Source organism: Astatotilapia calliptera, chromosome 5 (assembly GCF_900246225.1).
Source record: "Astatotilapia calliptera chromosome 5, fAstCal1.2, whole genome shotgun sequence".
In the NCBI taxonomy this organism is placed as follows: Eukaryota; Metazoa; Chordata; class Actinopteri; order Cichliformes; family Cichlidae; genus Astatotilapia; species Astatotilapia calliptera.
In genome coordinates, this window is record NC_039306.1 from 17,376,236 (window position 1) to 17,437,183 (window position 60,948).

At 38.4% G+C, this 60,948-nt stretch overlaps 3 protein-coding genes and 1 long non-coding RNA gene across 6 annotated transcripts; 1 reads left to right on the forward strand and 3 right to left on the reverse strand.

Annotated features, from left to right (window-relative positions):
• Window positions 1–24,329: 24,329 nt before the first annotated feature.
• errfi1a (ERBB receptor feedback inhibitor 1a) lies at window positions 24,330–30,731 on the forward strand. 3 transcript variants are annotated; one of them, XM_026167668.1, is made up of 4 exons: window positions 24,330–24,533; window positions 27,054–27,259; window positions 27,424–27,506; window positions 27,765–30,731. In XM_026167668.1, the coding sequence occupies exons 2-4, from the start codon at window positions 27,108–27,110 to the stop codon at window positions 28,751–28,753; spliced, it is 1,224 nt and encodes a 407-aa protein (XP_026023453.1). In that variant the 5' UTR covers window positions 24,330–24,533; window positions 27,054–27,107; the 3' UTR covers window positions 28,754–30,731. The 3 variants fall into 3 exon arrangements, with proteins under 3 accessions (XP_026023453.1, XP_026023454.1, XP_026023455.1); XM_026167669.1 differs by having other exon boundaries at window positions 27,427–27,506; XM_026167670.1 differs by lacking the exons at window positions 24,330–24,533; window positions 27,054–27,259 and adding an exon at window positions 27,266–27,336 and having other exon boundaries at window positions 27,427–27,506.
• Window positions 30,732–33,156: 2,425 nt separating this feature from the next.
• LOC113021687 (mucin-3A) lies at window positions 33,157–36,926 on the reverse strand. The gene is made up of 8 exons (XM_026166386.1): window positions 35,055–36,926; window positions 34,762–34,880; window positions 34,550–34,614; window positions 34,244–34,446; window positions 33,948–34,113; window positions 33,557–33,721; window positions 33,373–33,443; window positions 33,157–33,235 (listed from the first exon to the last, which is right to left on the reverse strand). Exons 1-8 carry the CDS (start codon window positions 36,835–36,837, stop codon window positions 33,186–33,188), a joined length of 2,622 nt encoding a protein of 873 aa, XP_026022171.1. The 5' UTR covers window positions 36,838–36,926; the 3' UTR covers window positions 33,157–33,185.
• Window positions 36,927–44,055: 7,129 nt separating this feature from the next.
• mrps16 (mitochondrial ribosomal protein S16) lies at window positions 44,056–49,813 on the reverse strand. The gene is made up of 4 exons (XM_026167671.1): window positions 49,631–49,813; window positions 47,513–47,543; window positions 45,060–45,326; window positions 44,056–44,612 (listed from the first exon to the last, which is right to left on the reverse strand). Exons 2-4 carry the CDS (start codon window positions 47,523–47,525, stop codon window positions 44,479–44,481), a joined length of 414 nt encoding a protein of 137 aa, XP_026023456.1. The 5' UTR covers window positions 47,526–47,543; window positions 49,631–49,813; the 3' UTR covers window positions 44,056–44,478.
• A 5,059-nt stretch (window positions 49,814–54,872) lies between these two features.
• Window positions 54,873–56,957, reverse strand: LOC113022352 (uncharacterized). The gene is made up of 3 exons (XR_003272421.1): window positions 56,879–56,957; window positions 55,634–55,726; window positions 54,873–55,502 (listed from the first exon to the last, which is right to left on the reverse strand). It is a non-coding gene; the product is annotated as an uncharacterized LOC113022352 (long non-coding RNA).
• Window positions 56,958–60,948: the final 3,991 nt, after the last annotated feature.

Sequence of the window (60,948 nt, forward strand, 5' to 3'; positions counted from 1 at the left end):
GTTGTATGACTGCAGGGGCAATTGGTCAGGACTGAACCATATGTGGTGTCGCAATCCAAACACGCACATGCAGTGCTTTTACCTCACCTTGAAGAGTTAAATAAAGGATTCATCCTCCCCCATGTCAGCAGTAAAACTTGTTCTTCTTCGTGTCTTTAGGCTGTGTGTAAGCGTCTGCGTGCGTGTGCACCTTGTTGTGTTGCAACCTCTATTTGTACATAGATCCACATGTGCAGTGATACAGTATATAAACAAAGAAACATATTCGTGTGTATTGTTTTATTACATTTACAACCAGTTGACGGCAAGATTTGCCTAGTTAAGTATTATGCAAATACTTAATACTTCAAAAGCTACCACACTGTTCTGTGGAGGTTTATCATCTAGGTACAGCCTACAGGAGTAGCTTCATAAAAATCAAGAAAAACTACACACAATTTAACTCAGTTCTTAGAATTGGGTTAGCCCTGTCCAAATTCAGAGTGCAAACAGCGGAACAACAGTGTTTGCACTCTAAACTTACTTACCTTCAGGTCAAGGCAAAAAGGTCTTTTCATGCTTGGTGCGGAAAACTATTTCCAATAAGGCACAACAGCGTTTGGGTGCATTTCTGGATCATGACTGATTTACGACAGCCTGTGGGGCTGAAGCAGTTTATGAGTTTGTTGAATTATAAGAGTACACAGAAAAATTGTTACATCACATGTTAGGAGCTTGTAGTGAGTTACGAAATGAAAAAAGGCATTGCCAAACAGCTGATTTGAATATCCGACACACAAAAAATGCGTTTCTATTTTATGTGTTGGGAATACTGTGAAGGGCAGAAAGTCAAAGAGACATCACCTGAACAACTGTTCGGTTATCTATCTGTTTGTCCACATGTACGATGTTGTCACAGCTGTGCAAACTCTGGTGACATTATGGACCAAAGCAATGAAGAACAGTACAGCTTGTCTGACCTGTGCTGTACAAACAATTCCAGATCTGCACACAGCTACAGCTGGCCATGTGGGCATATTGCATTTTTACATTTTTACTCTGTGGGCTGTGTTTGGTTGAGAAATATCTTTCTTTTTTCTTCTTCACACATCACACTCTGTTGTACATCATAATGTTTCACTTTACGAATTTCAAATAAACATTCAAAATCAGAAGGCGCTTCATTATCTGATTTGATGTGTGTCATGTTTCACTGTGTGTGCCTAAGTTTATGCGTGTGTGTGTGTGTCTCTGTGGTGTCACGTTACACTCCAAAGCTAACTGATAGGTCTAATCTGTCATCCTACAGTCTGTGACTCATTTGATGAGTTATCTGTAATCTTTCTGTTCCCCTCCTGTGGTTTTAACCTGCTGGAACTGGTGATATGAGCTATTTCCTCCAGTAAAATAAAAGCAGAAGGACATTCAAAGAGCAAAGGAACATCAAGGCCCTACGTTGCAATGTCAAGGAAAGTGGTCTAGATCTGTCCCAGAATGTAATAGCTTTTTTTTACTGCCCATATCCCATAGCTCCAATAAAATTTGCTTTGCTAGTTTTTGTATCATGCTGACAAACGGGCAGCCTGCCTCATGTCACTCTCAGGACGGCTGTTCAATACTGAAAATGGTTTGTGGTGGAATGATTTTTGGAGTGGGGAAAAAAGTGTCCAAATATATTAAAGTGATCTTTTTATCAATGCCATGACAATTTGAAAACAATATGAACACATGAAAGGATGAATTACCACATGAATGTAAATACCTCTTCCTTTATAGAGCATTATAGCAAGCTTTCAGCTCTTTGTCAGCTCTTTGTCTAGCTGTCTAGCTGTGTCGTTGTTTTGAAAGGCACATGTATTCCTAGAAAAAACCAGTAACCCCTGTGTTCACTACCTGCTTGACAACAAATCGCAACCAGGATTAGTTCTAGCTGGTGAACATAATGGCACAATTACTTGCTAAAATAGCAGATATGCTGCAGAAATTGGTTGATTCTGAGAATGGGCGTTATATAGATTGAACTTTAGTCCATCAGGAGGGCAGCTTTTTGTTCATTGCTGCTCCACAAATTTAAAAAACAAGATAAAAGGTGTAGCCTCCATGATGTAAAACTGATTATTGTTGAGCAAATTAAACTAGAGTACATCTGCGATAATCAAATACAGGTTCTAATCTTTCCTAAGAGGAATCAGTGGCAAGAATCAAAAGACGGTCCATGCAGGAGGCACGGCCACTCACAACAATGACAGTGTTTTCATATGATGGAATCTCATAAAGGTTTAGACTCCCCTTCATTCATTCGAGCCTCATTTCAAGTGAAGTAGCCTGTTTGTGAGAAGCTGGAAAAACATCCGACGAGTAGGCGGCTGTATCTGTACACTAAGAAATTGGGATGAAACACTCGGAAGTTAGAATCAGGGCGTACGCAGGTACTATGGAATTTTACCAGATCAAACTTATGTAAGAGGCTCATCTAGCAGAGGATACCAGTCATTCACTGAGTCAGACAGAGAACGAAAAAGAAAGGAGAGCGGTAGCCGAGGCATTAACAGAAGGTAATGGTGTCAGACAGCAGTACTCAAATGCAGAAGGCAAATGGTGTTTATGGGAAGATAAATGAGGGGGAATGAAAGCTCGGGATGTCTGGTGCCTGAGGCTCTGTCTTGACTGCATGAGTCCTGTTGCTCTTAAGTCCTCTAATTCAGTTCTCTCCCTGTCATTGTTGAACCTTTTCACTCTGCATTTCCATCCGACGTGTGAGTCACGCACCAAGGTTGTCAGTCATCAGATGATTTGATGTGGCTTTATTAAAAAGAGGTGCGTCTGTCCCTCTGACTCAATAATTGCTTCCTTCTGAAGACAGACAGAGATCAGCATCTGCTGCGAGGAAGGCAGAGGAGGAGGAGGCGGAAGGGGTGAGAAGGGGGGCTGCTTGTTTTAGAAACATACCAGCTGCCACAGTCTGACCCTCTGGGTGTCTGTCTTCCTCAGCACAGGTTAGGGGCTGCCTTATGCAACCACACCACATGCCCACTCATGTCCAGGGACTCCTGCTCTGTCTCCACTCATGCTTCTCAACACACTGAGGCATGATGACATGAGTCACTGAGCTTGTGCTTTTTATTGTAGTTTGCTGCTAAAAAACCCTCAGTTTTCATTCTTAAAACAGTGAAATAAAGTGATAATGCTATACACCTGAAGGAATTAGAGTGGGAAAATGTATGTTCTTCCACTGATTTCAGTGGTTTTCTGAGAATACCGCAAAATAAATTAAATTAGATAAATTCAAAAAAACGACATCTGAGTTTTGTAATTTCTTTACAGGACATGAAAGAACAGCATCTGTATTTGAACTGAAACGTGGGCTGCGAGTTAGGTGCTGACTAGTAGGTAGTGTTAACCTGGGAAACTGTTTAGCAAGAGCAACCTCCACCATCACTCCAAAATTTTCCAGCCATCACTGATGAGCATGAAGGCTTTAATTCAGTATTTTCAGCTGCTCATTAAGGCAGCCTGACATTGTATCAATATTTATATTCCTTTTAGCGCAGACAGCCCAAGGGAGGGCATGTGTATGAGAGGAAAGAATGAGAAAGAACAGATTAAGAAGAATAAGAATCTAGAAATGGGTCAGATTGGGGATAAAGTTCAGGTGGTAGATTTACTCTGTCAGAGAGATTAGTCTATTATGAGGGCCAGTTGTATTACTTTGACCACTAAGCTGAGTTTTTTCCACACTCTGGGACCAGGCTGCAAATAGCACCCTGACATGAAGTCACATTTATGTTGGCAAATCTCAGGAAATTGGATAGCAAACAGAACTCATTCAGTGGAAACAGAGTTTGGATTCAGAATAGGTGTGTCCACCTTTAAGCACTGCTGTAACAATATTAATTACTGTCACTTTATTGGATCTGTTCCCTTTTATTAAGTCTGTCTAAAAATAATACTCGCCTTCTTCTTTAAAATATACACAATGAAAAAATAATGCCACTGTAATTGTTCCTGCTCACTGGCCGTGCAAAGGGATGTCTTCACTAGAAGTGACATTGGAGTTTTGAATGTAATGTCCCTCATTGAAAGAGACAGGGTACCATAGCTCAGCTCTTGTTTTGTGCAAAAATGCATTCTGCTGTTTTGCTAAAGCTAAAATCAGCTCCCGGATGTCCGAGTTAGTCTAAATAAGTTAATATCTTAAAAGATGTAGAGTCATTTGAGTCTGAAATAGTGTTACCAAAAAAACAAAAACAAACACTCTGTAAGATACCCATGAGGATCCTTTTGTGCTGCACAGAATGAGGACAATAGAGCTTTTAAAGTGTCATTAATAAGGAGGGAGGTTTTGTTATTCCTGTTAGAGTAGAAATAATGACAATAAGTTTCTTTCTTTTGTTTGCTTTTTTTTGTTTTTTTTTAACCCTATTAAGTCCCAGTGCTCTCTCCATTGAATGAGCGTGAATACAAGGTTGTCTCTGATTGAACTTTCAGTTTCTGTTGCTCATCCTTTTCAAAGCTTTTTGGCTTCTCTGACAAGTCGACTCCTTTTCTTTGCCAGGTAGAGTTTACATAGTTACTCTGGCTTGTTTTTGTCTATTTCTGCTATGGCAGAAAGCTCTAGATACTGGGTAAACTGGTGCACAGAAGTACATAATGAAAGTAAAGTTATACAGGCAACCAATCCAGACGCAACTGGTGTTGCTATTTCTGAGCCACTACATTATTAACATTTCATCTTGATATTTAAAGGAAAAATCTTGTTCTGTTAAGATGAGAAGAAGGCATTTTATGTTTGTGCTGTTTAAGACTGAACTGTAAGACTGAACCTTCTTCTTAAAGCTACCCTTGCCTTGCCCTCCTCTCTCAAATACAAACTTGGCATATTGTTAAATAATCGGTATCACTTCATCTGTGTCGTGGGAGTAAAATTGGAAACACGTATGGTGAGGTCTTGGAAACTCCTCTTAGAAATAACAAACTAGTTTGTGTTTGAAGGACCTCTTTGCTACAGGTTACAGCCCAGGCTGCTGCACAAAATTCTTGCACGACAAACTACAAACCAAAAAAAGTACGACGGTTTGCAAACCGTGAGAAAGAGTGCTGCCGTGCTATGCTCAGTGAACAACACTATTGATGCAAGTCTGTTTCAAAATCATGGTTTAAAAAAAACACACACACCTGACATGTGTTACTTACTCTGTGTAGCCTGTATTTTATTTGGATAGATGACTTAGTTTGTGCTCTTAAGACACGGCTTTTGCGTCACTCTGGTGAACTTACAGGAAAATCCACATTGCATTACTCCAGGCAAGTGACAATACCAGTCATCACCATTATCATGCACTGGCAATAGCTGTCTAAATGAGAAACTAGCACTGTGATACACAGATGGGCTCCGGGTTGTACTGAAGCCCCTGGACTCTGTTTAAACTCTCCCAGCCTAAAGTAGGTATAATGTACTGTAGGTCTTCAGAGAGACCTTTATGTCTTCTGTTTATCTTATCTGAAGACCTGATTTAACCTCTCTGACTCTCTAATTGGATTCAACTTTAATCTGTGGCTGTTATCCACAACCATAGTAAGTGCAAACCCCCACAAGAGAGATCACTCACATCCCTAGCCTGGTCTAAATCTGTCAGCATGTAAACACAGACGCTCCAGCTGCAGACCCTCCGACTGTCTCCAGTGTGATGAATGATAACCTGTGCGCTGTGGCTCCTCCTGACTGACAGTAGGCTTGCGTGTGAAGATGTATACATAAAAAAAAAAGAAAAAAAGTGGCATTAGAGGCCTTCCTTAAATTGCAAAACACCTGCATCTGACTCACAGGGTTAATCACACACTTTTACAGCACTGTTCCCCATCGAGACAAGAGAAAGAGAAATCAGTATGAAGGATATTAAGTGATTGTTTTTGCTCATTGAAGACTGATTTAAAGACATATATGAGAGGCGTTTTAATGAATCTCTGTAAACAAAGTTTATTAACACCCAACTTTTTAACTTTTACTGACTTGTGCTGACAGCATTTTCATCTCACATTTTTATGATATATTGGCAGACATGAAAAATTGTCTTGTGACTGAACAAATCCCCACAGCTGAGCTCTAAAATCCTGTGAAAAGCCTTCCCGGAAGAGTGAAGACTGCTACAGCTGCGCATTAATTGGCCAGGACTCTGAAACAAAATGTCATGCACATAAATGTTGGCATGTATAAGAATCCCATACAGTATATTATGGTGATGTTAGTACTTTTTTTGTCATCATAAGCTTTACTTAACAAAAAAAAAACAACTCCTGATGGACAAAACTGTATTTACTGCCAAGCTGTCATGATAAAGCAGGCTGACAGCTTGAGCATGTGAGCAGATGACTCAGGTCAGCCCAGGATTCATACAGCTATTAGCAGCAAGACAGAGCCTGCTGTACTTTCAATGCGCACAGAGAGATGCACAGTCCTGGGTGGCTGCCAGAGGTGATCAGCGGGCCTCTTCTGCCTACCACTGCATGATCGGTGTTGGTCAGGGTGTGAGGGTGCAGGGGCACAACAGTGTGAGCCACCCAGCTATTTACCATCAGATAGCTTTCTTGGTAACTGGATAAAGCAGAGAGAAACGGAGAGAAAAGACAGAAAAAGGGACCGGTTATGCAGTATGAAAGGCAAGGTATGGGCTGCTTTCTGTAACTAAAAGCTTTGAAACTTCATATCTTTCCATTAAGATAGTAGTAATAACATGGACATATAATCTTAGAGAATGATGTGCAAGATGGACTTTCATATATGGTTTGGATATGTGTAAAGGTAAGTTATTTTGCCAGGCTGTAGAGAACAGTACACCTGTATAGTGTGCAGTATGCGTGTTGGGGCAAAGGAAAAACAGAATATTAAGGTGAATCGTGTGTGTGTGTGTGTGTGTGTGTGTGTGTGTGTGTGTGTGTGTGTGTGTGTGTGTGTGTGTGTGTGTGTGTGTGTGCAGAGGGTAAAGTGGATGGTTGACTCCACTGGAATGTGGCGCTGACTCAGTCCGTCTGTCAGCCACGGCCACGTTTGCTCTGTGGACTTATTCACACTCTGCGACCCTTTCAGGGGGACAGCATGTTGCCTCATGTTGGATTTCCGGCAGGACTCTTGGAATTTCAGGGAAGTTCTGGAAAATGGGAATTGTTTTTGTTAAGATTTCCCCATCCTTTTATGAATACAACATATCTATTGTTTTTATTTATGGGAGAAATATTTAAAGATCGGTGCTATGCGTCTTTTACTGTTGGTTGGACAGTTTGCATCCGGCGCATGTGTAAGATATAAGAGTGATTAAAATAGCTGCATTGAAATCCAGCTGCTTCACACAAACATCATCTCCAAAGTGATGATGGAAACACTGTCACTAGGATGTCCTTGCCTTTATAAATAGAACAGAGCTTCACTTTTTAACCAGTTGTTTGGTTTGGTTTTTACTTGATTAGCACACCACTGGCAATCCCGAGCTTCCAGAAAGCAAGGCTGCTTTTATTTTAAAACCTACTCTAAAGATTTCACTAATGTTCCTGTGATGATGTAAAGACTAGACAGTTTTTTCTTCCAGCAGGACAATGAACGAACACTGTGCTAGTTTTGTACATGAGTAATGAAACATTAACAACAAGGTAAAATTCATTGTTGCACAGACACAGAGTTTAAGACTTTAATAGCTAGCTGACACAAGTCTAGCGTTTTTTCTATACAATACATATGAGTTGTTAAAAGGACAAAGTATGACTATGAATAAGCATGAAGTTTAAAATGGTGACATTGACATGTTCCTAATATAAATTGCTATATGTTTCACACTTAACTATTATGCATGTTAGTGATAGCTATGTAGCAATGCTAAATGGTAAATTTTTAAAATGACATTTTCATTATAAATTAGCATGCATAATTGAAATAAATTTGAATTTTGTGGCAAAAATGAGCAAGTTGGGTTTCAACACTCATGTTTCACTCAATTTACCTGCATCAGACGTACTTGAACATGTAAAATGGTAAACGTTTAAATGGAAAATCACACCTTCAAAGTAGAATTGATGTCACTGATGAATAACTTGCACAGCTCATGTAATCAGAGGGAAATGAGAAAATGTTTTGTGTTACAGGCCCACAGATCCCTGGTCTCACTCTCTCCAGGAAGGCAAAGATCTGATACCCGTGTCTTCATCTGTGGGCTGATCAGACTGATCCAGCCTACTCTACATGCTGGTCAGGGAATATGATAAAACCATCACAGGGTCTTATCTTCTTCTCCTCAACTAATCTATTCAAAGAAACAGCCTGGAGGAAATACTCCTTTCTTATGCAATGTGCTTATCAAGTGTTACCTTTGAAGCTGTTTGGTTAAATTTTCATGTAAGTTTTTGCACTAGCAGTTTCTGGATTATTGAAGCAGTGAAGTGCACTTGCTTAAGTTTTGTGTTGAACTATACATTGTGAACTATTTTATAAAAGCTATTTTAAGTTTAATGATGTCTTGTCAAATTGATTACTTTTAAAATTCACTTGTTAAAAACATACTTCTGTAGTCTGTTTTTCTCTGCCTCTGGTGGAGTTCAGCTGGATTTGTTTTACCAGCCAAACTGTGTTGAATTTCTCACACTATAGTGCTGAACTGACTGCCTTCACTTCCGCTGGTGTGCTCAAGTGTCAAGTGCACAGAGACTAAATCAACCAGATAGACTTAAAATATGTCCATCTGCAATTGATCCCAAGGGATCAGTGTCCACCCCCAAGCAAACAGCAGTTTCTCATAGCACTCACTTCCACCAGCAGCCAACCAGCACTGTTGATGTGCGGACACAACCACATTAATCACGCTACTGTGTAACTTGTCCTTTTAAAGCTCTGTATATCACATACAGTGAAATACAGAGCTTTACACTCACACACACATCTACACAGCTTGTGTGTGTGTGTGTGTGTGTGTGTGCGTGCGTGCGTGCGTGCGTGCGTGCGTGCGTGTGTGTGTGTGTGTGTGTGTGTGTGTGTGTGTGTGTGCCTCTAGCTGTCGCCAGTACAGAACTATGTGGCAACAGTTCTCCTCTAACAGAATGTAGTTTGTGGCATGAAAGACAAACAGCTCACACACACACACACATGCACACACACACGCACACACACACACATGCACACACACACGCACACACACACACATGCACACACACAATTCAACACTACTTGAACCCTGGGGCAGAATGCCAAAGAGCTGGAGGAATGCGACCTGGTGACCTTGGCTTGCAGACTTCCACATGGAGACCGGACACTGGGATGGTGTGCATTGGAAGAGGTGTTCAGAATAGCTACGGTGTCCAGTAACTAGAGAGAGACCTTGTTTGTAAACCGTGGCCATATGACATACTCACACACAAGGCTTCTTGCATATGCACAGACATGCAGGTGATGGAAACACATGTACACATGTTTTGATGGGTGTTGGGTGATGATGGGTGACATGAAGGGGTTGGGGCATAGGTTGAAATAATTTTGCATAATTTCTCTTATACAACATTGGGTTAACCTTGCAGCCACACATTTTTCTACTCTCATAAATCCTGACTTTCCTGTTTGACCTTTCACGTTTTTTTTCCTTTTTAATTTTCTTTCAAATCATACCGAGAGGCCAAGAGCGACTCATTAATACTTCAATCTCCAAAATCGACATTAAAACCAAATGTGAAACATTAAGACACAAAAACACTAATGCACATACTGCACATGCATACTCGGTGCAATCTTTACATATGGTTCTGCACACATCCCTAACACGACATGACGCACTCCACTCTCAGTGCCAAATAGTTGCACAATATGCTGACCTGTTTTTTTTTTTCTTCCTCCAGCGAGTGCATGCAGTGGGGATCCAAGTCATGCATCAAAAGATGGTGAAGATAAAGCGTACCACAGCTGTCAGAAATAAATCTGACACTCTTAATAAACTAAACACTGTGTATTGTCATAGCATCACAGTAAGAGTCAGACCACTGACATATGAAGTGTCAGTTTAAATAATTTCACTCCTCATACATTTTATAGAATTAATGAACTAAATGGAAATAACGTAATCAATTTTTAAAACAATATGCTTTTATAGAGAAAGAGGAAAAAAGGAGAGAAACTGTTCAACTATATGGACGGAGGTGCTTAGTGCTATCCTTTTTTCAAAACTCTACACAGACAGGCCATTTTAAACCCCACCCTCTTTGCTCAACAAGAGGACAGAGATACATGTGACAGATCAGGTCCAACCAGTCACAGATGGCAAACCTTCATCGTTGTTCCACGATTATCTGGCAAAGTGTTTGAGTTCTCTGCAAGTCATTGTCTTTGATTTCATGATAATGCAACCAACCTTTTTTCAGTCTAGGAGTTTATTCTCCTTTTAATATGAATCAAATTAGATTCATGTCTCGTTAATAAGACAGTTCCCAGCAAAATTCATCAATCATTGTTCTAGAATCAAACGCGAGCGTCTGTAATTTCTTAATGAACTTCCTTGCAAATGTTTATGTTCATCTTGAAGGAACAATAGCGAGCTTACTGGTGTTTTAAAGGTGAGACTGCATTGTCTGAATAGATCCTATTCCCCACTTTGCACTTATTCATAAAGTACCTGGCTACTCTGACTCAGGAGACAGTCAGCTTTGAAGCTTAGGAGTCTGTCTGCAGACCTGCGTGTAGTTAGTGCCAGTAATATTGAACACACAGGTGCAGATCTTGCCTGATACAGACGGCCTGGTGCCAGTGGGTTGTAAAGCAATTATATGGCAGTAACATCCCTCCACCTATCAAACAGCTAACAAAGTAAAAAAAACAAAAAAAAAACTAACAGTGCAGAAACAAACAGCATTCAACAACCACTCCTTCCCAGTTGGCCTAAGATGATCTGCTTTAGTCAGGCAGACTCGCATGATCCACTTGACACTTGGTAGAGCTACCAATCAAACACTCAGCACTGGCATTGGCCTAATTTTGACCTTAATTATGGGAAAGGTCTTGCTGGAGACAAAGCTTTGTCAACAGCAGTGCTGAAAGTGTATATATGCAGCTGCCAGTAAATCTTAACAAAGATGGCACTGTATACTTAGGCTACCAAGAGTAAACAAGCCCAGCATGATTTATTTCTATAGCAGACTACATATCTGATTAATAGTCCCATAAGTTTACAGAAGCAAAGAGAATAAAGCTGTGCCCCGTGCTGCGCTCACAACATCTATTCAGGCCAACTACTGAGAGATGCCACTATCACCAGGGCAACAAGTAAAACAAACAATGTGTGGGTTTTGTATGCGTATGAAATACTAGACTCAAATCAGTGAGCCACACAAAATGGAGTTAGTAGGAACAGAGGAAGGTCTGGGCCCTGCTCAAGCTGTATTTTCAACCACGTCCTGACTTTACGAGACAGTGTGGGTGGTGGGAGTTTAAAAGCTGTCTGACTTTTGTAAAAATCCGTGTTTACCGCAATGGGAAGCTCTGTAAACACATGGGTTTGCCACAACATTATTCCAACAAGCCAGCACGCTTAGATCCATGGCTCACTGAGGTCTTTCCACAGGGGAGCTGATTGGACTCTTGGATGAGCTGGCTCTGAACTGTTTAACTTTTCCCAGGCTTTTGGGGCACAGAACAATGACCTGGCATAATATTTTTGGGATAATGTTAGAGTAATCGTCTTAAGTTTTCAGTCTTTTTTAGCCTTTTGCTCAGGTGTTTAAGCTGAAATGTCACTCTTGTATAGTTCTTGTTGATTTTATAGTTTCTGGCATCCAACCAACTGTCTGAGTACTAAAGCTTTTATCTGCTCTTATTTCAATATAGTGGTGGTAGCAAACACTAGTTGATCTTTATGCTACTGAGAAACCATGTCAAACAGCCTGCACTCCAGGAAGGTTTTTACACTTTGAGCCTTTCTATGGCTTCCTTTGCAAAAAAAGGAAAAAAGAAAAAGAAAAAAAAAGAGCATATCGAATCAGGAAGCACCCTGAAGTCGCAGGAGAGCTGGTAATAACAGGTTTATACGTGCCACTGTTATGTACATAAAGAGTGCAGAGTAAGTACTCTACCTGTCATTATCACTGTCTCTTATCTCCCAGAGGAGGGAGGGTTTTATCAGCTTGGAAATACAAACTGGAGGGAGACAGAGTGTACACTGAAGGGCCAGGGACACTGTGACATGAAAACAGGAACGAGAAGCAAGGAGTGACGGAAAAAACAAACAAATGAAACATCAGGTGTTACATGCAGCATGATTACAACCAAGTCGGTTTTCTGCTTGGAAGAACAATAAATACTCAGAAGGCTGATTGCACCACAGTTTGCTCAAAACTTCTCTCTGAGTTCTTGGTGTTTGAAAGAAAGTGATATCCCTGTCTAGAATAACTTCTCCCTCTGACCCTGTTATACAACATGAAAATGAGAGATTGCAGGAAAAGAGTATTAACAAGCACACACAGTGCAAACAAATTATATAGTAGTTATATAAAACTATAAGACATCCAAAGAACAGCTGTGTGCAAGGAATAATGGTGAAAATCAATGCTGGATGCCTTTCAGGCACTCAGACGGCACTGCATTAAAAACAGACATGATTCTATCATGTAAATGACTGCATGGGCTCAGAAATGCTCCCAGAAATTACTTTAGGTGAAAACAATTCACTCAGACTCAGACATTGATCCAGCAAAAAAGCTGCATCTCTGGAATGGCACCAGCAATGCCGAAAGGTATTTACAGGTTTTAGAGCAACATAATATGTCAAGTTTTTCAGGGAAGGCTTTTTGTTTTATCAAGATGATGCTAAATAGCACTGTACTGCATCTACAAAAACATCATTGCTTCTTAGAAGAGTTTGGATGCTCTTCTAAGAAAAGTACCAAAAGGCATATGTCCTTGGAGTAACATGTTATTCATCACTTTTTTAAATGTAAAGTACATTTTAGATGCGAAATGATCAGAAACAGAAGTATTGCAGAGCACATGTTCACTGGAATAATAGTGTGGTCTGTGCAGGGTGAGGTGTTATAATTAAAGACAGTTAGCTGTTCTCTAATCAGCCAGCAGTTACTGTGGCTCCATGGTAAACGGTCTGGGGCGCTCCCGTCTGCTCTCCTGCTCTGGCTCAGGGACAGGGAGGACATCCTGCGGAGGAGATCCAGTATAACGTCCTTGTCCCACAGCCGTGTGCCCAGCAAACCTCGTGAGTCAAGGCTTTGTGGTAAGTGTGGGTGGCTTCTCTCCTATGACTACTCCCTGACCAGATTTCTCTCATACCCTCTCACACACTCTTCGTCTGTAACTCCGTCTTTCCATGTGAATCATCCGGCAAATTTGATGAAGTTTATCCCCACAAATGCCATTTCACTTCCTGACCACGGTTTGACTGAAGGTGCAAATATCACTAATACTACATCAGTTTGGGAAAAACATGACACAAGCTCTGTTTGCCAACTTGCTGCCCTGTCACATGAGGATTGTGTATTACATCATGTGAACGCAAGCCTGTACAAACAGAAAAAGGCCAGCGGACTGCAAAGAGTAGTGCTCTTGCTCTTGTGCTAGTAAGGTGCTTGGAAAAGTTCAGCAGGTCCACCAGACTTAAGTCATTCCTATTAAAAAACCCATTCCCTTTCTGTGTCTGCTGTTGATGTGAGTAACAGTCAACTGGGGACTAGGAAAACACATCTAGTGTCATGTCTGCTTCTTCTCACGCCGAGTGCCAACATCAGCCTGCGCTCTGAGCTCTGCTCTTCATCCCATGATTACTGCATTTGTCCAACTCTTCCTTTCTGCGTTCACTGATGCAAGCCCAAGTGCATGTGAATATACTGTACCTGCATGTGAAAAGTCATAAACACAAAGTCAACATTCATAAATTTTCAAAACATCCTCTTAGTTGTGTTTCCCAACACAGGAAAAAAGCCGGAGGAAGCAGAGCCGTTCTTGTCTCTTTCGGCCGGGTGCTTCCTGTCCTGATAGAGGCCAAGTAGAGATATCCCTGAAAGGAGCTGTTGGAACAGGGGAGGAAGAGCTGGGTGTTTTGGCCCCTGTTCAATGACTCACAATCTTATCTGGCCTGAGTTTGGTATGCATCCACTAGTCAGAGCTGAGAAAGGTTTTGGAGAATGTGTTTCCCCTCTCTAGTACAAATAGTAAATAATTGGCAGGCTGCTGATAGCGGCACTTCTGCGGACTCTCATATGAAAACACCTTTACATCCTGAATTCTATCCTACTTTCTCACCATACACACTACAGACACTCATTTAAACCAGTGCTTGTTTGACTCTTAATCTGAAAAGACAAGGACTGAAAGATTTAATTGGGATTTGTTTGGTCTTTCCAGCATTCCAGACAGTCTTCAAAGGAGCTACTTTCAGCACTTTAATGAGCATGAACTTAATTAGCGGGTCCTGGTGGGAACTCTTTGCAAGCTCACATCAAAAACAGACTGCAGTCATGAAGGATACGCTTAAAGCACGCTCTCATTGTACAGCAGCAAGTTGCTTTATACAAACAAGAATCTTCATTTGCCTTAAAGTTCCTGCTTTTTCATAGAAACTATAATAATATGTGGTAGGTGATCACTTGTTGGCAAAGACAAACATTTTTTGTCTTTCAACTTTCAATTCGAATGCAAATCTGAGTAATCATTTAAAGGCAAGCTGCTTCTCCATCTGCCCAGTCTCTTTCTCTCTGCATGTTATTCTCCTGCGTGTTTATGACACCACAGAAGCTCAGTCTTTGGAAAAACATAATCATAAGTTTGTGGCGAGACTAATGTCAACAATAAGCTCCTCTTCCTCCTCATCCTGTCAGCAGATGAGGGTTACCGAAATACACACAAATAAATAATGAGCTGAGGAGAAAATGGTCCCTGGCTGACACTGGTGGCTAGAATAGCTGAGCTTATTCTTGTCAAGGAAACATGACTGGCAATTAGATGGTCAGATACTGTCACCTACAAATGAAGGACACAGGGACTCATGTCACTGAAGTCACATGCTCATGGAAAAGTCTCCACATTTTAATCTAAAGCTCTGTGCTCAAGTGTGTTCTGAGTTATTCCAGGGTATTAAAGCAGGGGAAGGCTTATTATCAGGCTGCAATTAGTCAAAGAGAGAGATAACTCCGATCTGCAGGAACCACATAATGGAAACTTTGAACGAGCTTTGGATGTTTTCTCTGTATTTCTCTGTTAAATTGTGTTCATTGTGTGCATAAGTATAATTATATATGGTATTAATAAGGGAAAACAAGCTTCAAAAATGACTTCTAAAGAAATAGACCAGGGCTTGAATGAGACCTGGATGCAAGCAGATGGTCACATGTGTCTTAAGCACTTTGACCTGGCCAAAGAATCTGTCTTCCTGTGCTGTGACCCCTCTCCAGTGAAGACGATTCAGAGGCGACGCCAAATGATGGAGTAATTACGTCAGGAGCATCTCAGTAAACACATTTTTAGTGGACGATTTGTGTGTAAAGGACTTCAAAAACAGACTGTTGCTCTCAAGGTTTTGTTTGGAGTATAGAAAAAAATATGAAAATGTTTTGGTTAAGCACCAAATAAGAATGTCTGTTTCTCTGTCTGTTTGTCTGTTGCACAAGTGTAAACTCGGATGCGTGCAGACATCTTTCTATACTTGATTTTTTTTGCATGAGTCAATGTGAATTCATGTCCACATCTGTGAGTATAGCAAAGTCTGTTTTTTTACTCTCTTTACAAGGAAGTAACAAGCACAGTGTGCCCCATGAGCTCGGCGCACACCTCCCACACGCCTTCAGGCTCCAGAGGCCCTTGCAATGTTTGGTCTGAGGCGGCTCCCCGGCTGATTTACTTCCTGTCAGGGACCACAGCGGTGTGGGGAGGACAGCGTCTTCAGGGCTAGCCGGAAGGTGGAACGAAGACATAAACTGACATGCTTGTTGAATGTTAAAACACAACAACTGTTAACTGTACATTTCGTCCCCTCTTGAAAGAGAAACTGTCCGTTTTACTGAATCGGCTAGCGTATGCGGGAAAACTCAAAGGATGATCTAGGTTCGAGATTCAGAGTCAGTCTGGCTTTTATTGCACTGCTGTGGCAACCTCAAAAAACTCGAGCTTCACTTGTTGCATGATTTAAAAATAAGTTGTGCAGTAGGGATAACCTATTATTTTTCTGCAGAGCTGAGAATAATCGGCTGGCTCCGAGATAATTACAGCCCTTATTTAAATAGACTGAATGTTCTTTCCATTCAGCGCTAAAAAAGCAACATGGTATAGAGATTCCATTGAAGCTCTGTTTTTGACTTCTGTTTTGCGTTAGTCTCAGGATCATAGCAGAGAATAACCCATTTTCCATTGTGTTTATTGCTTTAGGAGTAAGTACACAATAGATATGAAATCTAAAGCATGATATAGCATTTGGGGTTTTGTAGCTTGTAAACTTTGAATTCTGTTGCTCATAGACATACCTAATTAATATGAGTGTATGAAAGATGCAATATAAAGAAAGTCAACACAGTCGTTTTCTTTTTGTTTCTACAATGCAAGGTTGCAAGAGAACTGTGGCCTGTCCCTTGTATCATAGGGCAAGAGGCATGCTACACTGCGGACAAGTCGCCACTCTATTGGAGAGATAAAGCAGTGAGACGGACAGCTATTCATACATGTAGTCAGTTTAGAAGCTAACCTAACTTGCATGTCTTGGACTGCAGAAGAAAGCTGGGGTACCCATGCCATGTGTTCAGAGGCAGAAACATATCAGACTGCAATTTAATACATATGTTTTTACATTTCAATCAAACTCTGCTCGTTCCCTTAAAGGGTATTTATTTTGTTTTTCCTTCTTTCATGTATATAGTTACTGTATACCATTACAATGGTGCATTTTCATACTAAATATGCTGAAAGTCTGAAATAATGGGGTGTGTGCACAAGCTGTATGTTTAGAAGAAAACTGGCTTAAAGGGAGGTGGGGGGAACTGTGAATCATGCAAACCTGCTCTGGTAGCATTCATTAAAAACCAAAACTGGAAAAAAGAATAATAGGCTTCCTTTAATGGAATCAAGTTTTGGTGACTGAAAAGCCATGAAGAGAGTAAAAACTCCTATTTCCAGAGGGGACACATGCTGCAGTCTCTTGGTTGATAAACATATATTTTATACATAGGTTATATTCTAAAATGATAAAAAAGGAAACATTTCTATACTATGTATGACGAGGAAGGTGTTAAAATGTGTTGGTGAAGCTAGATCTGACCATAATCCCCTCTTTTCCAGTTTAATCCCAAAGTGTGACTTTGCATGAACCCTTAAGAAGGGGAACAATTGAATTTGTGCTTAAAATAAGACAGCAGTTTAGTTATTCATTTGGTTTAGTGTTCACCACATAGCCTCAAGGCTGTTATTGTGCCCTTACTGTTGAGTTTAGCACAAGACCGTACAAGGTTTTTTTTCCCTGAAGCACTACATTTGGTGCCTAACATATGCGTCTGCACAGCCAACCTGCTTGTAATGTATGGAAAATGGGACATGGAGCCCAACTTTATTCTCCTGAATCCGATCATTAAGAGGCTTGTGTGAGCAGTGATCCAGAGCTTTACTGTTGTGAGGAATTAATGCGGCTGCTGCCCACAGCAGCTCAGGTAGTCTGGCTGATTTCATCAGGCATCCTAAATCCACGTGTGAATGAAACAAAAGACACTCTCACAAAGCGCATACTCTGCCCCGAATGACTCAGTCCCTGTCATCCAGTTCTGTTATGCAGACATTCATACACAATCAGTGACACACACACACACACACACAAATGAAAAAATAGGATTTATTGAGCTCAGTGACTTTAGCCCATGTTTGGACTGCATCCACTATTGCACATGTGTTTTTCTGTCCTCTTGGTATACCTAGAGAGCAATGCTTTCTTAACCCTGTGGCTATAGATTTATGCCTCATTCACTACATATGCCCGCCTTTTCATGGTAAACCTTCTGATCTCCTTGGTGGACGACATCTGAAATCTTTATCAGAAAACTGGGGAGCCTCAGGTCCCCCTGTGCACTGTGCTTTAATATCTCCCAAGAGTGAACCTGAAGCAGGAAATCGTGGAAAGACAAAACTCCCCAAGCTATCAGTTGCTACTTAAGATTAATAGATTGCTACACCAAGTGAAGCTTAAACATTCTCCTCTTTACAAAAACACAGGAAACCTGGGATACTTGTCGGCTTAATGCCAGAAACGTCTGTTCAAAAGACAATACAGGTGTTACATTACAGGATACTGGTCATGTATTTCCTTGTAGGAACCTTGAGGAATCCCAAATACAGTCAGAACAAAAAATGAAAATGTAGGAAAAAGATTGGTGATACACAATGAGTGTTGGTTGTGATACATAAAGCAGGGCGTACTGGGAGATACTTTCAATCTGTGTCAGCCAGTCCTGCTGAATTCCAGTGGAGGTGACTGTGAGCAGAATTGGCCTTGATTCAGTGGCTGGAGAGCAAGTCAAACTAGCGTGACATCCTCCATCATACCACAGCTGTCGTTTTCACAGCTTCTCCCTAAAACATCAGACACAAATCAGGCGGTTTGCGTGGGTTTCTGCGAATGAGATTATGTGTGAAAGCAGCCGAAAAGAATGTTCCCACATCTTAATACTGCCCAATATGCATATTTACCATAATAATAATTATTAACAGGACTTTGATTCAGTCATAGGATGAGATTGCCAGCAACTCCCCCAGTCTCTGTCTAAATTGATCCTCAAATCCTGAAGACTAAACACACCCTGTCATCATCAAGGAGGCGGACTAGCTTGCTCCACCCATTAGTAACAGCAGGCTGTGGGTGCACTTGAACCACTCAACATAACAATGTTGAGGAGTGAGGCAATAATGACTCGTTATTGCTGCTTCAGATTACGTTGCACGCTGAAATAGAAAATACCTGTGAGTGACTCAGTTGAAACAAAAAGCCCTTTATTTCCCAGAAGTCTTTCTACCAATACAGGAAGTGATTAATGACTCAAGCAGCTGGATGACCCTCAGGAGTTTGGTACAGTTAATAAGAAGAAGTGCTATAATATGGTTTTATTTACATTGCAGTGATAAATGACAGCCCGTTGCCTGGGGATTTGTGTTTCGTTTCCACGGCATGAGCCAAGTGTGTGTGAGTCTGCCAGACCAAACCGCGATCCAGCAGAATACACAGTGATGTGTCAGCCATGTGCTTTGGCTGTGGCGCTCACAGCTGCACTGACTGAAGGAACGTCTGATCCCCAGTATGAAAAGTGAGGGGAAGATACAGTCAGGCTGAAATTAAAAGAGCATTTTTTTCTCACTTTGCTCTGTTTACAACTAAGCATTAGCTGAACTCATTAAAGCAAAACCAAACCAAACAATCTTAGAACCTGATGGTAGCAACAGCACTAACCACCAGAACATTTTATTCACTGATTTTGGTCTTTATACTGAGATAAGCTAATGCCGTTAGCTTGAAAACGTGAGAAGAATTGTCCAAGATAATTCCCCTAATAGAAAATAGCAAACAGGAACATTGTCAGGGATTTTATTTGTTTGCTTACATTTTTATGATAACTATGATAAGTGATTAATGTTAAGATATATAACGGTGGTTAGAAGGTTTACATATACTCATCATCATTTGGAGGCCTGCAGGGTCTCCAAATGATGCTGTCCCTCCTCGACTTTTAAAAGAGGTGTTACCTACAGTTGGTCCTTTGGTGCTTGAGCTGGTAAACCATAGTCTGATGTCAGGTGTTGTCCCTAAAGATTTTAAACATGCAGTAGTCAAACCCCTGATTAAAAAACCTGCTCTTGATCCTATGGTTCTTGCAAATTACAGGCCTATCTCCAAACTACCTTTTCTTTCCAAAATTCTTGAAAAGGTAGTTTACAGCCAAATAATGGCCTTCCTGGAAAAGCAAAATGTTTTAGAGGTTTTCCAATCTGGTTTTAAACCCTTTCATAGCACTGAATCAGCCCTTTTAAAAGTTTTTAATGACATATTTTTAGCGACTGATGCTGGGGACTGTGTTGTTCTTGTGCTTTTAGATTTGACAGCTGCGTTTGATACCGTGGATCATGCCATTTTATTCTCTCGTTTGGAGCACTGGGTGGGCATTAGGGGCACAGCACTGGAGTGGTTCAGGTCCTACTTGACGGGGCGAACTTTTTGTGTCAGCCTTGGTGACTATGCGTCGTCCTCCGCTCCCCTCTTGTGTGGTGTCCCACAGGGCTCAGTTCTAGGCCCCCCTCCTCTTCTCTTTATATCTGTTTCCTCTTGGTTCTGTACTGAGAAAGCACGGCATTGCTTTCCACTTTTATGCTGATGACTGTCAGATCTATGTCCCTCTAAAGAAAAAAGGCAGATACCTTACACAGCCATTACTTCAGTGTCTCGATGACATTAAGGCTTGGATGTCTGTTAACTTTTTAAAATTCAATGATAAAAAGACAGAGGTGATGGTTTTTGGCAGCCCCACTGAGACCCCCAATGTGTATGTAGATTCCCTGGCACAGTATGTTAAGCCAACTGTCACAAACCTGGGGGTCAAAGTGGACTGTGATCTAAAGTTTGATAATCAAATTAAGGCCGTGGTAAAATCTAGCTTCTTTCACCTCAGGCAGCTGGCAAAAATAAAGCCAATTCTTTCACGGCAGCACTTTGAGACAGTGATCCACACCTTTGTTAGCACTCGGCTGGATTACTGTAATGCACTTTATATAGGGGTCAGTGCATTATATATTAGTCATCTACAGAGGATGCAAAATGCCGCAGCTCGTCTTTTAAGTGGCACTCGAAAGTTTGAGCACATTTCCCCTGTTTTAGCTTCACTTCACTGGCTGCCCATTTCTTTTAGGATTCATTTTAAAATTCTTTTATTTACTTTTAAAGCTCTCCATGGCCTAGCTCCATCTTATCTCTCTGAGCTGCTACAGCCTTATACACCCACCCGCTCTCTCAGGTCAGCTGATCAGCTGCTCCTGAAGATACCCAGGACTGGGCGTAAACTTAGAGGAGATCGTGCTTTTGCTGTAGCAGCTCCCAAACGGTGGAACGAGCTTCCTTTAGAGATTAGACAGGCCACTTCTTTATCTGTTTTTAAGTCACTCTGATGTCAGGTGCCGTTACCTCTTACCTCTTTACCTTGGCCTTTGACACCACGTGAGATGTTGGTTTTTTATTTTTATTTTTTTTATTTTAGTTGTTTTTAGGTGATTCGATGCTGTTTTATCTTGTTTTTGCTTTAACATAGGGCTGTTTTAATTTTATGTCTTATGTGTTTTATTTATTTAATTTGCTGTTTTTTGTTATTCTATTGTTTTAACTTATTTTCTGTACAGCACTTTGTTCCTGTGCTGGGTATTTTAAAGTGCTTTATAAATAAAATTGGATTGGATTGGATCATAGGCATGACTTTCATGGTAATTTGGGGGCTTTTAATTGTGTCTTAAAACTATTCTTTTTTCAGGCTGGAATTGTATAGCATAAATCTTTAATGACTGAGGCTTAACTGGTTAAAAGACAAAAATTGGGCCCAAAAAGACACAAGGTTAAAAATATACATATATATAGATACAATCCACTATTATTTAGTTAAATGTTCCTTATCAAGTTGCACCTCAATCAGATGCTTTTGGTAGCTATAAACAAGGTTCTTGCATAAATCTGGCTGTATATTTAGCCATTCTTCTTGGCAGAATTGGTAGAGTTAATTTAAATTGGTTTGTTTCTATGTTATCCATTCCAAACCAGTTTTGATATATGCGTTGGGACACCCAACTGTGTCCAGGGATCAGCAATCTAGCTATTGATCTGAGATGAAGTTGAAGATATTAGAGATAGCTCTCCTTTTTCATTATTCAATCCACTTTCTGCAATATACCAGTACCACTAGAAGCAAAACAGCCCCTTAGCATGATGCTGCCACCGCCATGCTTGGCAACTAGCTCAGTGTTCTTAGGTTTGCTTCTCTAAACATACAACTTGTCATTGAGGCCAAATAGCTCAATTTTGTCTCATCTGACCATAAGGCTTTTCTCCAGGAGTCACTTTGCTTGTCTCTGTGGACAGTTTCAAATGTACATGGCAAACTCTTTGTAATCTGAAATGCTCACAAAATTACCACAGAAGTCAAAAGTTGCAGACCTTCCTTGCTTCTTCTTTAAATGCTTGGTAAAGCTTGGATTTTAGTCTAGAGCAGCACCTGGAATCTACTACACATTTACAAGCTTGATGTCACCACAACAATAAAGCTTGTTGCTGCTGTGTTTATATCAGTGCGAACTTTGGATTCTGTCTGGATATAGACGTAATTGAATTACCTCAGCAGGCAGGGGCAATCAATGCTGTGACCTCCATGCTGAATAAATCATTTACAGTAATATGCTTTTTGTTTTTTTGTTGTTGTTGTTTTAACTCGTCTCCAACCACACTTAACTCTTCCTGTTAGTGAGCCACTGAAATCAGCTGAGGGAGCATAACTGACTTTTAAAATATACCCTTGTACTGGAACTGAGCCACACAGGGAAATTCCTTTCTTTTACAAAAGCATCTGAAAGGAAAATGAGCCAAAAGTGCTACTTTTTGAGGGGGAGATTACTGATTCTGGTGATTAAACTCAGTGTGAGTCATGGGGCTAAGTGAAAAGCTGTGTAATATTTCCTGAGAAGTATATTCGTTATGACACAAGTTCATTCATCTGCTGTCTCTGCCTGCTTATCTTCCACCCTGACTTAGTTCCCCCCCCCCCCCCCCCCCCTCTCCCTCTATAACTTTATATGGCACTTCCTGTGGGTGATGACATCATGATGTGGCTCACAGGCAGAGAGAGGAAGGAGGGCTGAAGTGGGAGGAGAGACATTTTCGGTGAAGTCTATTTATCCCAATGAATGTGTCTCTTTTGTGGAACATGGAAAGGCAGATTGAGCGCACTCAAGCTGAAATACACACAGGCGCTTTTAACTTTGCTTGATTATTTTTATGCATCTTTCAACTCTTTATTTTTAGTCTTATCTTTTACATATGAGTATTTCCTGCAACATCTATCAATATATAGTTTGCATTTGAAATCTTTTAATCCAAACTCTGGTGTTTAAGTTATTAATTCAACTTGCAAAACATTCTCTTTTCCCTGCTGGTCACAACTGGTCCAGAGGAATCCCAAAAATGCACCTAAAATTCTAAAAGGGGGATTAGGGAGGATCTGGTCCTTTTAAGGGGCATATCTGTAACTAAAATCCTTTTGGGCCTCTCAGACTGAAAGCAAGCAGTAAAGAATTCACAATTTCAAGCAAAAGAACAGTGTGTTCTCTCCACACACGCACACACCTCTGCTTTCTGTCACATATTGAGTCAACATACACGCTGTCTGTAGCTATTGTATCATTGTGTTTGGTTAGTGTGCATGTCAGTGTTACATTTGTTTAGCCCAGTTAGGTTTGGTCACAGTTAATGCAACACCACCTAAGGTCTAAATAGGCTAAGCAGCTGGTAATTGGAGGTGTGAGGGACTGCATATTCCAGATTACTCATGTATTTCCATAACAAGAAAAACTGTAGAATATTGAACTTGTTGCCTTTCCTCAGCGACTGATGGGAGCATTATCTCAGGTAAATAGAGAACAGGTCCTGCTGAACGAAAATGCCCAGGGTGATCTGATAAATGAGTAGCTAAACCATCTGAGCCCCATTCAGCTGGCAGGAGAATTACTGCAGAGATAGGAGGGGTTCTGGCTTTGTTTCTTTGCCTACTGTTTGTGTTATCCACTCTGAAGCCATCCCTATTACTGCCTCTGTCTTCGTGCAGATCTGCACAGCTTACTTTTGGGCAGTCTATTGTTTATGAAACAGCAAAGATGACACCTTTTATAGTACAGTATAACACAGGTCATTGAACGGAAAGTTTTAAAAGGCAGAACTTGCAAGATGGCATTTTAGTCTGGCACCAGTAAGTTTACGGCTTTAACTTTAGTTTATGTATACTTTTTCTAAACGTTCTGGGGAAAATGTATCATTAACTGAACCATGGTTGCATTTATTCATTGTGTGATAAATGTGTCCCAGTGGGACAGTTTATCACCTGACTGTGTCCTTGATTTCAAACCTGCTCTGTCCAGAGATATATGGAGCCCTGCAGACTTTCACTGCATCACATAAGTCAACCTATGTTAAGTCTTTTAAATATGTTCAAGGCTGACATGCAGTCCATATGCACTCAGCTTTCTGTGCTTCATGCACACTGCAGACTGGTGGAAAGGAAGCCTGTGGCTTTAAGGAAGGCGGAGCCACTGGGTCGCCAGTGTAGTGAGCCTATAAGAGATAGCTCAATACAATAGACTAGTAGACTTATCTAGAAGTGTCACAGTAATGCCTGAGTGTCGCCAAGTCTTTGGCGACCTGTTCCTGATGCAACTGAAAACTGACGATTACAGATTCAAATCGAACCCCGAAATAAACTGAGGCGCTGCATTTTACCAAAGAGGACTTTAGGGGTCAGTCAGTGGAGAGAACTGCGAAGTGAATTAGGTGAGTTCAAAAAGTGAATTGAAATGTCTGTTTAGAGCCACTGTGTGGATCCATGTCTTGTCTGTCTGTTGTTTTGTATGTCGGTGCCAGCACGGCAGACACAATTGCTTAATGCAACTTGAGATCTTATTCGGATTATTTTTTTTATTTCATTTTATTTTTATTTCTATATCTTATGGTTGTTTTTGATTGTTTTTCACTGACAGAGCCGTATACTAAGAGGAACAACTTAGTCCAGAGCAAAATGATTAAAAAACTTACAATATAATAATCTAAAAAAAAAGAAAAACGGAGGGAAACGTGTGAATATGTATCTCTATGTGTTTGTCTATACTGATAACTATAAAGGATACGTGTTTTATATTCTTTATAGGTCTGCAATGGCACAGAAGTTATATAATCGTTCTCTTTAATTCTTAGGCTGCAATATTAATTTAGGTCTTTTCCTCTTAAACAAAAGGGAAATACAATTCACTGTGTATCATCATTGCCAAATAGCTGACTGTGTGTTGTGGCGTGAGTCACCTGCCTGCTGGAGGGCTTTTAACCATTATTATCTCAATCCGGTAAAGTGAGGGGGGTGTGCGCACTGTTTGCTTGCAGCACAGGTAGAGCGAGTATGGTTGCTCGGAAACCGCTGCAGGGGTGTCGTGAGCGGGGTGTGAACTCCTGTCAAGGCCTGAGGGTGACGGCCGTAAGCTTGAATTCAAGGCAAACCGGTGGTGTTTTACATCACTAGGAAGCTCAGCGGACCCCCTCCTTTCTCGAGCCCACTGCCACTGAGTTGTCTTCGTAGTTAGCCTTGGCTTGCCTTCTTATTGTATAAACAGATAAGTCACATTTGACCATAAGAAGGCCCACATTCTCCAGCCGGATTATCTGATTTAACCGACTTGGACATCTGCATGACTACATCATTTGTGTAATCCTGTTGCCTGTAAATGCTAATATGGTTAACCGCCAGGATGAACTGTCTTTGCACCTGTTGCAAGAGGAAGCACAAGCCCCTGGGGGTTCATTATCAAGGATCATGTTGCTTCCCGTCCCCGCCGAACCGAATCGATGGCCCTGGCCAGGGGGATTGCATGCCTTCTTGGGCAGTTTGGCTCAGACTGATGGCTCAGGCTTCCTGTTGTTTTAGAGCTTTGTTTCGCTCCAGCTGTCAGGCTAGCACATAAATATGGCTCATAAGAGACCAGGAACGAGGGAGCCGTGTTCTTTTCAGTCATCACTCCTACATTGTCAGGAGGACAGTGTGGCTCTAGCTGTGCATGCACCTCTTTAGTAGTTTCCAGAAGAGATGATTCTGAGTATGCATTGTAATCGTGTAATAATGATGTCTAATTAAACTCAGCCATGCAACAAAAAGCAACTGCGCTCACCCCTGATGCACTATTTTTTAAGGCTCATCTAAAACACATTTTATGACTTTCTAGGCTTTCTCCACTTGAGACTGAAACCCAGTTGAAACATTTAAACTCTGTTTGAGGCCATTTATTTTGCATTTACTCTATGTATGCCCCAGAAATATTAGATTACTCCCCCTTTGAATAATGTACACATTGTTTATACAGCCCTGACACATAGTTGACATGACACGAGCATTCGGTTCATTTGGCGTGGGGGCGTTCTTGCAACATCAGGTATATCTGTGGTAACAGGAGGAGCCCCCTTGAACTTTCCTGTTCAAGAGGAACAGGATTGCAAAACACCAGCACAGCACAGTCCAGTTTTAAAATAAACTAAACTTATTAAGCGACACAGTCTGTAGAAATTGAAATTCAAAAGTTGGTTACACAGTTCACACCCATGAATGCAATGCTGAACTCAGGCTCATGGAGTTTGCAAGCCACAGGTGAAATGTAAAGCTCAGTACCTCTCTATAGGAAAAGAAAAAAAAAATGGGTGTATTTTTTCTTCTTTTGTTTTCAGCTGACACAGCTACACCTTTGTACTAACACGGTAAATAAAATGTAAAACATGAAGGGTAATACAACTTTTTCATAGCATGTTTTGACACAATGTGTTAGCAATGACTTTAATGAAGGTCCTGTTCTATTATGATGCAAGATCTAAATCGTATGTTAGTAACACCTGTGTTTACCTTCGATTTCATGTCAGAATGCTTTTGTGATAAAGTAGTTCTACACTGGTTCTCCAAACCCACAGCAAGTGTGTTTACATGCCATTTAATTCAGGTCTACAAAAGCAGACATGACCAGTAGTGACCTTTTCCACCATCTATTGCTTTCATGCTTTGAATGAGGAATACTGTGAATAGAACATTTTGAAAGGCACGTTCTCCAGGTGTGCTCGGACACCAGTGTCCTGAAGGCCATAGGAAATTGTTGTCACCCAAAAGCCATTATTAAATATCTGGTCTAATGAGAATCACCTGGCTCTGCTTTTAGAGCGTTTTTAGTGTCCTATACGATGATCTGTTTCACTTGACCTACTTTTGATTTTATTTTATTTTATTTTTTGCCAATTCATTCATGGCTGTTTTTTAATATACGGTAGGTACACCAGAAGCAGGGGCAGCCAGCCGGGCGATCTGAGTGTTTCCTGGCTTTGATGCGACCCGAGGGTGCCTGGAGCATGTCCACAGTGGGCCTGACTGCCCAGGAGATCTCTTTTCCCATAGAAAACCCCTTTCTCCGGGGCAGCTACTGTCACAGCATGGCTGGATCTAAACCCTCCTGGCGCGATCGCCATGTACTGGACAAGTGAGTGTTGTGGTGCACTTCATTAGAGAAAGACTTTAGAAAGGATGTGCATGTCATGTTGAAATTGCATGGTTCAGGTTAGTCTTACATTTTCTGTTAATTTCAATATGTCACATTTCTGTGACGAAGCACTGCTGTTCTGAAACGTCATTCTTCTTTTCTAGCAGCTTCTACTTCAGTATGGACAGGGCAAACATAGATCACAGCTATCGTGCCCAGCAAAAGGAGCCACCTCCAAGTTATGAGAGTAAGTTAAATATCTTTATTTCCTTTTCTTTCTTTTTCATACAGGATGTACCTTTTAAACTACACAAATGCTGCATTGCATGAATTCTCTTTCATTGTTTGTTATTTCACATACTGGACATATTGTTGTAACCTGAATATTATAAAGTCAGTGTAGTATTATAGTATTCGATTTTTATTGTCTTTAATTTACTTTAATTATTTATCAATCTGCCACTTGTCTGATGGTTATTATTTTTTCAACTTACTTTTTTGGCAGGACATAAACACAGTCCCAACTCACAGAGAATACTCTCAAAGAAATCCCGGCCTTCCCAACTCTTCCTGTCCTCCAGCAATGAACCTTCCACCCCAAGTCCTGCTGATGATGACCTGCTGATGAGGCTGTCATTTAACGAGTTGAACAGCCCACCACAGACACCTAGCAGATGCTCTAAGCCTCTACCCCCTATTCCCCCACAGACAGATATCTCCCATGAGCAGGCTATGGACAGTGAGGTAGAATTTTTCACAAGTTCAGATGACAGCTGCCGCCTGGTGTCTGATCAATTTTCTAAATCAGCTTTTAGAAATCCTCTATCTCACCGAAGGAGCTTCAAGGACTGTGGGCAGATTAACTACGCTTACTACGATGGGCCATTAGGACCGCAAAGCCCGCAGCAACCCCAACAGTACCATCAGGCAAATCCTCCGCAGGAAGTACGGGAAGAGTATGAGGAGCAGCCACAGGAAAGACCCGCTCAGAGGAGGCTACGACGCTCTCTCTCTGGACCAGCTGGATCTTTACACAAGCTGCCACGACCCACATGCCCAAAAAGGTACCCCAACAATATGGATAAACAAGAGGTTCCCCCTCCTATACCTCCACGTAATGTCAAGACAGATTGCAGGCGCTGGTCAGCAGAAGTCTCATCTGGGGCTTACAGCGATGAGGACAAACCACCCAAACTGCCTCCAAGAGGCCCTCTGTCCACAGGCAGCTCCCGCACTCCCAGCCCTAAGAGCCTCCCAACATACACTAACGGGGTGATGCCCCCAACCCAAAGCTTTGCACCAGATCCTAAGTATGTAAGCGGTCGGAGTTTACAGAGACAGAACAGTGAGGGCTCCCCATGTATCCTTCCTATTATGGAGAATGGCAAGAAGGCCAGCACCACACATTACTACCTTCTGCCTCAGCGGTCTCCTTTTGCAGACTCGCCTTGTGACTGCCACACCAGAAAGAAAGCACAGGTGGATTTTGTTTGAAAAGTTTTTGTGGAAGTAATAGAAGACTATACTGTACATGCGCAAAACCCACTTGACAAAATGGTGAAATTGGACACCAACAACCTTTTAAAACTGCTGCTTTTACCTTTTTTCTTTTTTCTTTTTGCAATACCCCTTATGTATTTTGAACACACAGGGTATTTGCGCACTGTGTACAGTTACTGGTAATATTGAAAAGATATTTTCTGTGAAAACCATGTCTAACTAAAGATTGTGGGCAAAGTTCAACAGTCTATAGCTTATTTTTTTAAAATATATTTTAATTTTATGAAATTCAATATTTTGCTCTGTTTTAGTAAAGATGTGGTACGGCCAGAAAGTACAAGCGGGCCTTGTACCTTGTGTGCTCAGTGTTTTGTGTCTGATGTGGTGTGGATGTTTTGTGAGATGCACTGGGGCTTTTTGATGGTGCTTTTGCATCTCACAAGGGACAAAAAGGTCAGTAATGTAACCATGTATCACTTAATATATGAAGTCTAAATACAAGCCCGATGAATTTATAACAAAATGAAGGATTCTAGCACGTGCCGATTCTGTTTGCTATTATATCAATACTGATATGGGTTTCGCGCCTTGATGTAGTGTCAGTCTTACTCAGGCTGACTACTTCAAAGTAAATTTGTGTTGTGTTTTGTTCTTTGTTTGTTTTTTCACCCCATATGGCACATTGTCATGGTACATTTTGTACCAGTAGGTGGGTTCATTACTAGTAGCTAACCATATTTCTTTTGGATTGTCCAGTGCAGCTGAGTATGGTGTAGCGTCTTGAGTGTATTTGTGTGTGTATGTGCAGTGGATGTGTTTGCGCATATGTGCATGTGAACAGCAGTTGGGAAAAGTGTTTAATTAGTAAAGAATTGTCAACAATGCTTGTTACTGTGCAACACTTGTTAGCAGTGCCCGCTTTTTAGTAGAGCCTTCTAAGAAGTGCACACATTTGATTTATTTCTGTCAGTCTCCAGATCTGTTTTATTGCACAGGAACTGGTCTGTTGACTGTCAGTGAATGTGTGCTGTTCTTCCAATTGAAGCTACTTCTTTTTCTTCTTTTTTTTTTTCTGGTCAAGCTGTGAGTCATTGCTTGAAACACATTTGCCTCAAGTACTACCTCACTTTGATATTATCCTTATACCTTTACAAACTCCCTGCTTTAAATTGTGTTCACAGGTGAAATTTGAAATTGTAATCCACGAGCGATGAGGTAACGGCTCCATATGTGACCTAACACTTGTAGGAAAAGACAATGAATTCAAACGCAAAATCTGTTCTAACCGAATATCCTAATATGGAGATTTTAGATGAAATAGATTTTAGATGAGAGATGTTTGACTAATCTGTTAATACAAATGCATTACAAAGACAGTACAGGGTTTACCTACCTGACACAGACTTTCCTGTTCTGCACATGCATTCCTGCCTTACATGATTGCAGTGGGTGTGGTCTGAAAGACTTTGGCTGCTGGCAGCCTACAAAATGTATGATTTTTCTTTTTTTTTTTTTTAATTGTTGTACATTATCCACAAGGCGTCAGGATGATATAGAAAATGTAGCACATGTATTGAAGTAACCCTTGGTATCAAACACGGTGTTCAGTTTGGGAAACAAATAACTGCTAAGGTCAATCGGTCATTGAAGTATCTTTTTTTTCTTCTCTTCCTTCTGTTCACAGATCTTACCAACACAATGTTGCTTTTGACTTAAATGTTTGGAAAAATGTTTACATCATACACAAAAAAACAAACTATTTAATCTTAAGGTATTCATATGTCTTATTAGAAATGTTAAAACAGAATGAAGACTAGTTTATCAAGAGATAACACTCTGCTGTGGCGAAGACATGCACTGGGAGAGTTCAGTATGCTGTGTACAGTATTTAACAACTCCATTTGTTATTATGAATAGTTGATAAGTATATAGTCTTTAAAAAGAAAGCAATAATAAAGTGACTTATTTATAAGCTTGCTTCGTCCTGTGTCTTGAACCTGTCAAGAGTGAACTCTCAACTCAGCTGTTTGGCCTGTTTTATCACCCACACGCCCTCATGGTGTACTTTATTGTGACTGGCTTCGATCCAAAGAAAGAAGAGTGACAGGTGTACAGTAGAATGCCTTCCTCTTCCTGGTTATAACTAAATTTCCTCCTGCACGATTGCTTCATCGTTCCTTGGCAGCGGGCTTTGCACCCACTGCTTTTAAAGCCCTTTTAACACTGTTACAAGTGTTTTATTCTCAGTTTGAATCCTTGTGGTTAGGCGTGGAGCCAAAACCACAGTGAACCCCATTAGAGGTCAAATAATTACTAAATGAGCCACAGTTCAGCTCCAATTACAATACTGGCGGAGACCTTAGTGATTTGTATTTCTGCTGATTTGCTTAAGACAGTGACTTCTCTCAATGAAACAAAAGGTGACAGTTTAAGTTAAGTTGTCTAGGCCACCTGAAAACCTTTTCACTTGGTTCTTGCTTAGGTGAGTTACTAAGCAACAGCATGCATGTTGACTATAGCTACCAAAGAAAGACTCACTGCGCTTTTAAAATAATTGCTGGAGGCAAGAAAGACAAAAAAATAGGTAAATTAACAGGAAGACCGGTTTGCATTCAGATTGAACATAGTTTATTAATCGGTATTCTAAGATCCTTTCCCTTTAGTGGCACTACAAGTCACAAATGCATTAAGTCATAATGGACACAAGACTTATATTTCTCTCTGTAGCCACAATTTCATAGAAACTGGAACAAAAGAGATCCTGAAAGTTCTATTTTTTTTCTCTCCATTAAATTTCAACACCCCATACACAAACATACAATATGTATGGCTTATCTTTCAGTTTCTCATCAAATACATTTCCTGCCTCAATTAATTAAACTCTGGCACTCTGGAGGCATTAATGAGTGAAATAAACTAATTTCTGTGATAAAAATATTATGATTTTTGTAATTATTCCCTTAATTGCTATACAAATTCTACTTTGCTGGTTACACTACAGTTCTTTGTGTTAAAGAGCCCATATATGTTTAGGTGTTTCTGTAGGACTTCATAGGTCTACACTATAGAAATAAAAAGTAGGAATGGTCATATTGGAGAAGTGCTGATGATGCAGTATATCTATAGCTAGACTATCCACAATCTCATATATTTTCAAGAGAGGATGGAGAAGTATGGATTGTGTGTCTTCCTCTACTCCATCACACAGAGGAACGCACATACACACACAAAACAAAAATCATGAAGCTAGACTAAAAAATAAGTTCCATTGTTTGCATTAACTTCATGTTTAGGCGTAACTTTTCTTATCGTTTGCTGTGAGGTGATTTGTAAATATTTAACTCGGGCTGCAGTGCTGCTGGTTAAATTTTATTCAGGTCACAGTACCTGTGTAGGAAATATAGAACATCAAGCAAAGGTAAAGAACTTGCTCAGTGTACCACCTCTATTGAGGCACTAGGTGGAGACAAAACCAAATCAAGGGCTTATCTCAAAAGAACCAAAGTTAAGTTTGTTTTTCTATTATGAATCAGCTGCAAATACATGCAAAAGTAGTTTGATTTCCTTTCTATGAAAAAAAAATCTTAAAATTCCATTAAAGGCCATGGTCTGTGTCTCTTTCTCCTTTGACTCTTCAAAAGCGAAACACTTAAAATAAGCACATCTATGCCATCTAGTGGCAGGTGACTGTGGACTGCAGAGCCCTAGTCTGGATTATTTTCTTGTTGGGGTGTCAAAGTTTTTTTGTTTTTTTTAATGGATAAAAATAGAGATGCTGTTTAAAAAGCAAAAACGAACAAAAAACAGAAGCACCTATCTGATACAGTAAAACCATTGCATAGATACTGTGTAACATTTTAACTGGACAGATGTTTAACAAATATGCAAATGTGTGTATTTGAATGCTACAGTAAGCATTTTTTGTGTTTCACTACTGTTAGACGTTAATTGTAACAAGCTCAATAGAGATATATCATAGAGTATAAGCAGTAGCTAGCCCATATTGCATATTGTTTAATAACACTAAAGACAAAATTAACTTGTTATTTAACAAAATTCTCTATAGATGATACAGTGCGTTTCTCAGTTTGTGCATTCAGAAAATGTAGATTTTCCAGGCAAAAACTTCAGGTTAAAAGAGATTTATTATTATTTTTACTATTTGAACAGTGCTGAGAAAGATATGTCAAGATAGGATAAAAAGAGAAATGGTGCTCCATGATATGTTGGTGTGGAAAATAATATACGTGCAAAAACATATGCATTAAATTTAAGTTCTTATAAATAAATGATAAATAGCAAAACAACTTCAAAATGTTTTAAAATTAAAAGATGATAGTTCTTACTGATCTTTAAGTAAGATTATTAGCGATTAAAACAGTAACTAATTGCTTAATTTTATATAATATAGTGAATATATCAGTTTCTAAATGTTTTCTGATCTATAAGTGCCTGCCAGTCCCAAGTTGGAAATTCCTGAAAGACAAAGTCAAAAATCATATTTTTAAACATTGCTGAAAAAGTTTAAAATAATTATTGCATTATTAATAACTAATCATAAATAATTATTATAATAAATCTCTGAATATGATAGTAATTAGAGTAAGACATACGTGTATCAGTGAAGTCAAAGAAATCTCCCTCAAGAAAAGACAATCTTCTCCTCTGAGAGTTGCTCCTTTTCCTAAAAAAGAAAAGGATGCTTGTTTGTGTTTTTACTCAATGAATGAACACAAAAAGCGATTTTTTTTTCCAGAGTACATTACAGGAAAACGCGCAGAAGGCATCATAACCCACCAAGTATACGTATGTCTCCTTTTGAAAATGACAGCGATGACGATTATAATGAAGAGCAGGAGCGCTACTGCGAGTGAGCCAAACAGTGCTCCATAGAAACCTGGACCTCGGCGGAAAAGGTCACATTGTGGACCATAAAACTGCTCCAGGCTGGTTTCGTAGCACCTGGGTAAAATTCAAAAGAGGTTTAATAAAATTAGTTTTTACAAAAAAAACTAGATAGATAGATAGATAGATAGATAGATAGATAGATAGATAGATAGATAGATAGATAGATAGATAGATAGATAGATAGATAGATAGATAGATAGATAGATAGATAGATCGATAGATAGATAGATAGATAGATAGATAGATAGATAGATAGATAGATAGACAGACATTTTATTACCTGCAGACTGGGCCTGTGTAAATGTTATTTAAACATTCTCCGTGTCCATTGCAGTAATCAGGGTTTCTTTTGCATGGTCCAACACACTGCCATTGACCATTAGTAATCTCTTCAGTGTAATTAGCAAACTGAGTGCAGTTAATAAAAGGCTTCAACTCTGTGATATCTACAAGATTTCAAAACATATATATATATTCAACATACTATAATGTAAAATAAACAGGACAAATTTAAGAAAAATGAATAAAGAATGGCTGATTGTGCTTTACATTTAGAACAACATACAACACACTTACTAGTAATGGCAGGTGCCTCAAAGCTGAGATCATTTAACTCCACACTTTGATTACCAAAAGCCAAAGAAATTTTGTTGAGGTTATTTTCATTTTGTAGGATATTCTTCAAAACCACACTAAGATGAGTGTTAATAAACTCGATTTGAGTTTCATTGTTTTGATACTGATACTCCGCCAGGCTCTTTGCAACAACACTTCCTTCACTACAAAAAATGGTAGAAATGTTATGAGAAAACAGCTATCTCTTTCTTAAAAGGTAATAATAAATGTAACAAATAGTTTAATAAATGTTGAAGGAAAATTTACCTTAATTTGATTACTTTAACTGTTTTATAGGCCTGGGGATCTGCTTGTCTACACAGGCTTCTGAGCTGTAAAAAAAAAGGACAGAAGGGATTATGCAACATTTCAGATAAAAGATTTAAATAATTTTATATTTTTTTGTATTACAAAATACTTTGTAATACTAATTAAAAATAATAACTCATAATATTGAATATGAAGAAAATTATCTGTACCTGTGCTTCTAATTTGTTGATGAATATCTGTGATTCAGGTGAAGTTAAATTAAGAAAAGCCTGGATAAAAGTGACGTTGAATTTGAAAGTAATGTTTACTTTGCGCACGGGTGCAGTATCTACAAAAAATTGAAAGATTTTAAAAGCCATTTATGACAACATTTTACCTTGGACATGCAAAAGTGGGGGAGAAAACACAGATATAACGCAAGAAGTCAAAATATCAATTTATGTAAAAGGTAATGAAAATATATTATTTTTAAGAAAAACTAAACGGAAATGAAAAACCTCACCAATGATTGGGACAGTGTTGTTTTCTCCATAAGAACATGAGTCTCCATAGGCAAAATCTTGGCACACAATTGTTGTCAAAGAGGATGTCAAATTTGTGGGGAGAGTAATTGATGAAGAAAAACTAACTGTTGCTGACGATGTAGGAGAATTTGTGACAGAGCCTACAATTGTTGTTTCACTGGTGGATGTATCAGTTAAATAGGTCACAGATGTGGTTGAAGAGGAGAAAGAAGAAGATGTACGGCTGGGAACAGTAGTACTTGAGTTGGGTTGTAAAACTGTAGCTTGTGAGTCAGGAAGTACGGTTGTCATTATCTCAGAAGCCTGAGTAGTTGTTCCTTTGTTCTCTGTTGTACTAGAGCCTGTTACCAGTGCTTGAGTACGTTGTTCAGTGTATGTTGGCGTAAAACTGGTGGTTTCTGAAGTAACTGTGGAAGGAAAACTGGAGGAAGTCTCTGAAGTTGTCACCAAAACAGTTGTTGTAAAATGGTCCATGTTGGTAGATAGAGTAATTTCATTGGTGGTGACTGATGGGAGAGACTCTGTAGACTGTGTTGTTCCTGTTTGGGCCATTGTTGTAATAGAAGTTGTTGGTGATTCAGGGTGTGCGGATGTCATTGTCGCAGAAGTCTCAAGAGTTGTTGCTTTGTTCTCTGTTGTACCAGTGCCTGTTACAGCTGTTTGAGTACTTTGTTCTGAGTGTGTTGGAGTAAAACTAGTGCTTTCTGAAGTGACTGTGGAAGGCGAACTGGAGGAAGTCTCTGAAGTTGTTGTGGAATGGTCCATGTTGGTAGTTAGAGTAATTTCATTGGTGGTGACTGGTGGGACAGACTCTGTAGACTGTGTTGTTCCTGTTTGGGCCATTGTTGTAATAGAAGTTGTTGGTGATTGAGGGTGTGCGGATGTCATTGTCTCAGAAGTCTCAAGAGTTGTTGCTTTGTTCTCTGTTGTACTAGTGCCTGTTACAGCTGTTTGAGTACTTTGTTCTGGGGATGTTGGAGTAAAACTAGTGCTTTCTGAAGTGACTGTGGAAGGCGAACTGGAGGAAGTCTCTGAAGTTGTTGTGGAATGGTCCATGTTGGTAGTTAGAGTAATTTCATTGGTTGTGACTGGTGGGACAGACTCTGTAGACTGTGTTGTTCCTGTTTGGGCCATTGTTGTAATAGAAGTTGTTGGTGATTCAGGGTGTGCGGATGTCATTGTCTCAGAAGTCTCAAGAGTTGTTGCTTTGTTCTCTGTTGTACTAGTGCCTGTTACAGCTGTTTGAGTACTTTGTTCTGGGTATGTTGGAGTAAAACTAGTGCTTTCTGAAGTGACTGTGGAAGGCGAACTGGAGGAAGTCTCTGAAGTTGTTGTGGAATGGTCCATGTTGGTAGTTAGAGTAATTTCATTGTTGGTGACTGGTGGGACAGACTCTGTAGACTGTGTTGTTCCTGTTTGGGTCATTGTTGTAATAGAAGTTGTTGGTGATTCAGGGTGTGCTGATGTCATTGTCTCAGAAGTCTCAAGAGTTGTTGCTTTGTTCTCTGTTGTACTAGTGCCTGTTACAGCTGTTTGAGTACTTTGTTCTGAGTGTGTTGGAGTAAAACTAGTGCTTTCTGAAGTGACTGTGGAAGGCGAACTGGAGGAAGTCTCTGAAGTTGTTGTGGAATGGTCCATGTTTGTAGTTAGAGTAATTTCATTGGTTGTGACTGGTGGGACAGACTCTGTAGACTGTGTTGTTCCTGTTTGGGCCATTGTTGTAATAGAAGTTGTTGGTGATTCAGGGTGTGCGGATGTCATTGTCGCAGAAGTCTCAAGAGTTGTTGCTTTGTTCTCTGTTGTACTAGTGCCTGTTACAGCTGTTTGAGTACTTTGTTCAGGGGATGTTTGAGCAAAACTAGCGGTTTCCAATGTGAATCTTACTGAAGAGAGTGAGCTTGATTTTTGTTGATTCACATTTATGCTATTAAGTTGAATTTCTGAAACAATGCTTTTATTCCTTGCAAACTTAATATTTAAGAGACTCTTCCCCTTATAGTTGTCCAGAATTTGTGGATGTGGCAATGTTTTGTTTTCTTGATCTTCTTTATTTTGATATCCTGTTGAAGGAGACAGTGTTTAAAAAACTATTTGTCAATGCACTTTAAAACAAATCCCATCACATTTGGAAATTCATGTCAAGATTTATGACAACTGAGACAGCCATTGTTCAAACTGTGAGAAAGTTGTCCTTTGATTGTTTACTTGACAATTTAATCCTCTGCCCAACAATGTAGCCATAAAGTTCAAATTCGAGTTAGTTCTGATGGTAGAGTCACATCAGACATATCAACTGTTTTCTTTACCATTGGTTTCTGAATGTGTGAATATGAAACAACTTCTGAAGCACTTTTCAGATTCTGAGGTTAAAAATGTGATTCTTGAACACATACCATTTAGAATTCTAAAGAATATAGATATTGTTTTTTCATACATGTGAACCCTGCAATAGACTATAACCTATCCTGCTTCTTGTCCTATGACCACTGAAATTGCTTCCCCCATTGCAATCTTTCATTTTGTTAAGATAAGGTCATTCCACCATTAGACAATTTTTAAATAGGGATAAATTCATGGCTACACTCAATTATATGTAACCTCACAGCAGAGGTGGGACCAAGTCATTGTTTTGCAAGTCTCAAGTAAGTCTCAAGTCTTTATCCTCAAGTCTCAAGTCAAGTCTCAAGTAATGTCAGGCAAGTCAGAGTCGAGTCTCAAGTCACTGGTGTAAAAGTCCGAGTCAAGTCACAAGTCTGAAATTTTGAATTTCAAGTCCTTTCGAGTCTTTAAAAAAAAAAAAAGAAAAAAGTATGTTGCAGTTATGCTAAATGTAAATATTAGACCATGTAATTTTTAAATCTGTGTTTTTCTCAACACATGACAAAATAGTGAACTTAGAAAATATACACAAATTGTGAAATTGCACCTCTTTAAAATGCAGCTCAATTAAACCTAGCTCCAAGAATAATTTTCACCGACAGTTCTGAGATAAGCTGCATGTTATTCTTGGATGCGGTTGTAGGACCGGTGTTGTGCCAAAAAGTGATTGTCTGCCAAAAACTGATTTCCGGTATTTGCCAAAAAGCGATTGCTCATATTTAAAGTGCTATAAGTAACTTGTTGGGCTATAATATGTTAAACATATGTCAAATGCATCCCTTATGGATGACATAAAGTCATCTTGAGCCACAAACAACATTCGTGTAGCAAGATACAAGCCGCAATCAGTTTTTGGCAGCGACTTTTATATAACCTTTATTTATGCAGTAAAAAAAATCTCATTAACATTAAAAATGTATTTTGTAAGAGTAAGTTGCCCAACAGGACAGCAGAAATGGCAGCAAATATTACAATAGTTCTGTAAAAATATTTTAAGTGGGGATAAAGGACCGGATTGGTTATAATGTAAGTACAAGTTGTAAAGATACTTAAAAAACAGATAATTTTTTAATTCTTTATGTAACCCCTTTGTATCCCCTGTTCACCGAAGTCTATTTACGAACATACGTAAAGATATTACACATAAAAAATACACAGAAACACTGGAAATCAGTTTTTGGCAGACAATCACTTTTTGGCACAACACCCGGCTTTAAAATCGCATGACAAAAATATCATATACATTAAAAAAAACTGCATCACCAACGTAGCCTGGACAACATTTGCTAGTTAGATGAAGTCAGCTATCTCATCGTAGCATATTTATATGCATATTTATAATTATACGGTTCTTGTGAGTGCATACACTCGTGAAGTTTAGTAACTTCCGGTCACTGCAACAAGCCCAGGTACAGTTTACCGACGGATGGGTACAGGACCTTGAAATGCACCGTGTAGAAAGTAAAGACCATCGTACGTATCATAAGTTTACCAGTCTCACAAATAGTCTTCATAAATACACATTCGTTATCCGTTTATTAATATAACCTTTGAGCTTAACGGTAATTAATTAGTAGTGGAAATAATTTCTGGTACGCCTTACAGAAATGTAGCAGTGACAATAATATTGTATGCTGTAATCGCACTGGACAATTAGTGATACAAAACAACTGTTTTATTCTGTGAATAAAAGTATATGTTTTTGTCAATGTACCATAATAACAGAAGCGAAACGCAATATTGTGTCAGGACAATTCACTATTTATGCACAATAAATAAAGGAGCATAGCGCGACAATTTCTGTTCAGCGCCAGACTTGCTTGTAACCTATATCACCAATTATGTTATGAAAATGACGCATTAACTACAACAGCAGACTGACCTTCGTGTAAATGCTTGGAGCAGACTAACCTGTGAGCTGGAGTGTTCTGGGACGTTATATTTGGTCTTTGAATGGCTGCAATCCAGGCCATCCGTCGCCTGTTTGTTACTTCGGAAACATGGCTCAAACAATTTCTCTTCAACGACGTAATCCGATAACAACCGATCTCTTTACCCGTCGGCTTCCCGTGGCTGTCATGCGACCGGCTATTGTAGTTAATAATACAACAGCTTCTTGACATTTTTGTGTTTCTTTTTATCGCTGTGTGACTGATTTCAATTGAAAGCCTGCGTGCGCTAGTACCGCTTGCCACGAGTTCCCAGAATCCTTTGCGGTTCTACCCGTGAATGACGTCACATTTTCAATCTCTATATAATATGCATGTTAAATTTTATATTTGGGGTAAAATATCAAGTCTTTTCAAGTAAACCGGTTCAAGTCCAATTCAAGTCCCAAGTCATTGGTGTAAAAGTCCAAGTCAAGTCACAAGTCTTAGAACATTTTTTCAAGTCAAGTCTAAAGTCATAAAATTAATGACTCGAGTCTGACTCGAGTCCAAGTCATGTGACTCGAGTCCACACCTCTGCCTCACAGTAGTTGCCCATCAACTGATCATCAGCTAGCAATGCAGCAACATAAAAAATAAAGTAAACCTACTACAGAAGAGACGCAAACAGTGGAAAACCGCTGTTTACAATGGCTGAGTCAGCCGTAATGTAGAACGACTTAAGGCCATTCACGCAAAACAGTGCAAAGCAGGTAAAGCATTATATTAAGAATTATGTGTACAGAAATACACTCCAACGTTCTGCAGGTCTATTAATAAGTAGCTTGAAATTTTCTTGAAGGAAGTTCAACCATTTGGTGAATTCCATGATTTAATTTGTTTTTTCCATCATGATTACAACTGTTTATTGTGGTACAAATGAATAACTATTCTTCCAACACTGATTTGTGCAGAAATTACTTATCTCTGGTACATAATGTCCATAAAATGCTTATATTCTTATTAGACATTTTCTTCAGTATTTAACTGAATATGCCAATCACTCTCTGGTCTGTTTCACTTGCTACTTTTTCTTTATTATATGAAATTTAAGTTTAACCCATGAAACCATACATTCCAGTCTGATTGATTTACAGTTATGCATCTGTAAATCTGCAAGTGTGGCACAGATTTTTTTGAATAATAGCTTCATCAGATGTATTTAATAAAATATTCATTCAAATGACTTGAAATTAAAAGAAAAACACAAAAAACACAGAAATTATATTTTGGCTGTATTTCTTTCTTTAAAAATAAGAAATCCATTTATCTCATATTAGCTTTAACCGCTGTGAAAGGAGTAAAATATATGCTCACACCAAGAAGCAGTCATTCTATTTGCTGGTGTTTTAAATTATATTTACAGTTATTCCCAAAGAACTACCACTACTAAAATTAATTGTCACAACATTTCAGTGGCAAAGATGTATTTCCCATGAGCATGCCTAACAAGTATATATATATATATATATATATATATATATATATATATATATATATATATATATAGATAGATAGATAGATAGATAGATAGATAGATAGATAGATAGATAGATAGATAGATAGATAGATAGATAGATCTTTTTAAAAAAAACCTCACACTTACCTTTGTTTTGTGCAAAAAACACACATAATGCAATGAGCACTATGACCACCAAAATAAGTACTATAAGAAAGGTGAAATCCCTCCTCCGGCCATAGAATTGCAGCTGAGTCCACCTTGTCATTTTCCTGTGCATTCAGATGATAATTCCAAACATGAAAATATGAGATATTTCAAGCTCTATAATGTCTTTTACTCCATAAATACATGTAGGCAGACTGTTGTTACATGCTGTGTAATTTTCAGACTGGCAGTATGCTCCTGTCAGCACTTGCAAGCCCTATAAACACTTACCTGTTAGTATCGGATCCACTGTATGTCTCATCAGTGATCAACTGGTCAGCTTAGGCGGTTACTGATTGTCCCCTCCCTAAGCAAACTTTTTTATGTACTGTGGTATGGCATTGCAATCATTTATGAAGTTCCTTGGAACTCACACCCTAGGAAGTTTGCTCACATCACTCCCGTCCTTGCCGATCTGCACTGGTTGCCTGTGAAATTTCGTATTCAATTTAAAATTCTGTTGTTTACTTTTAAAATTACCAATAACACAGGGCCAAGTTATCTTAAGGAACTCTTAAATTCATATCTTCCTACGAGGGCCTTAAGATCTTCCTCACAGTCATTGTTGGTTCAGCCCAGATCTCGCTTGAAGTCTAGAGGTGATCGAGCGTTTGCTCTAGCTGCACCTGAGCTGTGGAACAGTCTCCCGATTGGCATCCGGGCGTCTGATTCTATTCAATCTTTTAAATCACGGCTTAAAACATATCTGTTTGAACTTGCTTTTTCTACCAGTTAAATTCTCGCCTTGCTTCTAGTGAGTTGTCCTAATGTTCTAATGTGTCTGGTTGTTTTGCGCTGTCCTATGCTGTCAATGTTTTCCATCACTGTGTTTGATGGTTCAGCTATACAGCTTTACTCTGCTTTAGCTGTGTGCTATAGTTTATTCTTATTAGTGGTTTTTACCTGTGAACACAATCTCACACTTATATGACTCTGACGTTATAGTCTTAATTATTTTATTATTTTATTGTTGCGTTGCCTATGTCCTCTATCACTGTGTATGATGGTACAGTTCTTCTTTGCTACAGCTGTGTGCTACAGACTGTTCCTATTAGTGGTTTTTATCTGTGAACATAATCCCACACTTATATGATTCTGATGTTTTAGTGTAAATCATTTTATTGTTTTATTGTTTTCATGTAAAGCACTTTGGCATGCCCCTGGCTTTTAATGTGCTCTATAAATAAAGATTGTTGTTGTTGTTGTTGTTGTATATGATACTTTCGAAAGTCCAGAAAACTGACTCAAGTGAGATCAACAAGGTGTAGGTGGGTGAGGCTGGGTTTGGATAGATGTGATTTTCTTTTCTTTCTTTCTTTTTAAACCAGTATTGGATGTAGCCAATGCTACACTGCTAACCACTGTTTAGTGTCACTAATTATACACTTATTGTTTTCAAATGAATGTTCCTATGTACTGTCAAAGGACAGAAAAATATTTAACAAGATAAATTCTTTTAAATTTGCTTTAAAAACCCACTTGTTTCAAGTTATGTGTTATTTACGTAACACTATATCAGTGCATATACTGTATGTGTTTACATTTATTTAGCACCTTTATAGACTCACCGATCACTAAAAGCTTTAGACGTCTGTATGTTTAGTGTCTTCTAGAATAGCAAGTTTATATTCCCGCTGTTTATCCATCATGTGACTTTTTTTTAACTTTCTTAAGGATTTTACAGGAAATCAACTAATGGTACTTACATCATGTAAATTTAAGTTATGAAGTGATTATTAAGAGAAATGCACTGTTGTATTAGAACAGCTATTAAAATTAGCGTTTTTTTAATGCATTTGGCAACTAGTCTTTTATATTCCTTGTTTTTAACAGTTACTTTAATTCTCTTTTGACACTCAACACATGATGGTGAGCATGACTAACTCTTTACTCTTTAGAAATGTTATAAATGAGACTTATAGATAAGATGTTTAAATGACGGAATAAAGCCTTTTTAAAAATAGAAAGGTAAACATGATCCCACATGATTAAAAATGGATCTCAATAGCAGCAAGAATAAAAAAGCTGCGATGAGATTAAACACAATAGTTTCTGAGTTTAACGTCATAAGACATTTAGTCCACACCTCTGTTTGCTTTTAGAAAATAATTTCTGAAACACTACTCAACAAGAAATATTTTTGTTTGATATGTCATGGAAGACTGCACTTTTTGTTTCAACTGTTTTAATTAAGAACAATAATTCAAAGTTACACGGGTTGCCCTGCGGCTCAACCAAGTCACTTTTATTCCACAGTCCTGAAGGAAGTCAAGCAATATCAAAAGCCGCAATACTTCAGTTGTGGAATTGTTTATGCTGTATTTTCAAATGGTCACCTGGGCGTTGTCAAGTGGGTACTAACTCACATCAGTATTCTTATCACTGCCTGACTGACGCATGCCATAGTGGTGCAGTATTGACCAATCCAAGATAAAAAAAAAAAACATTAAAGTCTTAGCATGCGACACACAGAATAAGCAGCTGTTTTAAAAAAAAAAAAGTCACTGCTTATTATGAACTTTGGTCCGGTTACATCATTAATGGCGGTCCTTTGGTTTTTTTTAAAAACAAAGAATAGTGACTATATCTACAAATTGGAGTGTTTATGTCGCAAAAGATGATGAACGTGAGCTTTGCTGTGCTCTGCAAGTAATAATACAAGTCAGTGTTGCACGTATAAATCCATTGATATCTGAATTCGATCTGTAAATATTGAATGAGAAACTGTTGCTATGCTGTTTAATTTAAAACAGAAAAAGGACTGCTGCAAAGTGGTTCCAAAAACAGAGCCTGGCTTTACGTGACATGTGTCCCAAGCCATAAAGTGTCATGACACAGTCAGCAAACACAGGGGTGGAGAATTATCAATTAAACTCCGGCAGCAATCATACTAACAAACGCACCCTTTTTTTTTTTTTTTATTACTTTCTATTTGATACAACTGATTGTGTGCAGATTCAAATACACAAAGGATGAGAAAAGAAGAATGAACACTGACCAAAGAAGGATGGAATGATTTCAATATTTATGAATCCATTTCAAAGTAAACAAAACAAACTGATATTCATTAAAAATGCTTTGTTAGCGTGAATAAGCAATAAAGGCCTTCGTTAAGACACAGGATAATAAATACAATCTGCAACTAAACCCCAAACAGACGCAGTTATATTGAAATACTTTAATTAGGTCTCATAAAACACCATATGCAAACTGCTGCTGTCTAAAATTATATAACTGTATTAAAGAAAAAGATGCAATTTTATGAAGCATCTGATCAAAAATTAATCACATGAAGAAGCTACTGACAGAGCCAAAACTACAATATGACATATTTTGAGTTTTCATGAACAGTTCACACAGCAAGTCAAATTAGTGAGTTATTTTTCAAAATAATTGTGGCAACTGGATGGTCACGCAAAGTCTACAGCTTTAACTCTCAACATCAGCCTGCTTCTGTCCCTCTTTCGGAGATTCCTCTGTTTCTGTTTCTGTCTCCATTTGGGCTCCTCGGCGCTCTGCCTCTGTTATTGTCATGGGGTGAAGAGGGAAAAATCCGGACAACCCTACAAAAGATAGGTGAAGACGACAACATTCACAATAAGTATTTCAAACAATACAGAGGAGACAGGTAAATATCCTAACATCTTCTTTAACTTAAGGATAATGACTAAAAAAAGGATAATAAAAAAGAGATAGTATTATCTAAATACTGACAATTTTCACTTTGTGTTTTCAGTAGGAATTTACAATCTATTGATGCTAATGTCATCTGAGGGCACAGCAAACACATCACAGTGCAAAAGTCGTAATTTAGAGTGTGTGCAAAGCAATTAAAGATTACAAAACCTGGTGAAGAAAAAGTAATAAAATGCTAAATAAATATTGTCTAATAGGTGTAGATGCCTACAAAAAAAAAATCAGGCGTAAACCAGTTCTCAGGAACAGAATGACAATAAAATTTCCCAATGATGAAGACTTCAAAAGAATACGTTTATGCAGCAAATACACACCCAGGAGTTTGGCAACCGGCTTTGTAGGGTGTGCTCCACATCCAATCCAATACTTGATTCGGTCGAAATTGAAACTGACAAGTTTCTCGTTGTAGATGTTCGGAAGCGGGTCGTAGGAACCCAGCTGCTCAATATATTTACCATCTCTTGCCCTTTTGTTGTAAGCTGCCACAATGCGATAAAATGGTCTGTTAGCCTGTTTGTGGCCCGCAAGAGCGAATCGAATCACAACGTGACCTCCGTGGTACTTCTTTAGTAGGAGTGATGCTAAAGAAGAAAATAAGCATCAAAAGCATTGTCAAAGACAGGAAAACATGACTTTCTTTAATTGTTACATACCCATATATGTAAGTATATGTTATACTATTATAGGCATTCAACTACCAAATACAGAAACACATTAAAATCTTACTTAGCACCCACTGTTGTCAACATCTTTGCTGCTTTAAACAAAATTACTTTCTTAAACAATATGAAGCAATGGGAAGACCAAATTTGAAAAGTTCTCTTGCATTTTATTTTTGTTATGTATTCAGGTTTTGTTGAATCCGTTGCTTTTCCCCTTTTTCGTGAAACAATCCCTGCTTCTGCCCTGCACATAAACTCTACTTATATTAAATGTTCTAACTAAGATTAACCTGTTTTAGAGGCAAATATAGCCCAGTATTGCTTCTCATGTGAAAGGATTTAGTTCTTTATGCATTTTACATAAATTTTAATCATTCTAATTGTTTCTAATAATTTCTAATTGTTTGAAGGAAAAAGAAGAAGAATTGAACAGTAAACCATGATTTTTGTTTCTTAGCATAATTCATATTAATAACCTTTGCATGACTTTACTTGCATTTAATCAACCCCACTAAGTGCATGTCTTTGGACTGTGGGAGGAAGTCGGCATACCCAGAGAGAACCCACTCAAACACGTGGACACAGAAACTTAGGATATTCTTGCTGTGAGACAACAGTGCTAACCACCATGACAGCATGCTGCCAACTAAAAAGTGTAATGTTCTCATATACTCTGACAATAAGCGTGATATTTACAAAAAAAAAAAAAAAAAAAAGACACATACTGGTATGCTGTCAAAATAATTTTGAACTTAAGCAATTGTGTTACACTAATTGCACTACTCAGTTTTGCAGTTGTAGTTTGTATAGTTTTCTAAGACTTTGTGTAACTTTTCTTTCGTTACTTTTTATCTTTTTTGCAGCTGATAAAAGTGTAATCTATGACGCAAATTGCGCAAATTTACCAAACAATGAACTCATTGTCATGCTCAAGAAACTAGTTTGAGAGGATCTGAGCTTTGCCCCAAAGTGAGTCTGAGCAATCAGAAGATGGGTACACTGTGGTCTTAAAGGGATGGACACGATCAACAACAATGTTCAGGTACACTGGCATTTAAATTATGCTCAATTAGTACAAAGGGGCCTGAAAATGAGCTGAGAAAATGTCTCCCATACAATTCCACCATCACCAACAGCCATTGGTACAAGGCAGGATGGATCCATGTTTGCATGTTGTTTACAACAAATTCTGAGCTCAGATCTTCTATTTTCCAATTTTGGTGAGTCCATGTGAAGTGTAGCTTCAGATTCCTGTTCTTAGCTAAGAGTAAATGGGAATCAGTGTGATCTGCTGCTGCTCTGGCCCATCTGCTTCAAGGTTCAACGTGTTTTACATTACACACGTTCTCCTACATGTTCTCCCCCCCAAAATATTCAGACCAGCCCATCTGGCACCAACACCTATGCCACATTCAAATCAAATCAAATCAAATCACTTTTATTGTCACATCACATGTGCAGGCACACTGGCACAGCACATGCGAGTGAAATTCTTGTGTGCGAGCCCCACAAGCAACAGAGATGTGCAAACACAACAACACAAACGAGCAAAATACAAGAATGGCCAACCTGAAACTAATAAATATATGTACAATATATAATAGTGTATGCATTCTTCCACATTCTGATGCTCGGTTTGAACAGGTCTACCCATATGGAAAATAAACAGTAAAAACTTATAAAAGACTCGCATAAGATAGGGCCTGCTTCATATAGTGAATCATATAAGGCTTATATGATTTACTCATGAAAGTGGCCACTTTCTCATTACTTTCATATATTGTTTTAGTACATATTCAAAACATACAAGTTTCATTTATATAATTTTTCAAGGGATCTTATGTGTGTTTTCACGCTTGTATGCTTTTCATACAAGTTTCACACAAGACAGATACAAACTTTATAAGATTTATATATATCTTTTCCATATGGGTATATGCCCACATGGATAGAGTTTCTGCCATGTGATTGGCACATTAGAGATTTGCATTAATAAGCCGTATACCTAAAAAGAAAAAAAAAGGTATGATGGTGAGAATTATAGGGTCGAGTTCATACTGACCACAACAATTGGGGGGGAAGCCTGTTAAGACTTGGATACTCACATAAATGTACCATGGTGTCTGCGGAAATATCCTGCAATAGGCAAAGAGTCACATTTAAAACAAAGTGTAAATAGCTATATTTTATAAATAACACATGACTGTTAATAATCCTGAAAAATATAATTAAACCACATCAGGGGCGGAGCGTGGGGGTGGCTTACGGGGCTTAAGCCCGGGTTGTTTTGTCAGAAGCCCGGGGTATTTTGGAGTGTAATTTTTTCATAGTTAGATGCCTGGCTGACAACTGTATAAAACAAAAAGTACACACAATATTCGAAGCACATAGTGCACACTGTGGGAATTTACGACTGTGCGTGAATCCCCCCCTGATATTGGTATGATCCAAGCTCAGGCACTAAGCGACTGAGCGAGGGGGCGGGGGGAGCTGCTGCCCGTGAGTGCGCTGTTGGAGAGACGGAGCCAGCCATACTAAGGAGAGCTTAAGTTTGAGCAGGTACCAAAGCAAATCATTCATACCGTACAAATAATGTAAATATGACAGTGCATCACGAAAGATTGATATGAAACTGATCACTTGACCAATATTATTTTACTTGCTCTTCAAGTGAATCAACAAATGGCGAAATGAAAAGCCGAACAAATGCTATTTTTTAGAGAGTCTTAGCTTACGTGTGTTTATTTCATATTTTCAGTTCTTACCCTCCCCGACTAATTCGGTTTCAGTTATGTACTGAAATATAAGAATGGACATAAGGGGCTTCTTTCAAAGAAAAAACTCAGGTAAATGTTATTTTATATATTATGCTTTGTATGTTGTTCAGTATATTTCTATGCAAAACAAGAGGGATTTCAGTACACAGCAGGATATTCACATTTGTAACCAGATATTTACATACACTTTAGGGAGAAAACATAAAACATTTTTACTGTACAACATCAATTTAGAGTAAACTTTTGTTTTAGATAAATATTGAAATATATTTTGAATTAGTTAAATGTCAGAATAAAGAGAGACAGAGCTGTCTATTTTTTATCACTTTCATTAAATTTAGGAGTACATGTACACTAAGTTTGTTGTTAATTAACAAGAAACTCCAGACGATTCCATTCTGAGCTGAAGAAGCTTCTGATAGGTTAGTAGAGTCCATGTGAGTAAATTGGTGGCACACCTGTGGATGCATATAAGGCAAAACACAGAGCCTGTTTCTTTGACATGGGAAAATCCAGAGATGTCAACCAAAACACCAGGAAAAGAACTGTGGAGCTCCATAAGTGTGGCTCAATTTGAATACAATTTGGTGCCATTTGCAATTAAAAAACACAGACAGTTTCTCTCTTTACTCTTAAAGTTAACAAATATGTTTTTATATTTATCAATCTAAAAAAATAAACATTTAGTCTGATTTGATGTTACAATTAAAAAAGTGTTTGTGTTTTGATCTGAAGAGTTTGTAAATATCTGGTTTCAACTGTATATTTGATGATTGTCAGCACAAAGAGGGAGAGAGAGGAGCAGAGATTGAGATGGAGAATGAGGACAGAACAGAGATGAACAAGAGCAGGTGAGACACACATGTTAGTCAAATGGTTGCTTACTAAAAGTATCACCGTATAGGTACTCATGTATCTCGTACCTAGTGTTTCTTTTTAGGTTTGCTATTTTTCAAATTCTATATTTATTAAGTTCTGCAGGCTTGTTTGCACAACAAGGCTAAATAATTATATAAACTTTTCTCAATCTAAATATTGTACTTTGGTAGAATTAAATAAATAAGTGTAGTGCAGGTCTATGATGATTTTTAGTGCTACTATCATCTAGTTCTGATTCTGGTTATGTCTTGGTTAAGTCCTCAGTAATCCTGCTTTTGAACTGTTGTAGTCCTGTTTTAATTCTGGATCAGTTCTGGGTCTGGTTGAATTGGGGTTTAGTCCCTGTGTCTTGATACAGCCCCGACTTCGTTCTGTCTTGCCGCTCAATTAAAAAACTAGTTTAAGGTGTCCTGCATGTGTGATATATATATTTCCCTATATGAAGTCATTCTTTTTTGAACAAAACTCAAAACAGAGCCTATTAACATCCGAAGAAAACCTGACTTTGCACAGGCTCTCCCGTTTTAAGAGCGATGGGTTTGAAAAATAAAAATAAGCAAAACTTACCTCAGAGGACGCGTGTAGGACGTAAAGACAAATCTTTTCAGATGCCGCCGCTTTTTAACTCCTTGCACAGATGATGTATTAAACGATAAGAAGCGTATGTTTTCCCCCGGAGAGACAGTGTGACTTTCCTTTAGGGCGCCGCCATGTTTTAAAAGGAAGTTACGTACGGCGGCGTAATTTCATCCCCGGGACGCTAGATGGCGGAGTGGCATTGCTGTCCGCTGAACCACCGTCTACAGAAGGCCCGCACCAGCTATTAATCTGTGCAAGAAAACTAAAGTTAGTAGGGGAGTTCATGTATCAAACTGCAGTATTTCCTGAGTCATTCTGAAGAAAAGACAGCCTGTGAAGTGCCTCTAGAACGGCAATGTAAGTAATTACACATCCACGAATGTTTATAATGCAGGTCATTTAGGACCGAGGCACTTCAGGGAGAGGCAGAAGTCGTAATAATCCTTATGACAGTAAAAGTAGACATCAGACATAAAACATCATACATACATACATCACATTGCTTATTCAAGCCAATATATATTTATTTTTTAACAATTATTTTCTAAACATTGTCCATTTTGCATCTTACAACTTTCAAACAGTACAATATTACTCTCACAGCCATCAGGATATTAAATACCACCTTGCTCGTTAATTGCAATAGATGGTAGTGTGTTCATTATTTTATGTATATTTTTTTTTACCCTTTTTATATGTCCTTTTTTCTCTTCCTTATAGTTATATTCATTTTTGTCTATATTTTTTTTTTCAATGCCGCAGCACTGGCACATAATTTCTACAATAAAGATATTATGATTCTGATTCTAAATTACAGGGACTACAAATGTAAAGTGTAATTCAATGGAACCAAAAAATGACCACAAAATTGTACTCAGGGAGAGTACTCAAATTCTCAGTGCTTTTGCTGATTTTATCAATAAATAAAACACAGATTTTAGAGCTTCGTGCTCTGTATTAATTATATTCATTCTATTCAGGGGATGAATAGGCCTACATCAACTGTGAATACACCTAAATGAATACCCAATTGAACCTGAATGAATATTGACAATACCAGCCATTTCATTTATGATTATGAGTTGGTAAATATTATCATCTATCACTCAAAGTAACACTCTCTGGGTGCAACATCATTGCGAGTCATGTAATTCTTCTCATCCTGCCTGTAATTTCCACTTAACACATCTTGCATGAGCAGCACTTTGAGTTTCAAATGAGTTTGGCAGAGTTCCTGAGAGTGATCATGAATTTGGGGGGGGGGGGGGTCATTGCTTTGCCTGACGTGTCCCAAGTTTTCTGGCTACTCATCGCCCAACTGCTCCCCCGCCACTGCTGGTCTCGGAACATGGTGATTTCACACTCCTGTTGTGTAAGCCTTGTTTTTCTGTGAGTGTGTGTGACACACATGTGAGGAGAGGTCACCAAAGACACACAAAAAGAGATGGGCCCTTGTTTGTAATTCTGCAAATGTCCAACTATTGCTGGATCACTCAGAGCCCGCAATCGGTTAAAAGAGATGTTACTCAAGAATATGTTTTTCATTTGCTTGTTTTTTTAATTGTTTATATGCCACATTTTGCTCTCAAAAAATCACTTGTACAAGAATGAATCAAAACTAGGAATCATTCATCCATGAAGCATTACATCTGTGTATGCTGCAAAATATTTTACAAGTAAATAAAGACAATGCTCTCCAGAGTTCCAAAAATGAAAAGCATTTAATGGTATACTGTGTTGAAAACGTATATAACTGACTTAATTTATAATTATCATAACCCCTAATTCTTTAATTTGACAGAATAACAAGATTTCAAGCATATTAGTTTAAAAAGATTTGAAAATTTTGTCATTTTGGTTTGTCACAGAAATAATTTCAACACTTAAAACCCTTTCTTGTCAACACACATCATTGGAATTTGGATCATTACTGAGTGACCATGTTTTTTTCCTTCTGTGTAAGAATCTGAATATGAATAGAGGCTTTACACAGTTAGGCAGCAAACAAAATGCATCTTACATGGTGAATCGGCAATGCGTGATTATCTGAACGGTGACATTGATTCTAGTTGTGGCTCACTCTCTCGTGAGGACCCCATGCTCTTTGGGATACCAAGACGAGTTGTTCGTCCTCTAATCATCTGTGACAGTTCAGTTAGAGACGCTCAGATGACCAGATATTTTTCTAAGAAGAAAGCAAGAGGAGTCTGCTTTAAATGAAAGAGGCTGCTCCAGTTGTTTAAGCCATACATGTCTGGATTTAATTTGATTATGGGGAAGACCCTACTAGTGTACTCAAAACTTAGCTTTCACGTTGTGTCCTTTACAAAAGCGCCTGCCTTTAAGTGCAATATATAGGCAATATTTACATTAGAGTTGCAAAAAAAAAGCATGCTTTCCTCTCTATGCAATATAACAGGATACATCTTTTGGCATAATTGTTTACATGACTAGAAAAATTTGAAAAATCAATCTTAATTTATAACCTCAGACTAGAATGTTTTTGACTATTTGAAACACTACAGTACTAGGTGATTTTTACATTTCAACTTTATTCACTAAATGTCTCACACTCAAAGACAAATTTCCAGTACTGGACCGGATAGACATTCACCCACCACTGAAATAGACACACTTGTTCAATTGCTTGTTAATGCAAATAGCCAATCACATGACAGAAAAACCTGCTGAAATTCAAATTGAGTTAGAAGAAAGGTGATTTAAGTGACTTTGAACATGATGGCATTTTTTAATGCCAGATGGGCTGGTCTGAGTATTCCATAAATTACTGATCTGCTGGGATTTTCCCACACAAACCATCTTTAGGGTTTACAGAGAATTGTCCTTAAAAAGAGAAATTATTCAGTGATGGCTGGTGAGTTTTCTTGAACATGACATTGAGTTTACTGCACTCAAATGGCCTCCACAGTCACCAGATCTCAATCTAATAGAGCACCTATGGGATGTGGCAGAATGGGAGATTCACATGATGGAGCAACTGTGTGATGTTATCATTTCAATATTAAGGTTGTTTGATTTAGTGATATGAAAAAGTCATATCATGACATCATTGCTATAGCAACACCTTGTTTTTACATTCTCTAGTGTACACAACAGTAAGATAAGCCTAGGCTTATATACCAGTGAGAATGTAAAATGAGTCAACTAAGTATCAGTAGTTGCATTCCATATGTGATATGGATGGTTAGGGTGTGTACTACTGAAGACAAATGGCTTTAGACTTCACTTTAAGGGACAAATATCAGAATTCCCATGTACATCTTTGCAAGCAAGTACTCCCAAAATCTGTTTAAGTATTCAACTGAATCCAGAACTGCTTAAAGGTAGACTTATTTGCTGAAAGACACTAAGACTACCTTCTGTTGCAATCAGGTCCCTCCTTGAAACTGTCAGATACAATCAATGACATGTTATACATCTTAGAAAGATGGCCGTCTTTTCTATATTTATAGTCAAAGCACTGCAGTGTTTTTTTCCCTGTATATTTTGTTAAACCTGAAAATGTGAAATTGAAAATGTGCATAAAAGGAGAAGAATAAATCTCAAATCAAATCACTTTTATTGTCACATCACCTGTGCAGGTACACTGGTACAGTACACGCGAGGGAAATTCTTGTGTGCGAGCTTCACAAGCAACAGAGGTGTGTAAATCTTGATTGATCTTGGGGTTCTTCAGTTTTACTCCCCTATTCAGTTAAATGTCATTTGGGTTTGCATAAGAAAACTCACAGAGCCAGTCCAGAACCGGTCATGAACCGCATGACAAGATAAGCCAGGAGAGATCTTTATGTTAGAATAAGAGGTGAAAAGACACTGCAGATGTCAATTTTTCATTTCTTGCCTGTTAAACAATGTTGAGAAGTAAAGTCAACAGCTGTAACGAACATTTTCATCATATTTTCTTCACATCCCTAACGTAAACAAATATTGCATGTTAATAGGAAGAAAAAATATTTTTAGAACAAAATATAGCTGGATAGACGTGTTTTAATCAGTAAGCATGACCTAATCTTACCGTCTAGGATACCTCATAGGTCCTTTATTTTCCTGACTTTGTGTCAGGTTTCTTTTTAAGACTACTAATGTGCTGGAGGGACATTCAAAGAAACTTAGTTCCCTCTTTGTTCTCTAGCTGGTGTTTGACATAGGTCGTAATTTAAAGTATGGAGTATTATCTTGAGGTGGAGGTATTTTGAAGGAGACAGATGCAGCAGCTTCTCGTGTTAAAGCAAATTAATAGTGTGCATGTTATGCTGACCCTAATGAGCATTAAAGCAAATGTGCATGTAACTTAAGTTAAGAATAATATTTTAAACTCGGCAGTTTTACGTTCATATTCATAAGATTCATCAGTGTGGTTAGTCAGAATAATGGACCTTTTGAATCACAAGCACCGTGTGACTTCTAGACTGTCAGCTCTTTGTGATTTCCTCTGCTTTTTTAAGCATCTGTGTCCTTCTTGAGCGGAGATAGATGCTGACCCTACACTCTAAGAAATAAAATGTTGTATTTACTCCACCCAGTTATGTCAACCGGTTCCACACAACTGGGTTAGTGAAATATAAAATGTATGATACATTTAATTTGAACAAGAAATTTTAAGTACATCTGATAAGGTTTGGATAATTAAATGCAAATCAAAAGAATCATGTTGTATTAGCTGAATATCATAATGTTGATATAACTAACCTTGTTGATTTAAATTGAGAAGACTAAATAAAACCTACTCAACCAAAACAAGCTGTACTTACTTTGAGAAATAACATGTTGTATTTACTCCACCCAGTTATGTCAACCGGTTCCACACAACTGGGTTAGTGAAATATAAAATGTATGATATATTTAATTTGAACAACAAATTTTAAGTAAATCTGATAAATCTACTCACCCAAAACACGCTCTACTGAAACTATAGGATTAAATCACTTTAACAGAATTGCAACTTAGTCTATTTAAGTTTGTAAATTAAATAAATCGAACACAAGTTTATTCAGTTAACCTAACTTTAATAACACTTTGTGTAAAACTTGTTGAAGCACACTTTGAGCAATTCAAATGCTTCTAGATCTTTTCCCCCAAACAATCTTTACATATATTCAAGTGCATTTTAGGTGCAGGAAGACAAGATACAGAATGTCATGTTAAACTGAAATGATTAAAACTGGAAAGTGTTGTGATTCCAACATTTTTAACATTAACATGACTTAATTTAAACTTGATTGGACTACAATGAAAATCCCACAATACAGCCCTGCAAACAGCAGGTAGAAATTACTTTTGTGTCATTTTTGTCCATATTTAGAAAAATAACCTTTGCTTCAAAACTTAAACTGAAGTCCAAAGTTAGGAGCAGTCTTTTTCAGTGTAGTTGGATGTTGGTAAAGGTTCAAGAACAAAGAACGCAGAAAAGTGAAAGGCCTTGCAGAAGTTCTTGTGGCAATTCAAACTGAACAGTTTATGAAGTGCAAGGAGAAGGGTTCGAGAACCTTAAAGTTCAGTGTCCTCTATAGTTCAGTGCAGGCTGTTTCACTCAAGCAGTTTGTTTTTCAGAACCTGCACCTTCATGGATAGGTTGTTCCCATCCAACTCCATCGGCACCTTCTGAAGAAATTCAAATGTGTATTTCAGGTGCTTTGGGTAGCTCAGATTTAGACTATAGATTGGTCCAAGCAGGAGGGCACAACCCTTTGCCACATCACTAAGAGCTTGCAGCACAGTGCATCCTTCTATGATGACAGCAATGTCCTCAGGTGTATCTGCAGAGTTTGCTCTCATGTCTGACAACATAGACTCCCAAAGTCAGCTGCTCTGTTTCTCTGCTTGCACCAAGATCCACATCCTTTAAATAAAAATTTAAAAAAAGATAAGTTAATTGCGTACATATACATATGGACAAGTAAGTCCACCTTCCATTTCCAATCCCAAATTTAAAAAAGGAAAATAACTGATCGTTTTCCTTTTTTAACTTACCAAGAATTCCTTGAACAGGTCATCTGGCTTTTCATTTAAGTAGACACAGACAGCTTTCAGAATGCATTCCTGTCAAACATCAACGCTGGGATTCTGGTGGAGATAAGAACTCAATATGATAGAAGTTTCCTATTTTGGTTCCTTTCAACCTCTTTACAAAAGAAAGTCAAAAATATTAACACATAGCAGATATGTGATTAAGCAATGTTTCATAACTCACATCAGTGATGTGCAGTGAGGTTCATGATTGGTAAGGCACTGACTCCTCTGTGTCAGATTAACAAATATATGAACCCAAAAATCGAAGCTTTTCAATTTTGACATTACGTGAAAGCTTTCATTTTTGCTTTAATCAATTCTAGATTGTTCAACAATATATTTAATAATTGTGCCCCTAAAAATATTAAAATTAAATAGAAGATTAGAACTGGGCAATATGGACTTAAAATCCTATCATGACATTTTGTGGATAACAATAAGTCTGTGAAGGTTCACAGTCATCCAGGTCATCGTAGTCTGAGGAGCTTGGAAAGAAAAGTGAAGCTTCTTCAGTGAAGATTTCTGACACTAAACCAGAAATCAACATGGAGTCGAATTCTTTCAAACAATGTAGCAACTTAATTGATGCACATTTCTAAAATACACTACACATTCATTTCATTCTTCAAACTACAGGATCGCTGGCGCTCCCAGTGGTCATTACTGATGTCAGGGAGCAGGTGCGGTAGATGTTGGGAGTAATTTTAAAACTGTCGGTCTTAGTAGGCAAGTCTCATCTTAACAAGAATCGCAAAAGATTTTGGAAAATTACACCGAAGCAGGTTCAACAATATTTGTTAAATGTTTTCATACTTCTAACATGTGTGAGAGGTATACAAGCTAGAGCAGGGGTGCCCAGTCCCGGTCCTCGAGAGCTACCGTCCTGCAGCTTTTAGATGCATCCTTGTTCCCACACACCTGAATCAAATGAATGGCTTGTTATCAGGCCTTTGCCAAACATGATGGCATGCTGAAGAGGTAATCAAACCATTTGATTCAGCTGTGTTGGAGTAGGGATGCATCTAAAAGCTGCAGGATAGTAGCTCTCGAGGACTGGGATTGGGCAGCCCTGAGCTAGAGTGTTAAAAAATTTGCCAGGCATTATTTGTTTAAAAAAAAAAATGCAAAAGTATTCCCGAAAGTGTCAGATGTGTATCAGTTAGTATACATTAATCAAATTTGTCATCCTTAAATTGTTGTACTTACCAAATAATCCTCAGATGGCGATGGATTCTATCCAGGATGCTAAGCGCAAGTCTCAGTTGAAAATGGCGGATGATCAAACTTCCACACTGCACATGTGCAAACTCAGAAGTACGGAGAGCCTATTAGGACAATCCTCTTTAAATTAAAGTGCTCTTCATTTTAAATGAACTTTTTACATTGGATTTAATTTACTGCATTTTGTTGTATTGAAATATTATCTTGTTAATTAAATTCAAAACAACATACTTGTGTTTAAAGTTAAAAATCAATTGGTGGCATTAGTTTTAACATGAAGCATTTACATAATGCAACCAACATCAGTGTGTCATTTCTTAGAGTGTAATGAGCATTAAAGCAAATGTGCATGTAACTTAAGTTAAGAATAATATTTTAAACTCGGCAGTTTTACGTTCATATTCATAAGATTCATCAGTGTGGTTAGTCAGAATAATGGACCTTTTGAATCACAAGCACCGTGTGACTTCTAGACTGTCAGCTCTTTGTGATTTCCTCTGCTTTTTTAAGCATCTGTGTCCTTCTTGAGCGGAGATAGATGCTATGGTTGCAGAGAGCACCTAATGGAAAGACATGATTTGGTCACACATGGGGGGTCAAGTGATCTCTTTTTTCTGGAAGGATCTTTCAGATGGTTGTGCTGAGACTAATTGTGATTGCATGCAAAAAGGACGCATTGCTTATATCTTCACTAACAAAGAGACCTTTTCATTTTCTGTTTCTTTTTTCTAATATTTGTCAACTGTCACAGCCACAGATTAAAGAAAAGATGTTCTGTTTTCTTTGAAATTGAGGGGAATGTGTTTGTCTGCCTAAGTCAATAAAGTGTTGAATGTTCCAAGTAAAGCACAACTTGTTTCTTGTGAAAAATAGGGTGTACCCCTAATTCTAGGGTTTATCGTTCATTAATGTTCTCACTAAATGTTTTCTAATACAATTACATTCGCTCCAAAATGATGCCCTGGCTTCCTTTTTATGCAAAGCAAAGAAGAGTGTAAAACATATTTTGACTTGGACTTTATTGCAATCATTTTGATTTGGCCCAACACAAGCCCAACATTTTAAAACTATTATGTAGATTAAGTTATGTAAATGTTAGAAATTGTACTAGCCAGAGCGTTTTGAGATTCTGGCTCTTTCCTGTTTTGGATGATTTTTTTTTTATTGTTATTTTAACATATGTTTTCACTGCATAACTTTCTTATGCTTTATGATGGGTTTCCATCTGACATCCATGCCATAAAATGCCATAGACTGCTGGCTTATTTGTGGTTTATAGGGTTTCTAAAGTAGAATGGGAGGCAGAGCTTTCAGCTATAAGGCCTCTCTTCTATGGAACCAGTTCCCAGTTTGAATTTGGGAGACAGACTCTCTTTACTTTTAAGATTAGGCTTAAATCTTTCCTTTTTGATAAAGCTTATAGTTTGGGCTGGATCAAGTGACCCTGAATCATCCCTTAGTTACACTCCAATAGGCCTAGGCTGCAGGGAACTTCCCATGATGTACTTTTTCTTCTGCAATCGTCTCTTTTTGCTCTCTGTGTTTAAACACCACTACTGTATTTAATCATTAGCAGTTATTAAACTCCAGCTCTCTGTCCTGCAGTTTGTTTTTTAGTTCTGGGTTCTGCCGGAGGTTTCTTCCTGTTAAAAGGGAGTTTTTCCTTCCTTTTTCAGTTTTAATGCTAAAGATGCTTCTCAGGGGAGAGGTGAAACATTTCCAAGAAACTTAAAGAAGTCCAATCGCTTTCTTTTCAAGATCCTGAAATTAAAGAGTTTATATGTGGAGAGTCAAGCACCTGATGGTGTAGTACTTGTCTGTAGGTGCTACGCAGAGCGTTGTAGACCCACCTGTGCATGTTGGATGTGTGTGTTGTCAAACACGGGCTATTCTGTTTGGTTTGCTGTTGCAGGCATTTTTGGTGCTTTTTGTCTGTCACTTTTATCTTAGTTTTTATTGCTACCTACTCTTTGTGGGGACCAACCAATCATCATTCCATCTACGTGTAATATCAGCAGTGTCAGCGCTTTGTGCTGGGTCACACAAGTGCATCTCTGTCATTGGTTGTTGTTCATTGCTCGTTTAGAATGAATTTACGCAATCCACTTCTCTGCATAGGCAAATAGCTAAGCAAACAGACACTAAGATTCGACCCTAAATCCCCAATCAAGCTCAGGAGACTGTTACAAGTTGGTCGCAGAAAACAAGAGGAAGGGGATGATAGCCAACAACTGGTTGTTTGCTGTTTTGTTCAGTTGTCTGTTACTATTGCAACAAGCTTGGTGGATGTGTCAGTGAGATTTGAAGTTTTTAGGAGAAAACTATATGAACATAAGTTGAAATATGATGTGTATTTTGTCAGACTGAGAGTTCTTGGTGCAGTTGTTCAGGTTGTGTTTCATTTATATTTACGTTTATGTAAATCTGCAACAAACCTGTGACAAGCCTGTGACACTATGAGTGCAGTGAGTTGTGTGTAGTCTATGTTCACATAGACGTACAGATGGAGAGAAAACTTTGGTTGGAAATTCAAGCTAACATTAATTTATTCAGTATAGAGGTTTAGCACAAGGTAAAAGGTTTTTTTTAAAAAGTCAGTAATTATACTACTGAATTTGTGAAGTTAACTAGTTGCTTGTTACAACCTAAAATGGCAGCGGGACACTATACCTATAAATGTAATTTTAAAAAATAAATAATGTGCAATAAGAAGACACTAACGCTGATTCAGAGTTCAGTTAACATATTGCATGTTTATGTAATTTTCTTTAGAGGTGAATTAATGTTTAACTGATACAGCGTGAGTAGAATTATTACCACTTTAATACTTCACTTTAATACCACTTTAACTGAAATCAAAAGGGACATGTAGCATTATTTCTCTAAATAATGCTAAAAACTTCTAAAAAAAATTTCATGTTTTCCCCGTGGTCTCACTGGGTTGTCTCTCACTTCCCTGACTGCAAAAACATGCAGTCAGGGTAAAAGATTTTGTCTCCCTAACCGACTGACTGGTGACCTGTACAGCATGTACCCCGCCTCTCGCCCTATAGTAGCTATAGGTTCCATCCCCTCTGTGACCCTTAATTGGATAATGTGGAAAGAAAGTGGGTAGATGGAACTAAAAAAGAAATCATGTAAAATAAGGTGATATGTTAACTCATTTGGGCACTGATAACACCAGTTTCGATCAATAAGCTACAGACTGAGACTTCGAGACACATTTTTATTTCCTATTTATTTATTATTATTTTAACAGAATTGAAGACATTTCACAAACAGAAAAATCGCAGGATAATCATGTACTATCCAGTGTATGCCTGCATGATCAGCTCATTGTAAACATCCGCTTTCACCAAGACAATTTCTCAAAGCTTATTTCTCATAGGCAGTCTTGTGCAAAATAAAAATAAACTTTGGCCTTGTGGCCATGTAGAAGAAATATGAATAGACAAAAAAAAATTTCAGTTTCCAGTGAGAAAATTGCTTTTTGATGGCCTTAACATCATATTTAGACCAAGTGGCTCTGTCAGAGTAAACGCTGATTGTAGAAAAGTAGCACATAGGATATTGTTTGTTTTACCTACTATGAAAAATATAGTTGCAGTAGAGAATCAGATTATGTATATATACTGCATATGAGGGATTGTTACAGACTAAACACTCGATATGCATTATATATTTATAATTAGCTTCATCTTAAATTGCTATAATACTAAAACATTTTATTTATTAAAGAGTGATGACTACAAACTAATTTTATATCACATAATATATTTTCCTAACAGTTTTTATCTGTTAAGAATCTTTACATTTACATTATATGGTTTTATTTCAGTAAAGAAAGTGAATAATTCTGCAGCACAGACCTGATCCAGCAAGCACATCTGGAGCATACATCCCTAAATCGCTGAGAGTACTTCTTTAATTAACATTTTTACTTCCTTTTTTTATTTCTGTGGTCATATCTTGGAAAGACACACATATTTTTTGCTACTTGTCTTTTGTAGAGTCCTATTGTGCATGCACAATGGCGACAGGGTAAAAACTGTGAA

Coding starts and splice junctions, on each gene's coding strand:
- errfi1a (XM_026167668.1), top strand. CDS start 27,108: ATGCGACCCGAGGGTGCCTGGAGCATGTCCACAGTGGGCCTGACTGCC. Junction 27,260..27,423: donor GATCGCCATGTACTGGACAA/GTGAGTGTTGTG, acceptor CTTCTTTTCTAG/CAGCTTCTACTTCAGTATGG. Junction 27,507..27,764: donor GCCACCTCCAAGTTATGAGA/GTAAGTTAAATA, acceptor CTTTTTTGGCAG/GACATAAACACAGTCCCAAC.
- LOC113021687 (XM_026166386.1), bottom strand. CDS start 36,837: ATGACATCCGCACACCCTGAATCACCAACAACTTCTATTACAACAATG. Junction 34,447..34,549: donor GTTAAAGTAATCAAATTAAG/GTAAATTTTCCT, acceptor CATTTTTTGTAG/TGAAGGAAGTGTTGTTGCAA. Junction 33,236..33,372: donor CTTTGACTTCACTGATACAC/GTATGTCTTACT, acceptor TTTGTCTTTCAG/GAATTTCCAACTTGGGACTG.
- mrps16 (XM_026167671.1), bottom strand. Junction 44,613..45,059: donor GCCGGTTGCCAAACTCCTGG/GTGTGTATTTGC, acceptor TATCTTTTGTAG/GGTTGTCCGGATTTTTCCCT.